Genomic DNA, 72,089 nt, shown 5'->3' on the forward strand with positions numbered 1-72,089 from the left:
AGGTACAGCATGGGTTAAATATAGGGTGAAGCTTGCTCTACACTGTCCCATCAAACACTCCCAGGGCAGGTAGAGCAAGGGTAAGATACTGAGTAACGCTCCCTCTACACTGTCACATCAAACAGTCCCAGGGCAGGTACTGCACGGGTTAGATACACAGTAAAGCTCCCTCTACACTGTCCCTTTAAACACTCCATGGCAGGTACAGCACGGGTTAGATACAGAGTAAAGCTCCCTCTACACTGCCCCATCAAACAGTCCCAGAGCAGGTACAGCATTGGATGCATACAGAGTAATGCTCCCTCTACACAGCCCCATCAAACACGCCCAGGGCAGGTACAGCACGGGTTAGATACAGAGTAAAGCTCCCTCTACACTTTCCCATCAAACACTCCCAGGGCAGGTACAGCATGGAATGGATACAGAATAAAGCTCCCTCTGCACTGACCCATCAAACACACCCAGGGCAGGGACAGCACGAGTTAGATACAAAGTAAAGCTCCCTCGACAATGTCCCTTTAAACACTCCCAAGGCAGGTACAGCACGGGTTAGATACAGAGTAATGCTCCCTCTACACTGTCCCATCAAACACTCCCAGAGCAGGTACAGCATGGGTTAAATATAGGGTGAAGCTTGCTCTCCACTGTCCCATCAAACACTCCCAGGGCAGGTAGAGCAAGGGTTAGATACTGAGTAACGCTCCCTCCACACTGTCCCTTTAAACACTCCCTGGCAGGTACAGCACCGGCTAGATACAGAGTAAAGCTCCCTCTACACTGTCCCATCAATCAGTCCCAGGGCAGGTAGAGCACGGGATAGATACAGAGTAAAGCTCTCTCTACATTGTCACATCAAACAGTCCCAGGGCAGGTACTGCACGGGTTAGATACAGAGTAAAGCTCTCTAAACACTGTCCCATATAACACTCCGAGGGTAGGTACAGCACAGGTTAGATACAGAGTAAATCTCCCTCTATACTGTCTTATCAAACAATCCTAGGGCAGGTCCTGCACGGGTTAGTCACGGAGTAAATCTCCCTCTGCACTGTCCCATCAAACACGCCAAGGGCAGGTATAGCACGGGTTGATACAGAGTAAACCTTCCTCTCCACTGTCCCATTCAAATACTGCCAGGGCTGTTACAGCACGGGTTAGATACAGAGTAATTTACTCTACAGTGTCCCATCAAACAATCCCAGGGCAGGTAAGCATGGGTTAGATACAGAGTAAAGCTGCCTCTAAATTGCCCTTTTAAACACTCCCAGGCAGGTACAGCATGGGTTAGATACAGAGTAAACCTCTCTCTACACTGTCCCATCAAACACTCCCAGGGCAGGTACAGCATGGGATGGATACAGAGTAAAGCTCCCTCTACACTGTCACTTTAGACACTCCCCGGACAGGTACAGCATGGGTTAGATACAGAGTAAAGCTCCCTCAACACTGTCCCATCAAACACTCCAAGGGCAGGTATTTTAACAGTTTCCAGTTTCCTGGCCCCAACCACTTCCTTTTCACTATGGACGTACAATCCCTCTACACCTCCATCCCCCACCCGGATGGCCTGAGGGCGCTCCGCTTCTTCCTTGAACAGAGGCCCAACCAGTCCCCATCCACCACCACCCTCCTCCGCCTGGCTGAACTTGTTCTCACATTGAACAACTTCTCCTTTAACTCCACTCATTTCCTCCAAATCAAAGGTGTTGCCATGGGTACCCGCATGGGTCCTAGCTATGCCTGCCTTTTCGTGGGCTATGTGGAACAATCTTTGTTCCAGTCCTACTCGGGTCCCCTCCCTCACCTCTTTTTCCGATACATTGATGACTGTATCGGTGCCGTTTCCTGCTCTCGCCCCGAACTTGACAATTTCATTCACTTTGCCTCCAATTTCCACCCTTCCCTCACCTTCACATGGTCCATCTCTGACTCTTCCATTCCCTTCCTCGACTTCTCCGTCTCCATCTCTGGGGATAGGTTATCGACCAATATTTACTACAAGCCCACTGACTCCCACAGCTACCTGGACTACACTTCCTCCCACCCCGCTTCCTGTAAGGACTCTATTCCATTCTCCCAGTTTCTCTGCCTCCGCCGTATCTGCTCCGACGATGCCACCTTCCACACCAGTGCTTCAGACATGTCTTCCTTTTTCCGCAACCGAGGATTCCCCTCTACCGTGGTTGACACTGCCCTCGACCGTGTCAGTTCTATCTCCCGCACCTCTGCCCTCACCCCTGCCCCTCCCTCCCGGAACCACGATAGGATTCCCCTTGTCCTCACCTTTCACCCCACCAGCCTCCACATTCAACGGATCATCCTCCGGCATTTCCGCTACCTCCAAAGTGCTCCCACCACCAAACGTATCTTCCCCTCCCCTCCCCTTTCAGCATTCCGCAGGGACCGCTCTCTCCGAGACACTCTAGTCCACTCCTCTATCACCCCAAACAGCCCTTCCCCTTCGCCTGGCACCTTCCCGTGCAAGCGGAGGAGATGTAACACCTGCCCCTATACCTCCCCCCTCCCCACTGTCCAGGGCCCCAAACACCCCTTCCAGGTGAAACAGCGTTTTACTTGTACTTCTCGCAATCTAGTATACTGTATTCGCTGCTCACGATGCGGTCTCCTCTACATTGGGGAGACCAAACGCAGATTGGGTGACCGCTTTGCGGAACACCTCCGTTCAGTCCGTAAGGGTGACCCCGAGCTTCCGGTCGCCTGTCATTTCAATTCACCGCTCCATTCCCACTCGGACCTCACCGTCCTTGGCCTCTTGTACTGTTCCACGGAAGCTCAACGTAAACTCGAGGAACAGCACCTCATCTTCCGATTAGGCACTCTGCAGCCTTCCGGTCTCAATATCGAGTTCAACAATTTCAGATCATAACCTCGGCCCCTATTTCATTTTTACTTATATTTTTCCACTCCTTTCCTCCCCCCCCCTTTCCTTTTGTTTCTCTCTCACACCTGGCAGCTATCTTTTGCCCTGCCAGTACACTTTACACCTAATCCCAGCCTATTACCATCTCGTCTAGCTTCTAATCTCTTTTACTTCTTTTGGTTCTTTTATTCTTTTGTCCGATCGCAGCCCTGCCTTCGATCTAGTTCCTTTTCTCTCCAGTTTTGAAGAAGGGTCAAACCCGAAACGTCAACTCAAATTTCTCTCCACGGATGTTGCCTGACCTGCTGAGTTTTTCCAGCATTTTCTGTTGTTATTTCGGATTTCCAACATCTGCAGTATTTTGCTATCGTACAGGTATAGCATGGGTTAGATACAGATTAAAGCTTCACCTACACGGTCATATCAAACACTCCCAGGGCAGGTACAGCATGGGATGGATTCAGAGTAAAGATCCCTCTGCCCTGTCCCATCAAACACTCCCAGGGCAGGTACAGCATGGGATGGATTCAGAGTAAAGCTCCCTCTGCCCTGTCAAATCAAACACTCCCAATGCAGGTACAGCACGGGTTAGATACAGAGTAAAGCTGCCTCCACAGTGACCCATCAAACACACCCATAGCAGGTACAGCACGGGTTAGATGCAGAGTAACGCTCCCTCTACACTGTCCCATCTAACACTCCCCGGGCAGGTACAGCATGGGTTAGATACAGATTAAAGCTTCCTCTACACTGTCAAATCAAACACTCCCAGGGCAGTTACAGCATGGGATAGATACAGAGTAAAGCTGCCTCTACACAGCCACATCAAACACTCCCAGTGCAGGTACAGCACGGGATAGATACAGAGTAAAGCTCCCTCCACAGTATCCCATCAAACACACTAAGGCAGGGACAGCACAAGTTAGATACAGAGTAAAGCTCCCTCGACACTGTCGCTTTAAACACTCCCAGGACAGGTACAGCACCGGTGAGATACAGAGTAAAGTTCCCTCTACACTGTCCCATCAAACACTCCAAGGGCAGGTACATCATGGGATAGCTACAGCGTAAAGCTCCCTCTACACTGTCACTTTAAACACTCCCCGGGCATGTACAGCATGGGTTAGATATAGAGTAAATCTCCTTCTACACTGTCCCATCAAACACTCCTAAGGCAGGTCTGTAATGATATCAGCAAATAGTGATGATATTTGCCTGTTTGATTATGATGCCTTACCAGCATGTTTGCCTGATTGATTACTTATGCCTGACCAGCAGAGGGTGGATACAAGGCAGGGGGCTGGATTAAGATAGGGATCAGCCTAATCTCATTGAATGGAGAACAGGCTCGAGGTTCTGAATGGCCTACTAGTAACGATGGGCTTTCTGCCAGGAACGGCAGCACCTAGCCGGCTGTGGCTGGATTAGGGAGCGGGGATGCTGATAGTTTTTTTAATTCATTTATTGAATGTGGGCGTCGCTGGTAAGGCCAGCTTTTATTGCCCATTCCTAATTGTCCTTGAGAAGGTGGTGGTGAGCCGCCTTCTTGAACCGCTGCAGTCCGTGTGGTGAAGGTACTCCCACAGTGCTGTTAGGGAGGGAGTTCCAGGATTTTGACCCAGCGACGTTGAAGGATCGGCTGATATACTTCCAAGTCAGGAGGGAGTGTGACTGGGAGGGGAACTTGGAGGTGGTGGTGTTCCCATGCACTTGCTGTCCTTGTCCTTCTAGGTGCAAGAGGTCACGGGTTTGGGAGGAGCTGCCAAAGAAGCCTTGGTGAGTTGCTGCAGTGCATCTTGTAGATGGTACACAGTGCAGCCATGGTACGCTGGTGGTGGAGGGAGTGAATGCTTAAAGCGATGAAAGGGGTGCCAATCAAGCGAGCTGCTTTGTCTTGGATGGTGTCGAGCTTCTTGAGTGTTGTTGGAGCCGCACTCATCCAGGCAAGTGGAGAGTATTCCATCACACTCCTTACTTGTGCCTTGTAGATGCTGGAAAGGCTTTGGGGAGTCAGGAGGTGAGACACTCGCCACAGAATGCCTAGCCTCTGACCGGCTCTTGTTATCCCATTATTTCTGTGGCTGGTCCAGATAAGTTTCTGGTTAATGGTAACCCCCAGGATATTGATGGTGGTGGATTGCGGGATGGTAATGCCATTGAATGTCAAGGGGTGGCTATTAGACTCTCGCTTGTTGGAGACATTCATTGCCTGGCACTTGTGTGGCGCGAATGTTACCTGCCACTTATCAGCTGCTCTAGCCTGAACGCCATCCAGGTCTTGTTGCATGTGGACATGGACTGCTTCATTATTTGAGGAGTTGTGAATGGCGCTGAACAATGTGCAGTCATCAGCAAAATTCCCCATTTCTGACCTTATGTTGGAGGGAAGGTCATTGATGAAGCAGCTGAAGATGTTTCGGCCTAGGACACTGCCCTGAGCAGCTTCTGCTGTGATGTCCTCGGGCTGTGATGATTGACCTCCAACCACCACAACCATCTTCCATTGTGCTAGGGATGGCTGAAGCCAGTGGAGAGTTTCCCCCCGGATTTCGTTTGACTTCACTTTTACTAGGGCCCCTAGATGCCACACTCAGTCAAATGCTGCCTTGATGTCTAGGCCAGTCACTCTGACCTCATCTCTGCTATTCAGCTGCTTTGTCCATGTTTGGACCAAGGCTACAAGGAGGACGGGAGCAGAGTGGTATTGGTGAGTAAGTGCTGCTTGATAGCACTGTCCATGACTCCTTCCATCACTTTGCTGATGATTGAGAGTAGACTGATGGGGCAGTACTTGGCCTGATGCGATGTGTCCTGTTTTCCTGGGCAGGACATACCTGGGCAGTTTTCCACATTGTCGGATAGATGCCAGTGTACTGGAACAGTATATTAAAGCTGTACTGGCACAGCTTGGCTAGAGGCGTGGCAAGTTCTGGAGCACAATTCCTCAGCACGATAGCCGGGATGTTGTCAGTGTCCATAGCCTTTGCTGTATCCAATGCGTTCAGCCATTTGTTTATATCACGTGGCGAGAATCGAATTGGCTGAAGATTGGCTTTTATGAAGCTGGGGACCTCAGGAGTAGGCCGATAAGAATCATCCACTCAGCAGTTCTGACTGAAGATGGTTGCAAATACTTCAGACTTGAACTTTTTTCTCACTTGATGGGCTCCTCCATCATTGAAGATGGGGAAATTCATGGATCCTCCTCCTCCCATTAGTAGTTTAATGGTCCACCACCATTCACGACTGGATGCGGTAGGACTGCAGAGCTTTGACCAGATCCATTGATTGTGGGATCGCTTAGCCCTGTCTATAGCATGCTGCTTCCGCTTTGTAGCATTATGTTGTCTTGTGTTGCAGCTGCCCCAGGTTGGCTCCTTACATTCAGCTACGCCTGGTGCTGCTCCTGGCATGCTCTTCTACATTCCTTATTAAACCAGGGTTGTTCCTCTGGCTTGATGGTAATGGTAGAGTAAAGATATGCCGGGCCATGTGGTTACAGATTTTGGTGGAATAAAATTCTGCTGGTGCTGATCGCCCACAATGATTCATGAATGCCCAGTTTTGAGCTGCTAGATCTGTTCTGAATCTATTCCATTTAGTACAGTGATAGTGCCACTTACCACGGTGGAGTGTGTCCTCAGTGTAAAGATTGGAACTCATCTCCACAATGAATTTGTGGTGGTCACTGCTACCAATACAGTCATGGGCAGATGCATCTGCGCCAGGTAGATTGGTGAGGAAGAGGACACGTAGGTATTTCTTTAATTACCATTGAACTAATTAAAGGATACATCACAGCTCGGACCCGGGGCATGCTCCTGCATGATGTGGGAAATCAGGGTCACTTTCTGTGTCCCTGATGACCATGTGTGCGGGAAGTGTATCCAGCTGCAACTAATGGTAGACGCATTGCGGCGCTGGAGCTGCGAATGGATAGACACTGGAGCATTCCCGATGCTGAGGATGTCGTGGATAGCACGTTTAGGGAGTTGGTCACACCACAGGTAAAGGCTGCACAGGCAGAGATGTAGGCACAGGCAGGTAGTGCAGGGGTCCCCTGTGGCCATCCCGCTCTCAAACAGATATACCACTTTAGATATTGTTGGGGGAGGTGGCTTCTTGGGGGAAGGCAGCAGCAGCCAACTTCCTGGCACCATGGGTGGTGCTGCAGCACAGGACAGGAGGAAAAAGACTGGCAGTACTATAGTGATATGGAATTCTATTGTAAGGTGAATAGATAGGCCTTTCTGCGTCTGCAAACAAGACTCCAGGATGGTATGTTGCTCCCCTGCTGCAAGGGTCAAGGATGTCTCAGAGCGGCTGCAGGGCATTCTGGAGGGGGAGGGGGAGCGGCCAGTTGTGTAAGGGGGGGCTTCTTTTAACTGGTTTATGGTAATTTACCTGGTCAGCAGGCTTTGCCTCTGAGCTCTGACCAATTCCAACCTTTTACCTGGTTTATGGTAATTCACCTGGTCAGCAGTCTTTTGCTGCTGCACTCTAAACCAATTTACAAACAGCAGTTTTGAATCGCTACCCCTCCTTCAGTTCTGAGTGGAGGAACTTATAATTAATGATTTTAAAACAGACAAGTGGTTTGGATGAGAGGAAAATCAAGTTTTATTACCTAAATAAACTTCAATCAAAAGAATAAACTATACCACACGAACACAGTAATTACAGTAAAACTACATAACAGGGGGTTGCAGACGGCAAAAACGAGGGATAAAATGGCTCCAATGTTACTTAAACAATCTTAGCAATTACCCTCAAATCACCACCCCCTAACTCCTGCTAGGTTGCCTTGCCGAGGAGTCAGAACACCCTGCTCACCTGTGGTCCAGCGAAGTAAAAAGAGAGAGTGATAGCTTCTCAGCAGCTATCTTTTATACCTGGTGAGGTCCTGCTGTTCTGCCTTGCAAGGACTGTGTGCAAAATTCCCCACCCAAAGGGCCCAATACACAAGAGAAAGCTGTGATTGGCTAACTCAAAGTGGTTAGACTGGGTTAATGTGTCTTCCGGAGCTCCCTGGGCTGAAACAAAAGGGAGATACAACTGCTCTATTGTCCAGAATGTTAAGTGATTTAGACCCATTCAATTCTTAAACGGATCCCATTCAAGATACAAAAGTCTCTTCTGCAGTTTAGATGTATCCACTCGATATACAAACAAACACTAATAGCATTCAATTGCTTTGTAAACAAAGCATTGTCCTGTGGTAACATTTTCTCTTCATTGAACCTTATTCCAGACACAGAAAGCTGCTTTCCAAGCCCCTTTGTCTTCGGCCATGTGGTGTGACAGCCATTTTTATCCCTGGAAATTTAAAAGCACAACGCCCAGGGATTCTTTAATCCAAAAAATTGATCTTCAGAACTGTAAATTATTGTGAATTCTTACAGCTGTCGTGTTGCATATAGGTACCAAAGATATAGATAAAAAATGTGATAAGGACCTAAAAGAGGAATATAGCGAGTTAGGTTGTAAGTTAAAAAATAGGACATCAAAGGTAGTAATCACAGGATTGCTACCAGTGTCACGTGCTAGGCAGAGTAGAAATAGAAGGATATTTCAGATGAACATGTCGCTAGAGGAATGGTGCAAGGGGGAGGGATTCAAATCCCTGGGACATTCGGACCGGTTCTGGGGGAGGTGGGTCCAGTACAAATTGGATGGTTTGCACCTGGTCAGGACCGGGACCAATGTCCTTGGGGGGAGTGTTTGCTAGTGCTGTTGGATGGTTTAAACTAAAATGGCAGGGGGTTGGGCACCTGTGCAGGGAGACAGAGGAAAGGGAAGCAAGGATAGAAGCAAAATACAGGAAGTAGAAAAGCAAAAGTGGAAGTCAGAGAAATCAAGGGTGTAAATCAAACAGGGCAACAGTAAATAATAATTCTAAAAGAGCTAGCAGTGTTAAAAAACAAGCCTGAAGGCTTTGTGTTTTAATGTGAGGAGCATTCATAATAAGGTGGATGAATTAGCTGCACAAATAGATGTATACGGATATGATATAATTGGGATTACGGCAACATGGCTCCATGGTGACCAAGGCTGGGAATTCAACATCCAGGGGTATTCAATATTCAGGAAGGACAGGCAAGAAGTAAATGGAGGTGTTGTAGCATTCCTGATTAAAGGGGAGATTAATACAATAGTAAGGAAGGATATTAGCTCTGATGATGTGGAATTTGTATGGATTCCTGCTGAGAAAACACAGGGGGCAGAAAACGTTAGTGGGACTTGTATAGAGACCCCCTAACTGTAATGCGTAGGTTGGGGATGGCATTAAATGGGAAAATTAATTAATTAATGTGCAAGAAGGGCACAGCAGTTATCATGGGTGACTAATCTTCAAATAGATTGGGCTAACCAAATCAGTAACAATACTGAGGAGGAGGAATTCCTAGGGTGTATACAGGATGGTTTCCTGTACCAATATGTCGAGGAACCAACGAGACATCAGGTCATTTTCGACTGGGTATTATGTTATGAGAAAGCATTAATTAGCAATCTTGTTGTGCGAGGCCCCTTGGGGCGGAGCGATCATAATATGATAGAATTCTTCATTAAGATGGAGAGTGAAGTAGTTGACTCAGAGACTAGGGTCCTGTAGCAGGCCCAGACTGGCCGTTATGCCCTTCAGGACACGGTCAGCTCTGTCAGTATTGGTGCTACTGAGCTACGCTTGGTGATGGACATTGAAGTTCCGCACCCAGAGTACATTCTGTGCCCTTGATACTCTCAGTGCTTCTTCCAAGTTGTGTTCAACATGGAGGAGTACTGATTAATCAGATGAGGGAGGGCAGTAGGTGTTTATCATCTGGAGGTTTCCTTGCCCATTCTTGACCTGAAGACATGAGATTTCATGGGGTCCAGAGTCAATCTTGAATACTCCCAGGGCCACTCCGCCCCAATCAATACCACAGTGTCACCACCCCTGGTGGATCTGTTCTGTCGGTGGGATGGAACATACCCTGGAATGTTGATTGAGGAGTTTGGGACATTGTCTGAAAGGTATGATTCTGTGAGTATGACTGTCAGGCTGTTGGTTGACTAATCTGTGGGACAGTTCTCCCAACTTTGGCACAAGCTCCCAGATGTGGGTGAGTAGGATTTTGCAGTGTCAACTGGGGTGGGAGTGCTGTTGCCCTGTCCATAGCCGGGGCCGAGTTCAATGCCGAGTGGTCCATCCTGTTTCATTCGTATTATTGTGTTTCATAATGTTTCATAGCAGTTTGTTACAACTGCTAGGCCATTTCAGAGGGCAGTTAAGAGTCAAGCACATTGTTGTCGGTCTGGAGTGACATATAGCCCAGACCACCTGTTCGGCCGCCTGAAATAAGCCTTTCAGCCCAACAGGTCCAGGCCGGTGTTTATGTCCCACACGAGCCTCCTCACAGCCTTCATCTTCTAACCACATCAACGTATCCTTCTATCCATTTCTCCACCATGTGTTTATCTAACTTCCCCTTAAATGTCTCTGTGCTATTTACTTCAACTATTCCTTGTGGAAGCGTGTTTCACATTCGAACCGCCCTCTGGCTCAATAAGTTTATCCTGAATTCCCCATTGGATTTTTTAGAGACACTCTCCTATTTATGGCTCATTTTTCTGGTCTCCCACGCAAGGGGAATCATCCTCTCTACCTCTACCCTATTAAACCCCATCCTAATCCTAAATGCCTCTATCAGGTCTACCTCTGTCTGCGCTTCTCTAGAGAAAAGGGCTGCAGTCTGTTCACTCTTTCCCGCTAGCTATAATCTCAGTTCTGTTATAATAATAGTAAATGTTTTCTTGCGCCTTCTTCAGTGACTCTATGGCCTAGAAATTCATTATAGCCACTTTTGGGGCGGTAAAGTCGGGCGGCCGCTAAAGTTTGCGCCCGGCGCAAAGTCAAGGCCACTTCGCCGATATTCAGTTGCATCACCCTAAGAGGTTGCTGCTGCACTAAAACAGGTGATGCACGACTATCATTAGGCGCTAAGCCGGCAGCCCGGGGCGCTAACACCGGAAGTTGGGCGCAGGGCAGGTGCGGCAAGCTGCTGATTGCCGGCAGACACTCTGGCTCCGGTGAGCTCTTAAAGGGGGAGGGTGGATTTGTTTTTTTGACAGGCCGAGACTAGTGTATTTGTGTTTTTGGGGAGGGCTTCTCTCCATCACTTTGTTTTTGTTGTTGTTCCTCCTCCTCCTCCTCCTCCTCCTAGTGTTGCAAAACGGCTGCCTTTTCTACTGCAGGAGTGCCCTTTAATTTGCGCTCCCCGCAGCCCACCTCGGCTGTGTACCATTCCACTTCACAGTCGTTCGGGCCGCCAGGCGCACAATGGGGCGGCGCGAGTGAAGTTCCGGTTCCGGGCGCACAAAGGGCGTTGCACGACGAAATGACGTCATGATCTGCGCGCGCAGATGAGCGCGCGCAATGACTTTGCGCCGGCGCTAAATGTCTACTGAAGTTGGGGCGAGGCGCAGATCGCGCTGCGCCCGGGCGCTAAGCGCCTAGCGCTCGAGATCTACTCCTCCTAAGGCGCTAACGGCTGGTGCAGCCAACTGAATTTCTAGGCCTATGTCTTTTATATAATATGGAGATCAGAACTGTTCCCATTCCTCCAGGTGAGCTCTCCATTGTGCTACTTGTGCCCTGACTCCACGTGTTCTGGCCTTAGTCATGAGACTCCTAACTTAACCAAGGCTTTAATGGAAATTCAGCTTTATTGCCTCTCACTGAATTAAGAGCAGAGGAGTTATCCCCGGGTCACTGGCCAATATTTATCCCTCAATAAACATCACAAAATCAGAATATATGCTCATTATCACATTGCTGCTTGTGGGAGCTTGATGTGCGCAATATGGCAGGAGCATTTCCTTCATTAAAACAGTGACTAAACTTTAAAAGTACTTAATTGGTTGCAAAGTGATTTGGGACGTCATGAATTCCTGAAAGACACTTTTTGAATCAAAGCCATTCACTTATTTTTAACCTTATCTGCCCTTTGTCTTACTTCATCAAATAATTCCATAAGATTGGTCGAACATGAGCTTCCACTGAGGAATCTGCGCGGAATACTCTTTATTTTATGTTTAGTTTCTAGGTGTTTTGATGTTGCATCATTGAGTAAGGATTCCATTTCCTTTCCTGTCATTAGCAGATTGTGTGCAGAGTGATCAGTGCAGGAAGTTCACTGACAGTTCAGGGAGAGGAGAGTGTGTGATTGACAGCTACAGACTGTGTGCCTGGATTTCTCTGACAGTTCCCGAGAGCTGTCAGGTCAGTTTGTAACAACGCTAGGATCGAGGAGTCGATCCCCGTACAGAGCAATGAATTTATTTGGCGCGTGAAATTTCTTACATTTGTTATTTAAAAATGAAAAGCTTGGAAAGAAACTCACAAAACACAGCCTGAAAAGGTTATTTTTATTAAAGAGCTTCCATAAACCATTTACGTTATATAAGTTACTTGGAAAACATGACCATCTGTAGGTTACACAAACATGGCCGTCTGTAGGAGACAAAAACATGGCCGTCTGTAGGAGACACAAACATGGCCATCTGTAGGTGTCACAAACATGGCCGCCTGTAGGAGACACAAACATGGCCGTCTGTAGGAGACAAAAACATGGCCGTCTGTAGGTGTAACAAACATGGCCGCCTGTAGGAGACACAAACATGGCCGTCTGTAGGAGACAAAAACATGGCCGTCTGTAGGAGTCACAAACATGGGCATCTGTAGGAGACACAAACATGGCCGTCTGTAGGTGTCACAAACATGGCCGTCTGTAGGAGTCACAAACATGGGCATCTGTAGGAGACACAAACATGGCCGTCTGTAGGTGTCACAAACATGGCCGTCTGTAGGAGACACAAACATGGCCGTCTGTAGGAGACACAAACATGGCCGTCTGTAGGAGACACAAACATGAGTGCCTGTAGGCGACACAAACATGGCCGTCTGTAGGAGACACAAACATGGCCGTCTGTAGGTGTCACAAACAGACCCTTTATAATATAAAGTTCAATTTTGCAAATCCTACAACAGGAGAACCAGAATAATTTTATGTTAAATTAACCCGGGTTCGAATCCGGTCTCGGGCGACTGTCTGTGTGGAGTTTGCACATTCTCCCCGTGTTTGCGTGGGTTTCCTCCGGGTACTCCGGTTTCCTCCCACAGTCCAAAGATGTGCAGGTTAGGTTGATTGGCTATGATAAATTGACCCTTAGTGTTAGGGGGTTAAATATGTGGGGTGGGTGGGATATGTGTTGGTGTAGGGGTTACGGGGATCGGGTGGGATATGTGTCGGTGCAGGCTCGATGGGCTGAAATGGCCTCTATCTGCACTGAGGTTTCTGTGATTATAGCTTTTCCTGCTTGTTTTTAAATTCGGTAACACAAATTGTGTTATGTATTTTTCTGAACTTGGGAGGAAGTGCTGCATTTCTGACATGTTACATGGGGGTGTGCTAGTTGAACAAGACCACGTTTATTAATGGAAGTGATTGAAGTTAAAAATATGTATACCCATTTTTGTTCAATTTTTTAATACTGTGAACTAAAGAAGTAGAGCACTTTATATTGGTTGGTCTTCCGGTTGCATTGTGATTAATATTCTGATTACATATCTGGATGTACAGCCCGTCAGCGCCATAGGAAAACTGCTGCTTATGCTGCCATTGGTGTAGTGACGTGAGGGATGGGCTAATATGTGGAAAACTTTAAAATTAATACAAATTGCACTAATAGATATGCCTCAGTCAGCTCACCTTGGGCTTTTGGATTGTTTGTCGATCACTCAGCTAGCTGAGTGACGTTTCTGAAGTGTTTATGCAGTTCTTTGATATCCCAGTCATTTCTGACAAGTAATTTTTTGAAAAGTTTGTACATGACAAACTAAAAGCTTTTAATTAATTCTACTGTAAACAAACTTGCAGAATGGGCATGGAAATGACAAATTAATTTCAATATAGCCAAGTGTGAGGTGGTGCATTTTGGTAGGTGGAAAAGGCTACCTACTCCTTGGAAAATAAGAATCTAAATGGTGTAAAGGGATCTAGATTCACAAATCATTAAAAGTAGCAATGCAGGTCATAAAAGTGCAACTAAAGCACAGGTTCATTTCTAGAAGAGTAGAATTCAAAAGCAGTGAAGTTACATTAAATTTGTATAGAACCTTGCCTGATTGTCTCATGATTTGAAATGGCAGGGTGGCAATATGGCATTACTGTATAGAAGTGGTTGATGTCATAAAAGTTGCCCACGGACGAAAAGGTCGCACTCAAAGGAGGTCGTGGCCCGATCAGTACAAAGAAAAAAAGAGGGAACATTGGCCAGAAGCAGACTCTCAAATGGTACTACGAATTGGGGAAATGGTGATCTAAAAATGACCCTGGGGACAATTTGACAGCAGTGGCTGTACATGACTAGAAAATCCAGGTAACTGCACTGATGGGAAAATACAAACTTTATTATAACATTTAAAAAAGTGTTACAACTTTTACAGAAGTTTTCAAATAGTTAAAGCAATGTTTCCAGATGCACCATCATTGTAAAGACTCTAAACGTTGTTTTCTCCAATGACATTTCACAGTTTAGATTAAGCGAGGGCCGTCCATAGTACAATGCACCGTACATGGCAGCATACAATGGCTGGGCTTCATCAGTGCCGAATGACAGTTGAACAAAGAACCAGCCTTTGCCAAAAGAGAAACATTTATTGATTAAAAATACAAAGAATCAAAAAGGCAAGACACGTTAAAAATAAATTAAATACACAGCAGGATTTTCAAAAGATGCAGCGAGGCTGAATACACTCAGCCGCACATTTCCACAGCAGATGCCTTTTTGATTCTTTGTATTTTTAATCAATAAATGTTTCTCTTTTGGCAAAGGCTGGTTCTTTGTTCAGCACAGCGTTGCACTTGGAGCATCAGCAATGGCCACCTTCAGCAGAGACTACAGGCAGCCCCCATCCATGCTCAAAATGACCGTCACCTTTCTTGTAAAAAAAAAAAAAAATTCTTCCCCTATAAAATGAAGTCCTAATCCCCATGTAGTGACCTTCAATATGTGGGCTTACTGGATTGGCCCAGTGGCACCTCAAGTCCGTCCAATGGGCAGCCAGAGGCTCTGGCTAGTAGCTGTATTCAGATGGGGAAGGTACAACATTGGCAGAGACGGCAGCTGACCAGGTTATAGGTGCTGAAGGAGCAGGAGACCCAAGTCTCTAGTTCCACATTACCTCCTCCAGGACACTGTCCCTGTAATCACACGAGTGGGGAATTGTACCCTCCTCATCCACCGGATATTCTACACTACATTTTCCCCCATATAGAAAAGCAGGTTTATACCACATTTGCAAAGTTTGAAAGCTACATTTAAAACAGATCTAATCTCATAGCTCAGCAACGTTCTGTGTTTTACAACACGGGCTCATTGAAGCAGGTCTTTTTTTTTTTTTAAAAAGCAGATTTGAGGAGTATTTGGAATGACACAATTTACAGTTTTTGGCCGATGGACCAGACAGCTGGGTCATATTGTAGTTACTGGTTCTATTTCCGGTTCACTTGTGCCATCCCAGTCACACTCATTCACCTGAAAAAGAACACCCGGTTTAGCAAGAGTTCAGGTCAAAAAGTGCCCACCACCCACAAACGACAGCACAACCTACTGAGGAGACAATTCCCAGTGTCATTAATGCACTAGAATGACAAGGTGCAACGCCAGACATCCCAAAGCAGAATAAACTGCCAGGGGAAGCACAGCTTAGCTGGATTCCAGCTCTCCCAACAGACAGACAGGTCATTGAATGCTGATCAGAGGAATTTTAAAAAATTTGTTCCTGGGATGTGGGCGTCGCTGGCAAGGCCAGCGTTTATTGCCCATCCCTAATTGCCCGAGAAAGGTGGTGGAGAGCTGCCTTCTTGAACCACTGCAGTCCATTGAAGGTGCTCCCACAGTGCTGTTAGAGAGTTCCAGGATTTTGACCCAGCGACGATGAAGGATCGGTGATATACTTCCAAGTCAGGATGGTGTGAGACTTGGAGGTGGTTTTCCCATGCGCCTGCTGTCCTTGTCCTTCTAGGTGGAAAGAAATTGTGGGTTTGGGAGGTGCTGCTGCTGAAGCCATGGCAAGTTGCTGCAGCGCGCATCTTGTAGATGGTACACACTGCAGCCACGGTACGCCGGTGGTGGAGGGAGTGAATGTTTAAGGTGATGGACGGGGAGCCAATCAAGTGGGCTGCTTTGTCCTGGATGGTGTCGAGCTTAGCGTTGTTGGAGCTGCACTCATCCAGGCAAGTGGAGAGTATTCCATCACACTCCTGACTTGTGCCTTGTAGATGGTGGAAAGACTGGGGAGTCAGGAGGAGAGAGACACTTGCTGCAGAATACGCAGCCTCTGACCTGCTCTTGTTGCCACAGTATTTATGTGGCTGGTCCAGTTAAGTTTCTGGCCAATGGTGACCCTCAGGATGTTGATGGTGGGGGAATTTGGCGATGGTAATGCCATTGAATGTTAAGGGGTGGTGGTTAGACTCTTGCTTGTTGGAGAGTCATTGCCTGGCACTTCTGTGGCATGAATGTTACTGGCTACATCTCAGCCCAAGCCTGAACGTCATCCAGGTCTTGTTGCATACAGGCATGGACTGCTTCATTATCTGAGGAGTTGTGAATGGCGCTGAACACTATGCAGTCATCACTGAACATCCCCAGTTCTGACCTTATGTTGGAGGGAAGGTCATTGATGAAGCAGCTGAAGATGGTTGGGCCTAAGACACTGCCCTGAGGAACTCCTGCAGTGATGTCCTGGGGCTGTAATGATTGACCTTCAACCACCACAACCATCTTCCTTTGTGCTAGGTATGACTCCAGCCGGTGGAGAGTTTCCCCTGATTCCCATTGACTTCAGTTTTACTAGGGCTCCTTGATGCCACACTCGGTCAAATGCTGCCTCGATGTCAAGGGCAGTCACTCACCTCTGGAATTCAGCTCCTCTATCCATGTTTGGACCTAGGCTGTAATGAGTTCTGGAGCAGAGTGGTCTGGTTCCACCCTTGAAACTACAGGCCAATTGAAAAAACCCTTGCTGTCACACAAGCTAGCTCACAGATGGAACTTGTATGGGTCAGCTGCTCAACGAGCAAGGAGGCTGGGTACAGGACTTGTACTGCAACACAATAGTTAGTCATTGAGTCACAGCTTGTACTGTTGTCAAACCTCAGTGGCAAGCACATAAATACCACAAACTCTCACTTGTGCCCCACTGTACACAATCACTGGCAGCCAGTTTCTGCAACACAGGGCATGAACCATTTGAATTCGACATACCTTACTGGCAAAGCGCAAGGAATTGAGTGACTCGCTGAAGTCCTCTTCCAAAGGGGAGATATTCACAAACATCAGCCGGCAAGGAAAAGGTTTCCAATTAAAAAAAAACTTCACAAATTAGATAAATGGAACATCATTGTACCGACTGGAGGAGAAAGCAGCTTACGTCTTTGAATTGCCTCCTAAACTATTCTGCAGCAGGTAGGTCAGCTTGCTGTCCCGGTAGGGGATGTGAGATTCCTGGAAAAAACAAGGGAACTCTTTAGTGACAAGAGACAAATAGTAAAATAGCTCCACCCACCAGCACTGCCCCACTCCAGAGACATGAGCCCATAAATCTAGGCCGACACTCCCAGTGCAGTACTGAGGAAGTGCTGCACTGTCAGAGGTGCCGTCTTTCGGATGAGATGTTAAACCAAGGCCCCCGTCTGTCCCCTCAGGTGGATGCAAGAGATCCCATGGTACTATTTCGACAAGCAAGGGAGTTCTCCCTGGTGTCCTGGCCAATATTTATCCCTCAACCAACATCACAAACAGATCTGATCATCACATGGCTGTGGGAGCTTGCTGTATGCTAATTGGCTGCTGTGTTTTATACATTAAAACAATGACTACATTTCAAAAAAGTACTTCATTGGCTGTAAGGCACTTTGGGACATCCCAAAGTCATGAAAGGCACTAGCAAATCTGTGTGTACTGAGTTTCCACACACAGCTATTACTGCAGTGGACCCTATAAAACAACATGTCCCTCACATCTTACCAATAGGAACAGCAAATGTTGCAGGGAAAGAAATAGAAACATAGAAGATAGGAGCAGGAGTAGGCCATTCAGCCACTCGAGCCTGCTCTGCCATTCAATGCGATCATGGCTGATCATTCAAATTCAGTACCCGGTCCCTGCTTTCTCCCCATATCCCTTTAGCCTTGAGAAATATATCCAACTCCTTCTTGAATATATTTAATGAATTGACCTCTACTGCCTTCTGTGGTAGAGAATTCCACAGGTTCACCACTCTGGGTGAAGAAATTCCTCCTCATCTCTGTCCTAAATGGCCTACCCCTTATCCTTAGACTGTGACCCCTGGTTCTGGACTCCCCCGCCATCGGGAACATCCTTCCTGCATCTAGTCCTGTTAGAATTTTATAAGTTTCAATGACATCCCCTCATTCTTCTAAACTCCAGTGAGTACAAGCCCAATTGATCCAATCTCTCCTCATATGTCATTCCTGCCATCCCAGGTATCAGCCTGGTGAATCTTCGCTGAACTCCCTCCATGGCAAGAACATAATTCCTCAGATAAGGCGACCAAAACTGCACACAATACGCAAGATGTGGTCTTACCAAGGTCCTGTACAACTGCAGCAAGACATCCTTGTTCCTGTACTCAAACCCTCTCGCTACGAAGAGGGCCAACATACCATTTGCCTTCTTAACCGCCTGCTGCACCTGCATGCTTACCTTCAGCGACTGGTGGACAAGGACACCCAGGTCTCGTTGCACTTCCCCCTTCTCCCAATCTATTGCCATTCAGATAATAATCTGCCTTCCTGTTTTTGCTACCAAAGTGGATAACCTCACATTTATCCACATTACATTGGGCAGAAGCATGGCAGATGCAATCACCCAACCTGTCCAAATCATCCTGGAGTTTCTCAGCAGCCTCCTCACAGCACACACGCCCACCCAGCTTTGTGTCGTCTGCAAATTTGGAGTTATTACATCTAGTTCCCTTGTCTAGATCATTAATATATATTGTGAATAGCTGGGGTCCAAGGACCGATCCCTGCGGTACCCCACTAGTCACTGCCTGCCACTCGGAAAAAGACCCGTTTATTCCAAATGTGTGGGGACTAACCTTTTACGCCTTATCGAATATACAATTTAATCTTGCCAATATCCATTTAGTTCCTGCTGTATAGTTAGTTCAAATAGGACTGGTTTCCCTCTCCCCACTCTCGAACAATACAGCAGAGCACTGCCACTAACCAGAACCAGAGCGGTCTTTTAAACAGCCCACACTGAGAATGATCCACATCTCTGCACACCTGCATCAGTTTGTGCCACAGGCAAAACAGAATCAGCAGTAGGCACCCCCCTGGCCCCCCACATCCCACCTACTGCCCCAAAGTGACAGTATTTAAAACCCCCGTTGAGACAGTACAAAGTAGCAGTGTTTAAATAAAACACACAAGGGCTAACATACTTTGCACAGCTGTGGCTGACCAGCACCGAATATTCACACAGGGAAAATGGATAAAGGCTGACACTGAACTATTTGAGCTATTACAGAAGCAAAATACTGCGGCTGCTGGAAATCTGAAATAAAAACAAAATGCTGGAAATACGCAGGTCAGGCAGCATCCGTGGAGAGAAACAGTTAACGTTTCAGGTCGATGACCCTTTGTCAGAACTGGAAAAAGTTGCAGATGTAACAGGTTTTTAAGCAAGTGTAGGGGCAGGGAAAGTGGGGGGGGGGGAAAGAAAGAACAAAAAAGGGAAGGTCTGTGATAGGATGGAAGGCAGGAGAGATTAAGAGACAAAAGGGATGATGGTGCAAGGCAAAAGGAGATGGTAATGGGACAAGGTAAGAAACAAAAGATGAGTCTAGATGAAGTGTAAATGGTGATGGCAGGATGATCAACAGCTGCCAGAGAAAAAAAAAGATGGGGCAGACGTTATGGTTTGAAATTGTTGAACTTTGTGGAGTCCGGAAGCTGTAAAGTGCCTCATCGAAAGAGGTGCTGTTCCTCGAGCTTCATTGGCACCACGATAGGGTTCCCCTGGTCCTCACCTTACCCACCAGCCTCCACATTCAACGGATCCTCAGTCATTTCCGCCACCTCCAGCATGATCTGCCCACCAAACACATCTTCCCCTCACCTCCCCTTTCAGCATTCCGAAGGGACCGCTCCCTCCGCGACACCCTGGTCCACTCCTATCACCCCCAACACCCGGCACCTTCCCGTGCAAGCCCAGGAGCTGCAACACCTGCCCTTTTACCTCCTCCCTGCCCACTGTCCGGGGCCCCAAACACTTTCCAGGAGGAACAGCGATTTACTTGCACTTCTTGCAATTTAGTATACTATAATCACTTCACGATGTGGTCTCCTCTACATTGGGGAGACCAAACGCAGATTGTTTGACCGCTTTGCCTTGCACCATCATCCCGTTTGTCTCTTAATCTCTCCTGCCTTCCATCCTATCAGACCATCCCTTTTGTCCTTTCCTCCCCTCACTTAAAAACCTGTTACATCTCCAACTTTTTCCCAGTTCTGGCGAAGGGTCATCGACCTGAAACATTAACTGTTTCTCTCTCTACAGATGCTGAGTATCTCCAGAATTTTCCGTTTTTACTCAAGCTATTGGTGGGTGGGGTACAAATGGAATGCTCAAGATCTGTGGTGGGACTGAGGGCGCATGGGGAGAAAGAGCAAGGAACAGAAACAGCTTCTATTTTAACCTGATGTAAATGGAGTGTAAAAATTAGATAGGGTGTAAATGGGGTATGGAGCCGAACCAGTCCCGTTTCCAAAGGCTTTAACCTCCTATACTGGATCTTACCTTTTTTGACAGTGACAGGATTACACGGCCAAGCTGGGAAAGGCTCCTGTTAATTGACACCCGCTGACGATCACCCCTCGAGTGAGATTTATCGATCCGCTCACTGCCTGCCAGGTCCACCAGATGCAGGGTCGCTGAACCCATTGGGGGAAAAACCAACATCAGCATTAGCAAAAAAGCAAGGTTACCGCACAGGGCTGAAAACATTAAAACCTGCTGGAGGAGGCAGGTCTCGAATCAAAGGTTGACAGGAACCACGTTCCATGTTTGACAGCAACACAAAATGCCACAATCTTGGTAGCAAACGCATCAATAACCAAATGCCTCATGGAGAGGGTGGTAGTCATTCTTTTGGACAGCAAACAGCATTGTAGCATTTTTGAAAATAGTGCTGTTTTTCAAACCAAGACAAGAGGCGTGGGAGAGAATGGTTTCCAGAGTGGAGGGAGAAAGGGAAGGAGCAGGATCTTTAGGAGGTGCTAGAAAGTAGGGGGGGGGGAAATCAGGTGGAACTGTGGAGGGAGGGCGTGTCTGGCCATTGTGTAGCAGTGGGAGTGGGCAGCTACAAACAGGCCAACAGCAACAAGCCGCAGCTACCTGTCCCTTTACGCACACAATCGGAGTAGGGAGGGACGAGCTACAAGCTCCAGTTCAAAGCTAGCAGACTGAAGGGATGAAAGCCTCTTTCCTACGCAGGGCGACTCTGGCAGTTAGTCTCACGCTAATCTCAGATCCAGCAGGATTGTCGACGTGGGAATCGGGAAAGTGTCACATTGGTGCACAGTTGGGATTGTTAAGGTTGGGGTGGTGCCGTATTGTTGGGATGAACTAGAGGGAGCTGCTGCATCTGGTTACACGACACTGAATCTGGGGGAGAGAAGTGCTGTCTGATATGCAAAGTGTACTACTCCCCCATTATTTGCCTCAGGCGCTTGTTGCAACGTACGGCAGGGATTCTGCCAGTTCATTCAGGTTACACACCTAGTGTCAGCTTCGAGTCTCACAGCGATGGGAAGTCAGAGGGGTCTGATTTGTCTTTTCAAAGTAGCACGACTACCCCCAGGGGCTGTGCACAAGTAAATGGGGCCTTTTGTTGGGCACCATGGGTCAGTGCTGCCCTTACAGCAACACATAGGAGCTGGGTTAGCAGCTTGGACAAGACACAAGTGGCTGTGCGCTCATTGGGTGCTGCAAATAGAACCCCTTGTAGATTGTCTAATTCCAGTGTAGAGGGGCAGCAGTGTTAACCCACTGCTTCAGTTCGACAGACAAGCACCACAACCAGCATCTAAGGAGGATTGTTGAAGCCCAAACTCTGCCCATCGCTAGAGAAGGTCAACGTTGGGACAGATACTCACATGTGTACTGGAGATCACCAGTGGACTTACTCCAGTCAATCTCCAGCTGGAAGACACTGTGGCTCCGTGAGGAATGATCATTCGCTACCATTCCCGCCACCGACCGATTGTCTTTTGCGATAGCAATCAAATTGCAAACCTGCGTGGGGAGGACAGAAACAGAGAAACTACACTCAACTGCCGATCCGTGAAGCCAGGCAACTCAACTGATTTGAGCATTTACTCATCGAAATCCCTCTCCCAAAACTGAAGATGCTAAACACAGCAATTCCAATTGGAGTTCTGTAAATCGAACCAATGGCGATTTAATAGAGGCACCAAAGGACCAGTGGAACACAGGAGCAGGAGGAGCCCATTCAGCCCCTCGAGCCTGCTCTGCCATTCAATGAGATCAGGGCTGATCTCTGACCTAATGCCATCTACTTTCAATTGATGGCGAGTGGTTATTGAACCAGGAGCAATCTAAATGTAAAAGTTGAAGAATGAAAGTGGTGCTAACCTACTAGACGTGGGCACAGAGCACAACATGCCCTGCTCAGTTTCATAGTAAAGAAATTATATTTCCATTTACAACAAAGAAATGTCAAACTGATTACCCGGCCCTGTTCAAGGAAACAGTGAGCAGTCCCAGCTCTCCTCGCTGGTACGGAACTGTATTAACAAACCAGCAAACAAGCATTCTTTTCACTCATGAACAGTTTGAGTTGTAAACACAAGTACACAAACGTTACCCACCTCCGCTGTGGCGACGGGGATGTATTTGAGGTTTGTTACGTACAGCTTTTCACATTTAGCGCAGAGCAGTTTGATCTCGTACTCGACATTGTTCTCTGGTTTTGTCACAAGCAGGTCACGAAGGGTCTCATTGTAGATCTCCAAAAAGCTGGCAGTGAATTTATACTGAAACAGATGCAAAAAAAGTGCTCAACACGGATTATTGCAAAACAGCCAATGGCATTAACTGGCTCAAAGCAATTATTCAAGTACAGTACTTGGCTGGACAGAGCACAAATAAAAAGCCACACTATCAACTTTTGCACTGTTGAATCAAAGTCTGGTGGCACCAGGTCATGCTTTGTGAAGTAGAATCATGAAACCCCCCCAAGCCATGTTTTCTGTACTTTTAAAGCACTTCCATTATTGAAATACAAGTAATTGGTAGAAGAATTAAAGGGGCGTTGTGGAGAACTTTTTTCACCCAGAGGGTGGTGGGGGTCTGGAGCTCACTGCCTGAAAGGGTGGTAGAGGCAGAAACCCTCACAGCATTTAAACAGTACTTGGATATGCACTTGAAGTGCTGTAGCCGACAGGGCTACGGACCAAGAGCTGGAAAGTGGGATTAGGTTGGATAGCTCTTTCAGCCAGCGCAGGCACAATGGGCTGAATGACCTCCTCCTCCTCGTATCCCTCCCCATGTCTTAGGCACATTGCCATACAAATTCAAAGAACTTTTCTACATTAGTGACTACACTTCAAAAGTACGTCATTGGCTGTGAAGTGCTTTTGAGACATCCAGAGGTCGTGAAAGGGACTACAGAAATGCAAGTTCTTCTACAGCTTCACTATTGCAAAGAAATCAGCCACATAGGCTAGATCTGAAATTCAAAGCCTGAACACTGGCGAGTTGGCCAATAGTACAGATGCTACGACTGGGCTCTGGACAGGAGCAAAGAAGAAAAATGTGATATTCAGCTGCTGTCCAAATCCTGTGTCTAAAGGCACAGTACAAATAACCGCTTGGTGAAGTACCAGGAGGACAGCGGGTATCTAAAATCGAGGTTGAGTCAGTGCCTACAGGAGAGCGGGTGGTGTGTGACGTATGCCACTTCCTGCAGTAACTCACTGCCCATCCCGTGGCCTTCAATTCCTGTGCAGTTAAGAAGATCTGATCAACGGCCCGCGGAATCATCCCCTTGGTCTTTGATGTCACGTCATCGGGTCCTTCCATAGTAATGGTCTTCCCACTGCCCGTTTGTCCATAAGCAAAAATGCACACGTTGTATCCATCCAAGGCAGACTGGAAAGCAGGGAAGACAGACAGGCAGAGTTACTCCACATCGCATAACTCCCTCGATTCAGACTGCCCGCATCGTCACTTTGGGCACATGACTCTGGGCCGAGCCTTGGGATCCTTCAAGATCCCAAAACAGTTGCACTACTTACCACCTGCCCCCACCCCTTGTGTTCCACAAGGATCAGTGCTGGGACCGCTGCTGTTCACAATTTATATTAACGATTTAGAAATCAAAAACACAATTTCTAAATTTGTGGATGACACCAAATTTGGGGGTGGGGAGGGGATAGTCAATACTGAGGAGGACTACAACAAGTTACAGGAGGACATTAATAAACTTGCAGAATGGGCATATAATTGGCAAATAAAGTTCAACACAGATAAATGTGAGGTATTACATTTTGGTAGGAAGAATAGGGAGGTCACTTATCACTTGGAGGGTGCGAGACTAGGTGGGGTAGAGGAACAAAGGGATCTCGGAGTACAAATACACAAATCACTAAAAGTTGTGTGACGTAGGTTAGCATGGCCATAAAAAAGCAAACCAAGCACTAGGGTTTATTTCTAGAGGGATAGAATTGAAAAGTAGGGAAGTTATGCTAAACCTGTTCTGGTCGTCATATTATAAAAAGGATAGAGGCCCTGGAGAGGGTGCAGAGAAGATTTACAAGGATGATACCAGAAATGCAAGGGTATACATATCAGGAAAGGATGAGCAGGCTGGGTCTCTCTTCTCTTGGGGGGAAAAACCAGAGGGGAGACCTTTAAAATTATGAAAATTTTTGATACAGTAGATAGAGAATGTTTACATGTGTGGGGAAGAGCAAAACTAGAGGCCATCAATATAAGATAGTCACCAAGAAATCCAATAGGGAATTCAAAAGAAACTTCTTTACCCAAAGAGTGGTGAGAATGTGGAACTTGTTACCACAGGGAGTGGCTGAAGCGAATGGTATTGATGCATTTAAGGGGAGGCTAGACAAGCATGAGGGAGAAGGGAATCGAGGGTTTCGTCGATAGATTTAGATGAGGAAAGACGAGGAGGCTCAAGTGGAGCATAAATGCCGGCATGGACTGGTTGGGCCGAATGGCCTGTTTCTGTGCTGTATATCCTATGCATGTAATCTTACATAACCCCATTACCTCCATTTTCTGCCCAGTCCTTCTCTAAAAGCACCAACTCATTGGATCCAGATCCAGAGGTGCAATGGGCACCATCCATTACTTACTGAGTGCCTTCACATTCTGAACCGTTTAGTACACAAATTGATGCTCTTACCAGCCGGAGCAGGTTTAATATGATAAAAAGATGCCAGAGTCTTAAAATTAGAGCTCGGCTATTTAAGAGTGAAATCTGGAAGCACTTCACACAAAGGGTAGTGGAAACCTGGAAGTCTTTCCACAGAAAGGCTATGGATGCTGGGGACCATTGAACCTGTCAAGACCCAGATTGACAGATTTTTATTCATAAGGGAATCCAGGGATACAGGGCAAAGGCAGGTAAACAGGGTTGAAGTACATCAGCCATGATCTAATTGAATGGCAGAATGGGCTCAAGGGGCTGAATGGCCTCCTCCTGCTCTTATGGTAATACTAATAGTGTGGATGGAAAGGTTCCCATGTCCACTAATAATGCTTGCATAAATAACTGAATACAAGAGTTAAAGTTTCATACCAATTAGGCAACAAACCCTGTTCCAGTATAAACACTGACATCTAAAGGATCATTCCACCCAGAAAGATGGAGGCAGTGAGTAGTTTATCAGCAATCTTTAGTGAAACCACCTGCATACTTAGACTGAGGAAGCCTCCGATACAATGCTATCTAAACCATCCAATCATCTCATTACCTGAACCATCCTCCCACTGCCCACATCATTTCCCAGACCACCTACCCCCATTACCTGGACTAGTTGGGAGATATCTTCAAATACATCTTTCTGACTTGCCATTGGCTGGAAAACACGGTCAAAACTGAAGTCGTATTTCACCTCTCCTTTCCGATCGCGGCCTATGTGAGACTGTAGCCAGGGACAGAGAGGGGGGGAAAAAGTTAAGTTTGTAAACAAGCAAAGGAACTAGATATGCAAGACTTTGTACTGAGCTGGTATAGTGCCCAGGGAGAAGTAGTGTTAGAACTTCAATGGCTCAACATCCCTACTCTGCAGAATTTCACTTCTGAAGTAATTCCCACTGCCACACAATGACTCCATCCAGTAAACATTGGAAGCAGAAAGCAAGCGGAGTGGGCAGCCTGCCTCCAACTCATTGGCCGACAGTGGCGTCATCCAGACACTCGAGTAAGTGGGTAGTGCAGCAACACCATTTCATAGTCTCTGTAAAGTCAATTGGGCAACCCTTTCGTTTCCTGCTTTGCGGGAAGAACAGAACGCCCCTGTCCTGTGCCCGAATCTAACAGTCAGTAGCATTGCTGCAGTTGATGTTTATTGCTGGTTACCAGTTTGAAGGATCAGATACACAGCACAGGTCAATCTTACCTCTTCCATTTTAGTCAAGGTGATCCCCTCCTCATTGGGCAAGAACTGAACGTGAAGTTCATTGCCATCTTCCTTCTCAGAGTCCAGAACTGGCCGCATATGGCAGATCACGCGGATGTTACCCTGCAAAGTAACACAGCAGAGGGAAAATTATTGGTTACATATGGGGCAAAGAGAAAGAATTCCTCCGATCATCTACTGCTTGAAGACGAAGCTACGAGCAAAGGAGAAAGCTCTTCATGGCCAAGCAAATGACCAGCTGAGCCAGTCAGACCAGCAAGGCCCCAGCTTCACCCACATTCTGGGCTCTGTTAGTCTGTTACTTTAGCTGCAGTAAGTCTGGCCTGTGGCGAAAGACAGACCATGTTTTACTCATTGTTATGTACTCACCCCTGGTGGAAGCACTTGCCTATGGTGCATTGTGACCCGACTGATGCCCCAGAGTTAATTAGCTGGCCTTCAACAGCCATTTAGGCAAGTACCCTAGGTTGACTGTTCAAGGTAACCATTGGAGTCTGCTCCAATCCCTGTACCCCCCCCTACTTTCTTCCTGTAACTCGTGTTGTTCAGTCCTTTGAATTCCTTTAGTACTAACCCTAATGTTTGTGCCTTGTTACCAATTCATTGACCTACTAAATCAAGCCCCGTTAGGAACTTGCCTTTCACATTCTTGGGATGTCCCAAAGCAAGTCAGCCAAAGAATGACAGTGTAGCCACTGTTATAACAATGAGATCAAGGAGTAGTTAACCTGTTTCAGCAATGTTGGTCAGGAGAACTGAATCCCAGCTCCTCTTCAAAAGAGTTGCAAGATTTGTTTTGTCCTGTTCTCTCTCCCTCCCCCAACCCCCACCAGGAGGGCAGGACTTCAGTTTAACATCTCATCCTACAATGCAGTACTGCTTAGATTATGGGCTGAAGTCCTGAAGTGGGCTTAAACTCTCAACCTTCTAATTAAAAGGCACACACACAATTCCAGTGGATACCTTAACCTCAGCTCCAGGTCCTGACTAGTCTCTTCCCTGGTATCTGGTGAATCTAACTCTACCTTACCATTATTCAACATCACTATAGTGGTGTGCCTCAACTGTACAGTATTGTGACTGCAATCCAACCAATGTCTTGTACAGGCACATTATCGCATGCTTTTTGTATTCAATCTCCTCCCCTAAACCAGATGTATTTCCATTTTGCTCTCCTCCCTGCCCTTTACACTGAACTGACATTTGCAACACTCCCACTTTAGCAGTCAGCAAGACTCTAATTTACCCATGTCCAACACGCCCAGTATTTGGAGAACAGAAAGGTGCCAGCACAGGTTCCTGGCAATGGCACTGGCTGCCTTGGGCCTTATGTACCTTGAGCTCTTGCACAGTGTTGTGCAGTTTGCGCCTCTCTTGTTCCGTACAGTGCAGCCTATCCTCCAGATCCACGACCACATCTCGCAGCGACGCGATTGTTGTCTGCTGCTCCTCTATGCACGCAACGTTGTGCGCGAGCTCCTGCTCCTTCAATGTCAGCTTGTTCTGGACAAAGAATGGCAACGTGGCCAGTCAGCACTATTATTTTAGATACCATCTGAAAAGGGGCACGTTTGTAAACATGGCACACAACTAACTAAAACATTTGCCCTAGTAACAGTGTAGAATCAACCTAGTTGGTCAGTCTGGATCATCCCCTCCTAGGTTGTCATCCAAGATTAGGATTAAAGATAACACTAACCAAATCCGTGGCACATAAAGCTGCCAAATCTAATTCAGTCTCCAAAGCCTACTCAGTGACCCCTGAAAATAAATTCCAGAAATACTTCACCTCATCTCCGATCCCTCTGCAGTGCTGAACCACCACGAGAGTTCTTAACACAGACTTCAAGAGTTAGTCAACATTGTACCACTGGACACTTGATCTTATCCAATGCTACATCATCATTTCCAGGTATCCTCATGTGAAAAGGCAAGTTCTTCTGGGGCAGTTTCAGGTGTGGCAGTGCAGTGCCTCCCTGGTACCTTTCACAGGTGACCAGTGCCCAAGTGGGAGGCTGTGATAGTGAAACAGTGGACCATCACAGCTGAGTCATAGTCATAGAGTCATAGAGTTTTACAGCACAGAAAGAGGCCCTTCGGCCCATCGTGTCTGTGCCGCCCATCCATCCCTGTCCAGTCTAATCCCATTTTCCAGCATTTGGTCCATAGCCTTGTATGCAATGGCATTTCAAGTGCTCATCCAAATGCTTCTTGAATGTTGTGAGGGTTCCTGCCTCCACCACCCTTTCAGGCATTGAGTTCCACATTCCAACCACCCTCTGGGTGAAAAAGTTCCTCCTCAAATCCCCTCTAAATCTCCTGCCCCTTACCCTGAATCTATGCCCCCTTGTTATTGACCCCCCTACTAAGGGGAAAATTTCCTCTTTGTCTACCCTATCTGTGCCCCTCATCATTTTGTACACCTCAATCAGGTCCCCCCTCAGCCTTCTTTGCTCCAAGGAAAACAACCCCAGCCTGTTTAGTCTTTCTTCATAGCTGAGGCGCTCCATCCCAGGTAACATCCTGGTGAATCTTCTCTGCACCCTCTCCAAAGCAATCACATCCTTCCTATAGTGAGGCGACCAGAACTGCACACAGTACTCCAGCTGTGGCCTCACCAGCGTTTTGTACAGCTCCATCATAACCTCCCTGCTCTTATATTCTATGCCTCGGCTAATGAAGGCAAGTATCCCATCTCCTCTTTAGCCTGATCTACACCTGTGGGCCTGTGAATCTAACCCCTTTAAGTTAAGGCATGCTTTAAAGCCTTTGTGGGGAGGGGGTGGCAATCAAAACATCCAGAAATGTGACGCTACCGCTAAGCTGCGCGGTAGTCTGGAGGTCCCGCGCAGGCAGTTTACCGGCTTTTAAATGGGAGAAACCGCGTGAAAATTTGAATGGGATGCGCAGCCACTTAATGGGACCACGCACGGAAAAAAAATGAGATGGAACACTACTTTTGTTTCCTCAACCTCAGCAGAGAGTCAGATTACTGGTCCTCACTTCAACGTGAGCAGTTAAGCGTTCTATTGCAGTTTCACTCACCTGCAGGATAGCAACTTCTCCTCGGCACTTGTTCAGCTCCACCTCCGCTGCTCTAAACAGAAGTGGTGAACAGAGTCAGGGTTCCTGAGCTGGGACGGGAGTGGACACACAACTTATTTATATAGCACCTTTAACGTAGCAAACCTCCAAAAAGCACTTTGCAAGAGCGTTATCAGGCAGAATTTGACAGTTCCAGGAGATATTAGGGACAGGTGACCAAAAGTTTGGTCAGAGATAGGTTTTTAAGGAGCATCTTAAGAGGAGAGAGGTGTTTAGGAGGGAATTCCAGAGCTTAGGACCTAGGCAGCTGAAGGCACAGCCACCAATGGTGGAGCGATTGAAATCAGGGATGCGCAAGAGGCCAGAATTGGAGGAGCACCGATATCTCAGAGGGTTGTAGGGCTGGAGGTTAGAGAGATAGGGAGGGTTGTGGGGCTGGAGGAGGTTAGAGATAGGGAGGGAGGGTTGTAGGGGGCTGGAGGAGGTTACAGAGACAGGGAGGGTTGTAGGGCTGGAGGTTAGATAGGGAAGGTCGTGCGGCTGGAGGAGGTTACAGAGACAGGGAGGGTTGTGGGGCTGGAGGTTAGAGATAGGGAAGGTTGTGCGGCTGGAGGAGGTTAGAGACAGGGAGGGTTGTAGGGCTGGAGGTGGTTAGAGACAGGGAGGGTTGTAGGGGGCTGGAGGAGGTTACAGAGATAGGGAAGGTTGTGGGGCTGGAGGTGGTTAGAGACAGGGAGGGTTGTAGGGCTGGAGGTTAGATAGAGAAGGTCGTGCGGCTGGAGGAGGTTACAGAGACGGGGAGGGTTGTAGGGCTGGTGGTTAGAGACAGGGAGGGTTGTAGGGGGCTGGAGGAGGTTACAGAGATAGGGAAGGTTGTGGGGCTGGAGGTGGTTAGAGACAGGGAGGGTTGTAGGGCTGGAGGTTAGATAGGGAAGGTCGTGCGGCTGGAGGAGGTTACAGAGACAGGGAGGGTTGTGGGGCTGGAGGTTAGAGATAGGGAAGGTTGTGCGGCTGGAGGAGGTTAGAGACAGGGAGGGTTGTAGGGCTGGAGGTGGTTAGAGACAGGGAGGGTTGTAGGGGGCTGGAGGAGGTTACAGAGATAGGGAAGGTTGTGGGGCTGGAGGTGGTTAGAGACAGGGAGGGTTGTAGGGCTGGAGGTTAGATAGAGAAGGTCGTGCGGCTGGAGGAGGTTACAGAGACGGGGAGGGTTGTAGGGCTGGTGGTTAGAGACAGGGAGGGTTGTAGGGGGCTGGAGGAGGTTACAGAGATAGGGAAGGTTGTGGGGCTGGAGGTGGTTAGAGACAGGGAGGGTTGTAGGGCTGGAGGTTAGATAGGGAAGGTCGTGCGGCTGGAGGAGGTTACAGAGACAGGGAGGGTTGTGGGGCTGGAGGTTAGAGATAGGGAAGGTTGTGCGGCTGGAGGAGGTTAGAGACAGGGAGGGTTGTAGGGCTGGAGGTGGTTAGAGACAGGGAGGGTTGTAGGGGGCTGGAGGAGGTTACAGAGATAGGGAAGGTTGTGGGGCTGGAGGTGGTTAGAGACAGGGAGGGTTGTAGGGCTGGAGGTTAGATAGAGAAGGTCGTGCGGCTGGAGGAGGTTACAGAGACGGGGAGGGTTGTAGGGCTGGTGGTTAGAGACAGGGAGGGTTGTAGGGGGCTGGAGGAGGTTACAGAGATAGGGAAGGTTGTGGGGCTGGAGGTGGTTAGAGACAGGGAGGGTTGTAGGGCTGGAGGTTAGATAGAGAAGGTCGTGGGGCTGGAGGTGGTTACAGAGACGGGGAGGGATGAGGCCATCACATTACAGATGCTGACTGAAAGTAAACTGAACCTGATCTCAACACCAATTACAGGAGGAAGTACTGAATTTAACCATTTTAACTGAGCTAATTAGAAAGATGCAGGATTCTCGATTAGAAGCACACAAGCCAGCCAGCATATGAAGTGAAAAGGCAGCTTCCGACATGACGGGCACACATCTGAACCATTACCTGCCTGTCACTACACATTCTGACTGACCTGTTTATTCCCAGAATCTGCCATTTTTATATATTTGTACTGTGATTACTCTGACTGGGTTTCATTTGCCCACTCACTGACCAGTCTGCCAGTCCTAATGTAATGATAGTTGACAGCAGCATTCTCCCCCCCGCCTCCACCTCCCTTCCTCAAATCAGAGTGGGCAGGCACAAAACTGGCCAGTTACATTAGGAAGTGTGTCAAAGGTGGGAGTGTGTAGAGGGTAAGGAAGAGTATCAATTGTGCGAGCGAGTCATGGGTAACTAACATGGACAACTATTTTTGCTACGCAGGGAATGTTGTTTTTTTGCAAGTGTTGCTGCTGCAGGCCCAACACAGCAAGCCCTGGTTTAATTCCTGCTATTTATTACTGATGCAAGCAGTCCAACGATGCAATACAATACAATACTAACTGTAGCTTGTTTTGAAGTTCTTGGATCTGCAAGGCAGCAACAGCCAACTGTTCACCCCTCAGTAACATACTCTCAAGCTGCCTGCTCGCCTCCTCAGAGACCTGTAGCTTGTTGGTGCATTCCGACAACTCTGACTTCACGTACCTCAGCTGCACCTTCACATCACTAAGTTGCCCTTTCAAATCCCGGGCTGGCCGCTTCTTGGAGGCAGCTGTGAAGAGGAGCACAAAACATCAGTTCACCGCTTTTTAAAATGCAACTCATCAGCAGTAAAAGTGTGTTTGTGAACTATGCCTGCAGCTACAAAAAACAAAGCAAGTTTACAAAAATATTACTTTAAAACAGAAAACGCTGGAAAAACTCAGCAGGCCAGGCAACATCTGTGGAGAGAGAGAAACCGAGTCAACGTTTCGGGTCAAACCCTTCTACAGAACTGAGAGAAAAAGGGCAAGAAATGAAAGATTAAAAGGCAGTTTGGGGGCTGGGAAACGGGGGAGGGGATGAAAGAAGAGACTAAGATATTCAAGGTGAGACAAGATGGTAATAGGACAGGTCAAGAAACAGACAATGGCTCTAGATGAAGTGTGAAATGCACTGGCAGTGTGAGAGAGACAGCTGCCATGTGGGAGAGAGAACAAAAAGGAAAAGGCACAAACTTAAAGTGTGGATAAAATAATAGGGCCCGAGGCTATGATCTGAAATTGTTGAACTCGATATCGAGTCCGGAAGGCTGTAAAGTGCTTAATCGGAAGATGAGGTGCTGTTCCTCGAGTTTACGCTGAGCTTCCGTGGAACAATGCAAGAGGCCGCAGACGGTGAGGTCTGAGTGGGAGTGGAATGGTGAATTGAAATGACAGGTGACCGGAAGCTCAGGGTCACCCTTACGGACTGAACGGAGGTGTTCCACAAAGCGGTCACCCAATCTGCGTTTGGTCTCCCCAATGTAGAGGAGACCACATTGAGCATTGTTACTTTAAAACAATTTGCTGGTATAAAAAAAAGTCAAGTGCCTTTAGACACAAACGACTTGCAGTAATGCAGTGGAGGTTCATGGGCCATGAAACAGGCAACAGTGCCCTTCATCATGTTAAAACATGCTCTACTGAACCGAATAGATGGACACAAACCGACTAGATCTGCAGGGACTTAGAATACATGTCCGTTATAAGCAGGCTGTAGTGAAGATTGTCCCCCCATCCCAACACTTCCTTAGGACAGCACCAATGATGATTAGAGTTAAAATATTAGTTCAACATTAATTGTCTCTAAATATGCTTTTGAATAACATTAGGAGCCATGCGCCTCCCGAGAGGTCAGTCTATTTTCAGGTTACAGCCCTGTATTGAGAGCATTAGACACAGTACTTTACCTGCTGTCTGGATAGAGGAAGGTGCAGCCACTGCTGTTACTGGCTTCTTCACTGCTGACTTCTTCACTACAGCTAAGAAAATGAAGAGCATTGAAGAGGAATGAACAATTCCCTGGTAGGAAAAGCATGCATCAGGTGTGTAGAGTGACCCAGTGAACAAGTTCCCCCACACAAGTCAGGAAGGCTCATTACCAGCCTGCTGTTTGAATAGATGAAAGATTGTTTTAAAACCCTTTTAGTTGCATTGGAGATTTGATGCCATGTCCTCTGGTTTAAACAGATTATTCCCATCTTCCCCAGTGGGAACGCCGGAGGAAATTAACGCACGCACTTACCTTCAGCTAGAGTGGCAGCAGAGTTCACAGCTGGACTGCGAGTCCATACCCCGTTAACGTTTCTCGTCAGTCTCACTGTGGAAGAGGACATGGTGCAGTTTAGAAAGCAGAGCCCGACAGAGATTCATCCATTTATTGTGAAACTAGACAGCCCAGCACAGATAGTTCACAGGGACACACCTTTAAATAGGAGCGCTCGGCTACCCATTGGCTGCTGGGGCCGTCACGTGCGCCGGATGCGGTGATCCGATTGGAGAGGGAGAGGGAGGGGGGGAGGAGGGAGGAGAGAGAGAGAGAGAGAGGGAGAGGAGGAGAGAGGGAGAGGGAGAGAGAGAGGGAGAGGGAGGGGGGGAGGAGAGAGGGAGAGGGAGGGAGGAGAGAGAGAGAGAGAGAGGGAGAGGAGGAGAGAGGGAGAGGGAGAGAGAGAGGGAGAGGGAGAGGGAGGGAGGAGAGAGGGAGAGGGAGGGAGGGAGGAGAGAGGGGAGAGGGAGGGAGGGGGAGAGGGAGGGAGGGGGAGAGGGAGTGTAGTGTATGTACCTGTCTACCTTTAAGGGAACTATTGAATGTAACCGTTCACCTTTAAGAGAACTACTTTAGGTGTGGCACTATTTGTTTGGCTTCTGTATACTGTAATACCGACAGTGACCACACCAGTATATAAGTGTTGTGGCAGGATAACTGGGGCAGATTCGCCCTGACCTCTGAATAGTAAAGACCTGTTTGTTTGTTACTCCTGAAGTCTGTGTCGTTATTAACTGTACAACCCACAGACTTTACAGTGGCGACGAGTCCGATCGTACCCTGCGGCAAGACTACCAAAGCAAGAAGAGCATCGAAGAGAGGCAACCGCCCTCGTCGTTCTGCTGGGAGAAAACACGAGGCTGCAGCAGGAGAAAGGTGGAAGACTTTAGCAACAAAAGCTTCCGTCTGCAACAGGCACTGACTACCCTTCTACCACGGTGCGGAGTGAGCCGATCAGCAGGGAACAAGGCGGCCGAAGAGACTGTGAGTAGGGGAAGGTGTAGAAGTATCCGGAGGATAAGGGCAGAGCGCTCGACCTCGGTCGAGGGGGAGCTGAGCCGGTCAGATGTCGGGTCCAACGGCGTCGGGTGACAGCCGGACCGCGATCGGCGGGAAAGATCCGGGCGGCGACGAAGCCGTGGAGCGCTGAAACCGAGCGTGTGGGAGAGGGAGAGCCGAGCAAAGGAGGCTGCGCGAGAGCCAGCCCAGCGGCTGAACTGTTCTCCACCAACGGGGTACCCAGAGCCGGTAGAACCGAACGTGCGGGAGTGGGAGAGAGACACAGCCGAACAAGGGGAGAGAGACTGCGCGAGAGCCAGTCCAGCGGCTGAACTGTTCTCCACCAACGGGGTACCCAGAGCCGGTAGAACCGAACGTGCGGGGGAGAGAGCGACAGAGCCGGGTACGGAGAGAGAGACTGCGCGAGAGCCAGTCCAGCGGCTGAACTGTCCTCCGTTAACCCAGCGCCGGTGTAAAAGGACACCGAGGTCCTTCTGAACACCAACATTTCCCAATCTCTCACCAATTGAGAAATACACCGCTTTTCCATTTTTCCCACGAAAGTGGATAACTTCACATTTGATTCGCCATGTTCTTGCCCACTCACTTAGCCTGTCTATACTCCCTTGAAGCCTCCTTGCATCCTCCTCACAACTTACATTCCCACCCAGCTTTGTATCATCAGCAAACTTGGATATATTACATGTCGTTCACTCATCCAAATCATTGATGTACCTTCAGAATAGCTGAGGTCCAAGCTCTGATCCATGCAGTACCCCACGAGTTACAGCCTGTCAACCAGAAAATGACCCATTTATTCCTACTCTCTGATTTCTGTCCGTTAACCAATTCTCAATCCATGCTAGTATATTGCCCCCAATCCCATGAGCTCTAATTTTATTTAATAAGCTCCTGTGTGGCACCTTATCGAATACCTTCTGAAAATCCAAATACATCACATCCACTAGTTTTCCCTTACCTCTTCTGCTCGTTACAACCTCAAAAAACTTTAACAGATTTGTCAAACACGATTTCCCTTTCATAAATCCGTTTTGACTCTGCTGAATCCTATTATTATTTTCTAAGTGCCCTGTTACCATTACCTGTATAATATATTCTAGCATATTCCCTATTTCTAATGTCAGGCTAACTGGTCTGGATTTCCCTGTTTCTCCCAACCTCTTTTCTTAAATAGTGGGGTTACTTTTGCTACCTTCCAATTCGCAGGAATCATTCTAGAATCTATGGAATTTTGGAAAATATCAACCAATGCATCCACTATCTCTATAGCCAACTCTTTCAAACCTCGAGGATGTAGACCATCATCTCCAGGGGATTTATCGGCTTTCCGTGCCATTAATTTCTCCAGTACAATTTTTTTACTAATATTAATTTCTTTCAGTTCCTTATTCTCGCTAGAACCTTCGTTCACCACTTTTTATGGCAAATTTTTGCGCCTTCTTCAGTGAAGACAGATAAAAATTATTTGTTTAATTTCTCTGCCATTTCCTTATTCTCCATTATAATTTCTGCTGTCTCAACCTGAAGGGACAACTATTTTATTCGCTAATCTTATCCATTTTACAAACCTATAGAAGTCTTTACGGTCTCTTTTATGTTGCTTGCATGTTTACTCTCAGATTTTATTTTCCCTTTCTTTATCATTTTCTTGGTCCTCCATTGCTGAATATTCTAAAATCCTCCCAATCCTTAGGATTAGATTGCACCTCAAAATAATCCAGCACCTCAAACTAATACAGGGCTTCAACCTAATACAGCACATCAAACTAATACAGTCCCTCAAACTAATGCAGACCCTCAAGCTAATGAATCACCTTAAATGACACAAACCTTCAAACTAATATAGGCCCTCAAACCAAAACATCACCTAAAAATAATGCACCACCTCAAAATAATATGCCCCATCAAAGGAATTCAGAACCTAAAACTATTACAGCCCTTCAAACTAATATAAGCACTCAAACAAATGCACCCCTCAAACTAGTGCTGTCCATTAAACTAATGCGCCATCTCCAAGTAATGTAGCCCACCCAACCACAATCAAACCAACACAAAACGTCAATCCAATACAGCTCGACACCATCCAGGAAAATCTATCCCGCATGATCGCCTCCCAATCCATCACCTTAAACTTTCATTCCCTCCACCGGTGCACCATTGCTGCAACATCGCCAAGATCCACTTCAGCTACTCCACAGAGCATCTAGGACAGCACCTGCCAAACCTGCCACCTCTACCACCTAGAAGGACAAGGGCAGCGAGCGCATGGAAGTACCACCACCTCCCATCTCCAATCCATGTCACACACCTTTCTGAATTGGAAATATATCATCATTTCTTCATCGCCACTGGGTCAAGATCCTGGAACTCAATGGCTTTCATCATGGTGGGAGCAACTTCACCACACGGACTGCACAGTTCAAGAAAGCGGCTCACCACCTCCTTCTCAAGGGCACTTAAGGATGACAATAAATGAAGAATTTTCCAGCGAAGTCCAGAACCCGTCAATAATTTATTAAATAAAACTGATGAGTTGACAGCAACCAAATTGAACACCCAAAAACTGTCCTACTGACCAGAATCTAAACAAGCACCAAGTAACTAGCCAACTGACCACGACCTGAGAGATCACCAAAAAACTGGCCAAGTGAACAAAATCTGATCAAAAACCCAGAAACTGACCCACTGACCACAACCTGTCCGAACACACAGAAACTGACCCACTGAACACAGCCTGACCAAACACACAGACACTGACCCACTGACCACAACCTGTCCGAACACACAGAAAGTGACCCACTGTCCACAACCTCTCCGAAAACACAGAAAGTGACCCACTGTCCACAACCTGTCCGAACACACAGAAAGTGACCCACTGTCCACAACCTGTCCGAACACACAGAAAGTGACCCACTGTCCACAACCTGTCCGAACACACAGAAAGTGACCCACTGTCCACAACCTGTCCGAACACCCAGAAACTGACCCATTGTCCACAACCTGTCCGAACACACAGAAAGTGACCCACTGTCCACAACCTGTCCGAACACACAGAAAGTGACCCACTGTCCACAATCTGTCTAAACACACTGAAAGTGACCCACTGTCCACAACCTGTCCGAACACCCAGAAACTGACCCATTGACCACAACCTGTCCGAACACACAGAAAGTGACCCACTGTCCACAATCTGTCTAAACACACTGAAAGTGACCCACTGTCCACAACCTGTCCGAACACACAGAAACTGACCCACTGAACACAGCCTGACCAAACACACAGACACTGACCCACTGACCACAATCTGTCCGAACACACAGAAACTGACCCACTGACCACAATCTGTCTAAACACACTGAAAGTGACCCACTGTCCACAACCTGTCCGAACACACAGAAACTGACCCACTGACCACAATCTGTCTAAACACACAGAAAGTGACCCACTGTCCACAACCTGTCCGAACACCCAGAAACTGACCCATTGGCCACAACCTGTCTGAACACACAAAAAGTGACTCACTGTCCACAACCTAACAAAATAGACAGAAACTGACCCACTGACCACAACCTGACTGAACACACAGAAACTGACTCACTGACCACAAACTGACCGAAAACACAGAAACTGACCCACTGAACACAATCTGATCGAAAACACAGAAACTGACCCACTGACCACAACATGACCAAACACACAGAAAATGACCCACTGACCACAACCTGACCAAACACTCAAAAACTGGCCCACTGACTAGAAACTTACCAGCCACACAGAAACTGACCCACTGACCACAACCTGACCAAACACAAAGAAACTGGCACACGGACCACAGCCTGACCAAAAACATAGAAACTGACCAACTAACCACAACTTGACCGAACACACAGAAACTGACCCACTGACCACAACCTGACCGAACACACAGAAACTGACCCACTGACCAGAAAATGACCGAGCAGATGGAAACTGACCCACTAACCACAACCTGACTGAACACACAGAAACTGACCCACTGACCCCAACCTGACCGAACACACAGAAACTGACCCAATGGCCAGAACCTGACCAAACACAGATAAACTGACCCACTGACCACAACATGAACGAACACACAGAAACTGACCCACCGACCACAACCTGACCGAGCACACAGAAACTGACCCACTGAACACAACCTGACCGAGCACACAGAAAATGACCCACTGACCACATCCTGACCGAACACACAGAAAGTGACCCACTGACCACAACCTGAGCGAACAAACAGAAAATGACATACTGACCACAGCCTGACCGAACACACAGAAACTGATCCACTGACCACAACCTGACCGAGCACACAGAAACTGACCCACTGACCACAACATGAATGAACACACAGAAACTGACCCACTGACCACAGCCTGAACGAGCACACAGAAACTGATCCACTGACCACAACCTGAGCAAGTGCACAGAGGAACTGACCCACTCACCACAGCCTGTATCCCTCCATCTACCTCCCATGTCTTTATGTCTCTCTCTTTCTCCCGCCCCGTCTCTTCCCATCATCTGTCCCCGACCTGGCCTGTCGGTCTCTCTCTCTCCAACCATATGTCAATCTCTGTCCCCCGATGTGTTTCATCCCTCGTTTCTCTCCCCAGTCTGTCTCCCTCTCTGCCTATCCACATCTCTCTCCCCCGTCTGTCTCGCGCTCTGTCTCACCATCTGCCTCCCCTTCTGTCCACAATGTCTGTCTCCCCCGTTTCCCTCTCTCTCTCCATCTCTCTGTCACTCTCTCTCTCTCACTCTTTCTCCCAAAATTCACCCCGCCGTCTGTCTCCATGTCTGTCATTCCCTCTGTAGCCTGCATCTGTCTTTCTATCTGTCTCTCTCTCTGTTCCCAACTCTATCTCCATCAGTCTCTCCTCCAACCTTCTTCACCTCCTCTGTCTCTCGCTCTGTCACCACAGTCCTTCTCCCCCTTCTGTCTTGTGCCGTCTGACTGCCTCTGTCCCCCACATCTGTATCTCTCGCTGTCTCTACATCTCGCAAACAATGTCTTCCCCTCTGTCTCTCTCTGTCTCATACTGCATCTGTCTCTCTATCTGTATGTTCCAACTCCATCTGTTCTCTTTCTGTCTCCCCCATGTAGCTCCCCTGTCTCTCTCTGTCTCCCTTCCGTCTGTCTCCACTTCCTGCCTCCTCCCGTCTGTATCACTCATCTGTCTCTCTCTGTGTCATCCACAATCAATCTGCCCGCAGGCTGTCTCCATCTGTTTCACTTCCCGTCGGTCACTCTAACCCCACCCATCCACAGGACTGGTGCTCTCTCCCTATCTCCCACAATTTGTCTCATCTCACTGTCTCTCCCGGGTTGTCTCCTCCACATCTCTCCCCCCCCGTCTCTCTTTCTCTCTCTCTCTCTCTCTCTCTGTCCATATCTGTCTCGCCCGTCTGCCTGTCACTCTTTGTCTCCTGTCTGCCTTCCCTCTCTCTGCCCTGTCTGTCTCCCCATGTCTGTCTACTTGCATTTCTCTCCACCTTCTGTCTCTCTCTCTCTCTCTCTCTGTTTCCACAGTCTGTCTTTACCCCCGTCTGTCTCTGTTGCTCCATCTGCTCCCCGTCTGTCTCTCTCTCTCTGTCTCCACGCATCTGTCTAACCCCGTCTGTCTCCCCACATCTCTCTCCCTTGTCTCTCTCTGCCTTCCTTCTGTCAGTGTCCCCGTCTGTCTTAACTATCTGTCTCCTGCGTCTTTCACCCTGTCTGTCCCCCTGTCTATCTTCCCCGCCTGTCTCCTCATCTATCTCTGATGCTGTCTACCCTTGTAACCACCTCTTCTGTCTCCCCTGAATCTATTTCTCTCTCTGTCTCTCCCAGGTCTGTCTCGCCCCGTCTTTCTCTCTCCCAGTCTCACCACCAAAACTGCTGTCTATCGCTCTAAGTCTAAAACCCATCTTATCTATTTCTGTCTGCCCGTCTGTCTCCCCTGTCTGTCTCTCTCAGTCTCCATTCCATTTGTATCTCCCTTCTGCATCCTCCCAGCTATTTGCCCCATCTATATCTCTTTGTCTCACCCACCATCTCTCTCCCCCAATGTGTCTCTCTCCGTCTCTCTCCCCATTGGCATGGTTCCACACACCAGCCAGTCGCTCCCTCTCTATCTCCCACATTATCTCACTCTTTGTCTCCCACTGTCGGTCTCACTCTCTCTCCCCCAGGGTGTCTCCATCCATGTCTCTCCCCATCGGCCTGTTTCCACCCTCTGATTAAAACCCATCAAGGTCATTTGCACGGACAATCAATAGGTAATAGCTGCTTTCAGACCGTCATTAGAGGACGTCAACACTGTTTGCAAACGATCAACGGGGCATTCAAACTGGAATGGCCCCATCACCAAACCAATTGGACAAAGGGGAACACTGGTGAGACATTGAAAACCGATTAACCGGCCATCCAGGTCGATGGGCCCAGATCGGTTTCCTTTGTATAAGCTTCAACACGTCCAGGTCAGACAAAGAAGTAAGCTGATCTGGCGAGAGATAACAGCTACCAGGAGGGTATAATTAGTCCCTCGGGAAGCCATCTCTCTCTCTCTCTCTCTCTCCCACCTCGACTCCGGTGCCCTGCCTTACCATCAAGAGGATCATCGACGAAGAGCCCGTCCAGGGAAGCAGGATACCCGCAGTTACATTTAAATCACTGGGGTATCTCTGTTTTGGATGGTGAAAACCCTAAAGACATCGGCAGGCAATGGGGCACGGAGCAGGCATTTCAATATCTTAGACTGGTGAGCATCAATTTTCTGGCCCATCACAAGATAACCTAGATAGGTGTAAAGGGTGGGAGTTAAGGGGATTGCTAAAATTGTCATTTTAGTCATTTTCACTCAATGTGTCCATTTCTCCTCCCCCGCTAAGTGTAATTGTGTTGCATCCATAGTGATTTTCACTGTATAATAATTATTTCCGTACTTTAATAAACATTGGTTTCTTTGCACCAAACCACTGGTCTCATTTGTTTATATCGCTGCTCGTAAATAAGTCCGGTGCTCAGAACTAAAAAGGGGGAAGCGATTCGAACCACACGGGGCTGGGCCAGCTCAGGCACATGACTGACTGACCAGACAAAAACCCCAAATCAAAACCCCCGACAGAGGCAAATCCCTCACTAGAATTCCTCCCCCTGCCAACTGAGGAAAATATTGAACTCTGTGGCAGTGAAATCCGGAGGTCTAGCGCCGGCCGTTACGGCTGCTTTGTGCTGAAAAAGTGGTGGCCGCCACACTTCCGCTGCGTCCTGCGGCCGCCACCATGTTGGGAAGGTCAGTAGTGCTGCCCTTGCCTGCACTCACTCCAGAGATATCGATGAGGCAGATCATGACGTCAATGATTGTGCAATGCTGATTTGATGCAATATGTGCCATTTTCGACGTGGCCGCTCCATTTTGCCCCTTCTCTTAATCATGGCAAACTGACCGTGCGTTCAGCAATGGTAGTATGGTAGTTATGTAACTGGGTCAGTAATCCCGAGGCCTGGACTAATGATCCAGGGGCGTGAGTTCAAATCCCACCACGGCAGCTGGGGAATTTAAATTCAGTTAATTTAATAAATCTGGAATAAAAAGCTAGTTTCAGTAATGGTGACTGTGAAACTATCAAATTGTCGTAAAAACCCATCTGGTTCACTAATGACCTAGCATGAAGAAAATCTGCCATCCTTACCTGGTCTGGCCTATATGGGACTCCAGGTCCATAGCAATGTGGTTGACTCTTAACTGAACTCTGAAATGGCCAAGTAAGCCATACAGTTGTAACAAACCGCTATGAAAAACAATAAGAATGAAATGGGACGGACCACACGGCATCGACCTCGGCACTGGCTACAGACACGACAATGGCACACCCAGCCCAGTTGACCCTGCAAAGTCCTCACAAACAACTGGTGACTGGTGCCAAAATTGGGAGAGCTGTCCCACAGACTAACCAAACAACAGCCTGACATAGCCATACTCACAGAATCATACCTTTCAGACAATGCCCCAAACTCCTCCTTCACCACCCCTCGGTATGTCATGTCCCAGTGGCAGGACATACCCACCCGGGGTGGTGGCACAGCGGTATACAGTCGGGAAGGGGTGGCTCTGGGAGTCCTCAACATTGACTCTGTATGGGCAAGGAAACCCCTGCTGATTACCACCTAACATACTCCCTCAGCTGATGAATCAGTACTCCTACATGTTGAACACCACTTGGTAGAAGCACTGAGAGTAGCAAGGGCACAGAATGTACTCTGGATGGGGGACTTCGGTAACATTACTACTGGCCGAATCCTGAAGGACGTAGAAGCCAGTTTGGGCCTGCGACAGGTGGTGAGAGAACCAACACAAGGGAGAAACCTACTTGACCTCGTCCTCACCAATCTACCTGTCGCAGAAGCATCGGTCCATGACAGCATTGGTAGCAGTGACCAACCCACAGTCATTGTGGAGGCGAAGTCCTGTCTTCACACTGAGGACACCATCCATTGTGTTGTGTGACACTACCACTGTGCTAAATGGGATAGATACAAAACAGATCTAGTAGCTCAAAACTGGGCATCCATGGGCTGCTGTGGGCCATCAGCAGCAACATAACTGTATTCCACCACAATCTGTAACTGCATGGTCCGGAATATCTCTCACTCTACCATTACCATCAAGCCAGGAGACCAACCATGGTTCAATAGGGAGTGTAGAAGAGCATGCCAGGGTCAGCAACATGGGTACCTAAAAATGCGGTGCCAACCTGGGGAAGCTGCACCACAGGACTGCATGCATGCTAAAAGCGGAAGCAGCAGGCTATGGACAGATCTAAGCGATCCCACAATCAATGAATCAGATCAAACATCTGCAGTCCTACCACATCCAGTCGTGAATGGTGGTGGACCATTAAAACAACTAAGAGGAGGAGGAGGCTCCATGAATATCCCCATCCTCAATGGTGGTAGTGCCCAGCATGTGATTGCAAAAGACAAAGCTGAAGCATTTGCAACCATATTCTGCCAGAAGTGCCAAGTGGATGATCCATATCTGCCTACTCCTGAGGTCCCCACCATCAAAGATGCCAGTCTTCAACCAATTCGATTCACTCCACGTGATATCAAGAAACGGCTGAGCGCACTGGATAGAGCAAAGGGTATGGGCCCTGACAACATCCCGGCTATCGTGCAGAAGACTTGTGTTCCAGAACTAGCTGCACCTCTAGCCAAGCTGTTCCAGTACAGCTACAACACTGGCATCTATCCGACAATGTGGAAAACTGCCCAAGTATGTCCTGTCCACAAGAAGCAGGGCAAATCCAACCCAGCCAATTACCGCCTCATCAGTCTACTCTCAATGATCAGCAAAGTGATGGAAGGTGTCATCGACAGTGCTATCACGTGACATTTACTCAGCAATAACCTACTCACTGATGTCCAGTTTGGGTTCCGCCAGGTCCACTCGGCTCCAGACAGTATTACAGCCTTGGTGCAAAACTGGACACAAGAGGCTGAATTCCAGAGTGAGCTGAGAGTGACTGCCCTTGACATCAAGGCAGCATTTGACTGAGTGTGGCATCAAGGAGCCCTAGTAAAACTGAAGTCAATGGGAATCGGGGAAAACTCTCCACTGGCTGGAGTCATACCTAGCACAAAAGAAGATGGTTGTGGTGGTTGGAGATCAATCATCACAGCCCCAGGACATCACTGCAGGAGTTCCTCAGGGCAGTGTCCTAGTCCCACCATCTTCAACTGCTTCATCAATGACCTTCACTCCATCATAAGGTCAGCAGTGGGGATGTTCCCTGATGACTGCAAATTGTTCAGTGCCATTTGCAACTGCTCAGATAATGAAGCAGTCCATGCCCGCATGCAGCAAGACTTGGACAACTTTCAGACTTGGACTGATAAGTGGCAGGTAACATTCGCGCCACACAAGTGCCAGGCAATAACTACCTCCAAAAAGTGAGCATCTGATCATCACCCCTTGACATTCAATGGCATTATTATTGCTGAATCCCACACAATCTATATCCTGGGGGTCACCATTAACCAGAAACTTAACTGGACCAGCCACATAAAAACTGTGGCAACACAAAAATGTCTCAGGCTGTGTATTCTGCAGCGAGTGTCTCACCTCCTGACTGGAGTGGGCCTTTGGCGTACTGGTAAGCATCCCTGCCGCTGGGCCAGAAGGTGTAGGGTTTCGAGCCCTGCTCCAGACAGTCCCGGCAAGTGGAGTCGGAGCTCCGGCTCTAAATTCTGGGTTGACATCCAGCGGGATACTTGCGTCCATGGGTGTGGGTGGCCACCCCCCCTCGTATGGGTTGTGAGAGCCTGTTAAACCCTCCCGCCATAGGACTAACCACCCTAATGGCTGGTATGAAGATGGTTACAGTCACGGAAGGAGCGTTAAACGCGGCCAGAAATCCTTCCACCACTTCATACAGTTCCCCAAAGGGAACAGTGTGAAGACACGTATGATGACGACCTCCTGACTCCCCAAAGCATTTCCACCATCCACAAGGCACAAGTAAGGAGTGTGATGGAATACTCTCCACTTGCATGGATGAGTGCAGCTCCAACAACACTCAAGAAGCTCGGCACCATCCAGGACAAAGCAGCCTGCTTGATTGGCACCCCATCCACCACCTTGAACAGTCACTCCTGTAGTGTATGTGCCTTTAAGAGCCCCATGTGTACTGTAATGCCGGTAATGGCCACTCGGCTATATAAGCCTGAGTATTGTGTTGTATCCGTTAGTTCCCCTCCAGACTTTGTTTAGTAAACACTATCAAAACAACTCCTGTCTTCAGTGTCTCTATCAACACACAGACACAACAGTGGTGACGAAGTGGAAACGGACTTACCTACAATTCGGCAGCACCTCAAGGACATCGATTCCTCTGGCGTCCAGAAGAATCAAGTAGTGAAAGAAGCTGTTGTTTCACCAGCTGGCCAAGCTGGTGGCAGGTACTGTGGTAATCCTTCCTGGGCGTCAGGCTGGGGCTCCAGCAGCTGGCTCTACAGCTGGGCCGAGCGGTGAAAGCGGAGGCAAGCAGTGACAGACGGGGAGGGAGCACTCGGGAGACGGCCGGCGCTGCAAGCAGGTCGGCGTTCAGACCTCGAGAGAGAGTCCGGCGGGAACGAGTCTCCAACTGTAAATAAATAAATAAATAAAAAAGAATGGAAACCGCGGGAAACAGCGTTGTCATCGGCAGCAGTGGCAGGAAAGCGCGGGAAGCGCCATATCTTTTCTGCAGAAAAGAAAGAAAAGCGCGGGAAGCGCCATATCTTTTCTAAGATGCCAAATTCTGGCAATATTGATGCTTTTGATAACGAGATAGAGGATTGGACCACATATGTGGAAAGAGTGGAGGTATATTGCACCGCAAATGGAATAGAAGATGAAAAAAAAGCTTCAGTACTTCTAAATCTAATGGGCGCAAAGACATACAAGCTGTTACGAAACTTAATCACTCCAGCCGAACCGATGGACAAGAATTTTAGGAGATTGTTGATACCCTACACTGCCAATTCGAGGCAGGACTGGCAGATTCTCTACGAGACAAATTCGTCTGCGGTCTCCTAAGTGTAGGAACACAAAAAAGGCTACTTTCTGAGAAAGATTTAACACTGGACAAGGCTTTCAGTGCAAGAGGAGCTGCAGAGATACAGCAAAAGCCACAGGACTTCGGCACCCATGAAATGACACGGGGTTTCGAGAGATGTTATCACTGCGGCAGATCCACCCATGACCAGAGGGACTGCTGGTTCAAGGACAAAGCATGCAGGCACTGCAGAAAGATGGGACACATTACACGTGTATGCCGATCTGGAAACAAAAAATCCACTAACAGGAAAAAAATCAATAAGGAAAAGCACAGAAAGGTACAAATGATGACGGACAGTAGCTCCGAAGACCAGAAGAGCGATAGCGACTCCGGGAACAAGAAACTAAGCTCTCTCAAATTACATAATGTAATTGCCAAAGAAGATTACCAGACCATTTGGGTTACCCTCACAATAGCAGGGTCCCCAGTTAAAATGGAGCTAGATACAGGATCAGCTCTGACTGTCATAAATCGACGGGATTACGAGCGGCTATTTCCGCATATACCTTTAAAAGACACATCCGTTATCTTGAAAACATATACGGGGCAGAAAGTATACCCAGAAGGCAAAATAAGGGTGCCTGTTGTATACAACGGCAAGGAAATACAGAAGTTGTATTTATACGTTCTACAAGATGGTGGTCCACCACTGTTGGGACGTGAATGGATCAGGAAAATACGTTTAGACTGGTACTCCATTCAGGCACTGATGGTGACCAGTAAGGAAAAAAATGATGATGACGTCATACCTGAACGATTGAAAGACATCTTGGCCAACGCCAAGGAAGTGTTTCAAGAGAAACTAGGAACCTTTAAAGGCATCACCGCCTCAATAAAAGTGGAAGATGCAGCAATTCCCAAGTTTTTTAAGGCAAGACTGGTGCCATACGCAATTCGTCCAGCAGTCGAGGCAGAGCTGGAGAATTTGGAAAAGGCAGGCGTATTATCTAAAATAGATTGGAGCGAGTGGGCAACACCCATCGTCCCAGTCATGAAGAAAGCATTGAAGAATGATAAATCTGAAGAACAGAGAAAAATTCGCATCTGTGGAGACTTCAAGGTGACTGTAAACCCGGGCCTTCACACGGTACAGTATCCTCTTCCGAGGATAGAAGATATTTTCGCCTCACTATCCGGAGGGAAACGTTTCACCAAAATTGACTTGGCACAGGCATATCTACAGATGGAGGTTGAAGAGGCCTCTAAAAAATATCTCACGATAAATACACACAAAGGTCTGTACCAGTACAATCGACTGGTTTTCGGAGTAGCATCCGCTCCAGCTATCTGGCAAAGAGCTATGGAGCAAGTCCTCCAAGGGATTCTGGGGACTCAATGCTACCTAGACGACATCCTTGTAGCAGGAGAAAACGACAACGAGCACCTTGCCAATTTGGAGCAGGTGCTCACTAGGCTCAGAGAACGGGGCCGACGAGCAAATTGCCCCAAGTGCGAATTTTTCCAAAATCAAATATATTGTGGCCACATAATTAATAAGGAAGGGTTGCATAAGTCACCTGAAAAAATTGAAGCGGCCATAAAAGCCCCAGCACCTGAAAATGTTTCACAATTAAGGTCGTTCCTGGGATTAATAAATTACGATCATAAATTTTTACCGAACTTATCAACTCTTCTACACCCTATAATGAACTGCTACAAACAGGAGTAATTTGGAAATGGAGTGAAGACTGTAAACGTGCCTTCCATAAATGCAAAGACTTAATCACGTCCAAAGAAGTTTTGGCTCATTACAACCCATCACTGCCAATCAGACTGGCGTGTGATGCATCCCCTTACGGCATAGGAGCAGTATTATCGCATAAATTCCCTGATGGCTCGGAACGGCCGATAGATTTTGCGTCACGCTCATTGAACTCAGCTGAGCGTAACTATGCCCAAATCGACAGGGAAGCACTCAGCCTGGTATGGGGAGTGAAGAAATTCAACCATTACCTACACGGACAAAAATTTACCTTGTTGACTGACCATCAACCCCTCATCTCCATATTCAAACCTAAAAAGGGTGTTCCCATTATGACAGCGCAAAGGCTACAGAGGTGGTCCCTTTTTCTAGGGGCACAGCAATACAACATAGAATACAAACGATCAAAACAGCATGGGAATGCTGACGGTTTATCGCGCCTACCATTGCCAACGGTAGAAGAGGCACCTACAGTAGACCCAGTGGAGATGTTCCACTCAACCATAGTGGAATGTCTACCAGTAACAAATTCTGCCATTGAAAAGGAAACGAGAAATGACCCGACTCTCTCACGAGTCTACGATTTAACGGTGAAGGGATGGCCAGCACACGGTGAACCACTGTTGCCAGCATTCTCGCAAAGAAGAGAACAGCTGTCAGTGTGCCGAGGAACCTTGATGTGTGGATCCAGAGTGGTGATTCCACCCAAACTCCAGGATAAAATGCTAAAGGAGCTTCACAAGGGGCATCTGGGTGGAGTGAAAATGAAGAACCTAGCGAGAGCGTTTGTATGGTGGCCAGGTATCGATGGAGACATCGAAGAAATGACCAAGAGCTGCCTAGGATGCCAGAAGGTCCAAAACGCTCCACCCCAAGCCCCCCTACATCCATGGGAGTGGCCCTCATCTCCCTGGCAAAGGGTACACATCGACTTTGCTGGTCCATTTATGGACTCAATGTTCTTAATCGCGGTTGATGCACACTCCAAGTGGCAGGAGGTAATAAAGATGTCCTCCACCACCACGGAAAAAACTATCACAGTATTAAGGACCATATTTGCCAGGAATGGGCTGCCGGAACAGATCTGTTCTGATAATGGACTGCAATTTGTGTCCGAAGAATTCAGGAAGTTCTTAAAAAACAATGGGGTTAAGCACTACACGTCCGCCCCATACCATCCCGCCACCAATGGATTGGCTGAAAGGTTTGTCCAGACCTTCAAGAAGGCCATAAAGGCCATGGGTAATGAAGACATAAAACTTCAGCACAAGGTGGATAACTTCTTGTTCGCATACAGGAATGCAACACATATGGTTACAAACCAAACTCCCGCCATGATGTTCTTCAATAGAAGCCTAAGATGCCGGCTGGATTTGATCAAGCCCAACATCAGAAGGGACGTGGAGAACCGGCAATTTCAAGGCATGAATGAAAGGCCAACTAGAACCTTCCAGATAGGTCAACAAGTTTTGGCCCGGGACTACCATACTGAGAAATGGCAGCCTGGAACTATCTGCACACGACTAGGACCGCTGATGTATACCGTGGACATGGGAGAAAGCATAATAGGGCGCCATGCTGACCAAATCATAGAGTCATCCGAAAAGGGACAACCTACACCACAACTCTATACGCCTAACGATGAAGTAGAGATACCCATATCTACCTCCGATCCAGTGATACTGGAACCCGATGAACCCGACACTGGCATTCAAGCCGAATCAGCCTTGTCAAAAGAACCTACTACACCACCAGAAACTATTACACCACCGAGGCGTTATCCGGACCGAGTCAGGAAGCCTCCAGAGAGACTGACTTATAATTAATTAACTGCAGCAATGTATAGATTATTTTTCTTGTAACATGTAATTAATAATTACTTAAAATATTATGTACTGGTTAGCTAAAAGGGGAGGAATTGTAGTGTATGTGCCTTTAAGAGCCCCATGTGTACTGTAATGCCGGTAATGGCCACTCGGCTATATAAGCCTGAGTATTGTGTTGTATCCGTTAGTTCCCCTCCAGACTTTGTTCAGTAAACACCTATCAAACCAGCTCCTGTCTTCAGTGTCTCTATCAACACACAGACACAACAACTCCCTCCACCACCGGCAACAGTGTGTACCAGCAACAAGATGCACTGCAGCAACTCGCCAAGGCCACTTCGGCAGCACCTCCCAATCCCTCGACCTCTACCACCTAGAAGGACAAGGGCAGTAGACGCATGGGAACACCACCGCCTCCAAATTCCCCTCCAAGTCACAAAAAACCCTGACTTGGATATATTGCCGTTCCTTCATCGACGCTGGGTCAAAATGCTGCAATTCCCTCCCTAACAGCACTGTGGGAGCACCTTCACCACACGGAATGCAGCAGATCAAGAAGGCGGCTCACCACCACCTCCTCAAGGGAAAATAGGGATGGGCAAAAAATGCTGGCCTTGCCAGCAACGCCCACATCCCATGAACGAATAAAAACAATGGAAGGACCTCCCAGCTGTGCTATTTAAAGGAATCATCACCAAAATTCAGGGAGATGGAGCAGAGGCAGCGAAGAAGAAGACAAGATGCTCGCAGAGGGAGGAGTAGGAGAGGCAGGAGGGTGCTCAGCAGGAGGACACACGAACCTAGGGTCTTCCAAGAGCACTTCTCCTATCTGCACTTAAGCCAGGAGCAGTGTATTCGGAGGCTCTGCTTCACCTAGGAGGCGGTCACAGAACTCTGCCGCCTCCTGCAGCTAAACCGGCAGCCTCAGGAAATCTGCTTGCCGTTTCCCTTGGCTGTTGGGCCATGGCTTTCTCCACAATGACAATGAGGTTTTTCTGCAACAAAGCACTGCCCCTGTATTAGTGCAGAGAGCCTTGGACAAACGTTATTGGCCACCAGACTGCACCCGATATTGGCCCCCCCCGAATCAGTGTTAAGCCAATCAGCAGCGCGGTTAGTGCTGAGTTCAGCGCTACAATCACTATAATGAACAAGCTGCACGGAGTTTGTGTGCTGCCTGCACTACTTTCAACGGGCATGGGCACATCGTGCCTCGCGCTGCCCACACCCATTTTCAGGCCTTAGCCAATATCTAGGCCTCTGTCTATTGCATTCTTAGCTTGATTCCCCACTCCTGTTTTTGAGGAAGTGAGCCTGTTGGTAATGAATGGCCTTGTAGCTGTTATCATTTTTATCCAATGGCTTTGGACTGGAGCCAAGGTCAACTGAGAATGGGCCTACATTCCAGTCCCTTGTACTTTGTTCATATTCTGATTAATCTAGTCCTGCTGTTCTGATTCAGGTATTATCCTATTCTGGGATCGTGGGAGTATCAGAGCTAATTTGATCCTGTGAGAGACGACATCATCCATGACCGAGGTTGGGATCCAGAAGCGAGGACAAGCCCAGCAGCGAGGTCAAGGTCCAGGAGTGGCGCAGCGTGGACCAGCAGTGGGGTCAGGGCCCAGGGAAGGTGCAGCACGGGCCAACAGCGAGGTCGGGAAGACCACAATTCATCCTAGAAAACCCAGGCAGAGAGGACCTGCGGGAAGGAGGGAGGAGGACAGTAGGAGTATGTGTGTTAGGCCGTTGTAGCAGAGCCTGGTCTCCAATCGTCTTGGATCCCCTTGCCATTGGACCAAGACCTTGCTCTGTCAAGCCCGTGTGGTAGCTGGTGTGCAACGGCCACTCCACGTTAAAAGAATTCACGCACAGGCATCTTCCACCCTTTAAAATGAAGTTCGGGACCTGGAACGTCAGGACCCTCATGGACAACCCTGACAACGACAGACCAGAACTCTGTACTGCTATTGTTGACCCGGAGCTCACGTTTAAAATTAACATCGCCGCCCTAAGTGTGACCCGGCGGGCAGGGGAAGGCCAGCTCAAGGAGCAAGGTGGTGGCTACACCTTCTTCTGGAAAGGCAAACCTGAAGAAGAACATCGCCTCCATGGGGTAGGCTTCCTAGCGGTATAAATGAGCGCCTCATGACTCTTCGGCTCACCCTAGCCTGGAACCAGTGCGCTATGGTCATCAGTGCATACACCCCAACACTGGAAGCCACAGATGAGACCAAATAGGAAGTCTAATCCACCCTCGAACTATCCCTGTCCCGAATCCCAATGGGCGACAAGCTGATCCTCCTTGGCGACTTTAGACAAGAGTTGGAAAGGACATAGACCTCTGGGGAGGTGTGATCGGCAGAGAAGGGGTAGGAAAACTCAACTCCAACGGTACCCTCCACCTGTCACCATGCTTAGAACATGGCCTTGTCATAACGAACACCTTGTTCTGTCAGAGAGACAGTACAAGGCTTCATGGCAGCCCCCTCGCTCCAAGCACTGGCATCTGCTGGACTACTTCATCGTCCAAGCGAGGGACCACAAGGACGTCCGCATCACCTGTGCCATGGCAGGAGCTGATGAATGCTGGACAGACCACCGCCTAATCTGCTCTGTCTTCTCCATCAATGTAGCCCCAAAACAGTGGCGGCAACAGAAAAAATGCCGCAGGAAAATCAATGCTGGAGCACTCAAACACCCCACTAAGAAAGCCCTATGCAGCCTGCGCCTCACAAACAACTTGACAACTCCCAGTGCTGCAGAGACAAAGAGTGTCCACAGCGCCTGGTCTGCACACAAGCCCTCCATATTCAGCACCTGTGAAGAGATGCTCGGTCACTCGAACAGGAAACACGAAGACTGGTTCGACGAGAATGACCAGGAGATCCAGGAGCTAATAAGCAGCAAGTGTAAGGCATTCCTAATCTGGAAACAGCAACGGAATTCGAGAGCAAAAAAGCAGCTCTACAGACGCCTGAAGGCCGAGATCCAAGAAAAAAACTCGCGACCTAAAGAACAGATGTTGGGTGGAGAAAGCACAGGAGATGCAGCAGCTAGCCGACAACCACGACGTGCGTGGATTCATTAGCGCAGTCAAGACCATCTATGGCCCAAGCACCCAAGGTTATACCTCACTGCGGGCCAAGAACGGAGAGGTACTCATCAAGAACAGAGAGGCAGACAATGCCCACTGGAAGGAGCACTTTGAAGATCTCCTTACCCGAGATTCTGTCTTCAATGAGAGTGTCCTCAACACCATCCCGCAGCATGCTACTCGGCACCACCTCAGCACAACCCCAGCCCGGCATGAGATTGAAAATGCCATCCGACAACTGGAAAACAACAAGGCCTCAAGGGCAGATGGAACCCTGTCGAGGAACTAAAACATGGCGGAGAAGCACTACAGGCGTGAATTCATGAACTCATTTCTCTTATCTGGAAGGAGGAGAGCATGCCAGGGGATCTCAGAGATGGCATAATCGTTCCATCTTCAAGAAAGGTGAAAAGTCCGATTGCGGTAATTACAGAGGAGTGTTCCTGCTGTCTGCCACAGGGAAAGTCATCATGAGAATCCTCCTCAATCGCCTTCTCCCAGTGGCTGAAGAGCTCCTCCCAGAGTCGCCATGCGGATTCCGCCCACTGAGGGGCACAATGGACATGATATTCACCGCACGTCAACTACAAGAGAAATGCAGGGAACAGCACCAACTGCTGTATATGGCCTTCTTTGACCTCACAAAGGCCTTCGACACTGTCAACCGTGAGGGATTATGGAGTGTCCTCCTCAAATTCAGCTGCTCTCAAAAGATTGTCATCATCCTGCGCCTGCTTCACGACAACATGCAAGCCGTGATCCTTACCAATAGATCCACCACAGACCCAATTCAAATACGGACCAGTGACAAGCAAGGCTGTGTCAGCGCACCAACGCTCTTCTCGGTCTTCCTGGCCTGCAATGCTCCATCTCACACTCAGTAAGCTCCCTGCTGGAGTGGAGCTAATCTACAGAACAAACGGGAAACTGTTGAACCTCCATCGCCTCCAGTCCAGATCCAAGTTCGTCCCATCCTTCATCATCGAATTACAGAATGCAGATGAAGCTTGCATCAGCGCACACTCGGAGTTCGAACTCCAAACAACCCTCAACACCTTCACCGAAAGATACAACAGCATGGCCCTTAAACTAAACATTCATAAGACAACGGTTCTCTACCAACCAGCCCCCGCCACACAGTACTGCCCCCCATTTATCAAAATCCACGACAATGCCTTGGACAACGTGGACCACTTTCCATTCCTCGGGAAACTACTGTCAACAAGGGCAGACGTCGATGAGGAAGTCCAACACCGCCTTCAGTGTGCCAGTGCAGCCTTTGGTCACCTGAGGAAGAGAGGGTTTGGGGACCAGGACATCAATCCCGGCACCAAGCTCATGGTCTTGTAGGTCAATAAACAGTCTTATTTTATCCAGTTTTCTTGCTTGATTTTTGCTGAAAATTTTCGAACCTTACAGTCTACAGAGTAGTGGTGATTCCCGCCTTCCTGTATGCTTCAGAGACATGGACCACGTACAGCAGGCAACTCAAAGCGCCGGAGAGGCACCACCAACGCTGCCTCCGCAAGATCATGCAAACCGATTGGCAGGTTAGGCGCACCAATGTCAGTGCTCTCGGTCAGGCCAACATCCCCAGCATCGAAACTTTGACCAGGCTCGATCAGCTCCTATGGACAGGCCACAACATCCACACGCCCGATACGAGACTCCCAAATCAAGATCACTACTCGGAGCTCCGACACGGTAGGAGAACCCCAGGTGGGCAGAGGATACACTTCAAGGACACCCTCAAAGCCTCCTTCGACACCCGGGAATCCCTGGCCCAAGACCGCTCAAAGTGGAGATGTATCCGGGAACGCGCCGACACCTCAAGTCTCTTCGCCGGGAGCAAGCAGATGCCAAGCGCAAACAGCAGAAGGAGCGCACATCAACCCAAGCACCCCACCCACCCACCCCTTCACCCACCATCTGTCTCACCTGTGAAAGAGACTAGAGGTCCCGCATTGGACTCATCAGTCACCTGAGAACTCATCTTGTGTGTGGAAGTAAGTCAGCTTCGGTTCCGAGGGACTGCCTAAGAAGAGAAGAGTCTACCTCTTTCTTGCTTTGTCATTCTGAGTCTATTTATTTTTCTGCCTCTCTATCTCTGTCTGTCGCTTCTTTCTATGTATCTGTCTCGCTGTCCATGTCTGTCTGACTATCTCAATCTGTCTGTCATTGCCTGCCTGTTTCTGCCTCTTTTTTGTCTCTATCACTTAGTTTTTCTCTGTCTGCCTCTAGCTCTCTGCCTTTCTGTCTAGCTGTGTCTCACTGTCTCTGTCTGTCTTTGTCTCTTTCTCTGTCTGTCTGTCTGTTTGTCTGTGTCTCTGTCTTGGCCTCTAGCTCTGCCTCTCTATATCTATGTATCTGTCTGCCTCTGTCTGTCTGTATCGCTGCCTGTGTCTCCTGCTTTTTATGTCTCTCTGTCTCCGTCTGTTTATCTGCCACTTTCTGATTGTCTGTCTCATTCTGCCTCAATCTCCGTCAGTCTCAGTCAGTCACCTCAACAGTCTTCCACTGTCTGTCTCTTCTGTCAGTCTCAGTCTGGCTCTGTCTGGCACAGTCTGTCTGTATCTCTTTGTCATTCTCTTTCTGGGTGTGTTTCTCTGTCTGTCTGTCTGGTGTAGTCTGTCTTTTTAAATGTCTTCCTCTGTCTGCCTGCCTCTGTCTGTCTGGCTCTGTCTGTCTGGCTCTCCATCTGTTTCTGTGTTTCTGCATGTGTGCGTGCGTGTGTGTTTGTGTATGTGTGTGAGACAGATATAGGCAGGCAGACGGAGAATGACGTAGAAACAGACAGACTGTGCTGTTGTGTATGTACCTTTAAGAGAAGAACTGATTCTATACTGCAGTATCGGCAGTGACCACCCCTGTATATAAAGCCATAGCAGGCTTCTGTACGTCAGTCTTAAGTTACCCTCTGTTCAGCTGCAAGCACGAGCAGAGGGAGCAGCCAGACTTTGGAGAGTGGATTAAAGTGGTGGTCCGCTGACCAGGAAGAGGAGGAGAACGTTGGACCACCACCACCAACTCCACCATCATTACATCAACTGAGGTGCCTGGAGAGAGAGGACAGAGGAGGAGAAGGAGAAAGGAGGCCTACATCAACATCAACCAGGGGAGAGGCCTTTCTATCACTGCCTCCCCAATTTGGCCTCCACTTCAGGAGAGGGAGAGAGGGGAGAGAAACCAACTGCTTGAAAGGAGGGAAGAAAACTTCATCCGGAACATCTACAGGTGGGTGTTATTTGGGGCACTCTCCCAAGACTTTGTATTTTAGGTGGGGGGAGAAAAGAAGAAGCAAGGCCGGATCATCAAGGGGTGTAGTGTGTGTGCTCTTGTTAAAAGCTAGGCCACACACACCACTAATTAGCATCCCTTCTATTGCCTGCCCTGGGAGAGCTTGGAGCTTCCCAAGGTGAAGTCCTTAATTTAATTTAATTACATCGTTAAGACCTGTTGCAGGACTAAGCCTGGGCTTCTCCAGCTTTTCCAGGTGAAGACGTCTTCTCCCCCTGCCAGAAGACCACCATCACCAAATACTTTTTCCATCGGAAAGTGCAACCCTGCCTACACCCACCCACCATCCTGAGTGGCAACACTGCCCTTTGCGGCCTCCCTCCTTCCCACCCCCCCCACCTCTCTCTCTCTCTTTGTCTCTCTCTGCCTGTCTTTCTAAGGCACCTTAGTTTCATCTATTTTATTAATTGCCAATTGAGCAGAGGGGCGAGGGCTCCTCTCCCAATTTAAATCAATAAGGAGAGAGGTGTGTCCTCATTTTAATCAGCTCCCTCTGCTGAATAGAGGACAAAAAAATATATATATACACCGAGGCCATTAACACCTTCAGGCCTGTGACTTGGGGTGAGTGTAGCCCTTAAAAAAAGCACCCCAGAATGGCGACTGCATCTTCGCCGGTGGCGGGGCCAGCCGGGACCTATGCGAGAGTGGTAGCCACAGCCACAGCTGCTCCCGCTGTTCCTGCTGCCCCGTCACCTTTTCGATTAATAACAAAAAAGCTTGGGGTGAAGAGCTACACTCACCCCACTATGACCATCGAGGCCTGCGTCAAGGCCATGGCTGGGGTTGTCGGCCCCTCAGCCATCGTCGCGGCCTCGAAAATGTATGGGAAGGCTGTGTTCTTCCTGGGGTCGGAGCGGGCGGTGTCCCTGGCTGTCGCCAAGGGGCTCACCGTGGGCGGGACCTTCCTGCCGGTGGATCCTCTCGAGTCCACCACGCAGAGGATCATTATTGCCAACGTCCCGCCCTATGTTCCTGGTGAGCTCCTCCTTCCCCATTTGCGACAACTTGGGGAGGTGAGGTCGGGGATCACGCCCATCCCGCTCGGCTTCCGGGAGGCCAGCCTTCGCCACGTCTTCTCCTTCCGGCGCCAGCTGTTTATCCAGCTGGCGCGGGAGGAGGACACTGAAGGGGCGTTCGTCGTCCTCCACGAGGGGACCGCCTACCGCGCCTTTTGGACGTCGGACGGTGTGAGGTGCCATGCCTGCAGGGAGGTGGGGCACATTAGGAGGAACTGCCCTGCCTCCAAGGCCGCCGGATCATCTCGTGCGGCCGAGGCTGGCGCCGCCGCCGCCGCCCTTCCCCCCGGATCTGCCCGCGCGTCGAGTACGTCTGATGCGCGGTTGACGTCGGGGTCCGATGCCACCAAGGCCTCCGGCGGGGGGGAGGGAGCGTGTCCGGCCGGAAAGAAGGCGCGGGGAAAAAAGAAGCACCTTAGGGCAGGTCCCCCCGTGGATGGTGAGCCCTTGCCCCTTGAGCCCCTTACACCCGCGCTCCTCGCGGAGTTGATCAGGGCAGATGTGAGCGGGAGGGGCCCCGTGCCCGAGCCTGTGGCCGCAACCGCCGCAGCGGTAATGCCAATACCTGCGGCCGGGCTCGGGCCCGAGGAACCCGACAAACCTGCTCCACCGGAGGGAGTCGAGGAGGAGGCCTTTGCAGACATGGAGGTCTCCCTCGCTCCCTCCGTGCTAAAAAGAAGGCGCGACCCCCTGGATGAGGAGGAGGACCGGGAGGAGGAAGGTCCCTCCGAGCAGGGGGAGTCGTCGCCCGCCGCGGGTACTGCGCCCCCCCGCCCCCCCAGCGCTGTCGTCATCACCAGCGATCGGCAGGGGTCGCCTGTCCCTCGGGAGGCTGAGGCAGATGTGTCTGTCCAGCACGTGCCTCCCGGGGATGGGGATGAGACCCTGCCCGTGGGGGGGGTTGCGGAACAACCCGCGGCAGTAATTGAAGTTGACCTTTTATCGGTGTCGTTACCCCTCGCCGGGTCGGGCAGCCTGGGGGCTGGGTCGGGCGAGCTCGAGGATAATGAGCTCGCCCAATGCGACCCGGACGTCTCCCAGGGGATGTTCGTCCTGGTAGAGCTTTTAATTCAAAACCCCCCGTCCGCTGGGTCGGAGGTTGGTGGCGGGGAGGAGGATGGCCCCCTGGCTGCGTCTCTGGTGCCGGACGTACTGGAGGAGCTGGAAATTGTTCTCTCCCCGGTTTCTCCGGTCGTTCCGGCGTCTGAGGCGGAGGGGAGCTCTGAACCGCCGCCGTCTTCTGGCCCGGCACCCCTAGAGGAGCCCAGGGAGAAATCCTCTGCCGCCGATCCTGGGGGTGGGATCCGGGCGGTGGCGGGGCTGGCTGGCGCGGCCGGCTGGCGCGGCCGAGTCGTTCGCTTCGCACTGCGCGGCGGACGGGTCGGCCGCTGGTGACGACCCCCTGGAGGAGGATGGGGACTCGGTGATGGGCACGGAGGACGATTCGGACTCCAGCGCTGACGTGGCGATGGATGACCTCGTGCCCCTTGCCGAGTCTCCCCTCATTTCCGTAAGGGAACTCCGGGATTTTATGGCCACGTGCCTGGGTCAGCGCAATAAGGTCCGGCTGGCCCTCAACAGGTGGTCGGAGCTGGCGCTGCTCATCGATTCTGTCCGCGCCGCCGTTAAGATCTTGGGCGCGGACGAGGGTGTGAACCCGCTCGAGCTGCGTCGGCTCACAACGTTTCTCACTGGGCTGCTGAGGAAGTGGCGGCGGACCAGCGGCTGCGCTTCCTCGCCCCGTTAGGTGTAGGTAGAGGTTGCACTATGCTTCTGACATGAAGATAACCATAGCCAGCCTCAACATCAACGGCAGCAGGGAGGCGCGCCGCAGATTCAATAACTTCTCGGTCCTTCGGGACGGGAAGTATGCGGTGTGCTTCCTGCAAGAAACCCACACTGTTCCGGGAGACGAAGCCACGTGGCTCCTGGAGTGGCAAGGAGGGGTCAGCATGAGTCACCTCTCCAACAATTCCAGCGGGGTGGCTATCTTGCTGGCCCCGCATTTTCAGCCGGAGATCTTGGGGGTCAAGGAGCACGTGCCGGGCCGCTTGCTCCATGTCACTGTTCGCCTGGGGGGCGTGCCGCTCCATCTAGTGAACGTGTACGCCCCTCAGACCAGTGTGCAGCAAGTGCGCTTCTTCGAAGAAGTGTCCGCTCTCTTGGGCTCCATCGACGTGGGCGAGTGCGTCATCCTCGGGGGGGATTTTAACTGCACCCTCGAGGCGAGGGACCGTTCGGGTCCCCCGCGAAGCCCGGCGGCGATGGAGAAGTTGAGGGACCTGGTTGGGTCCTTCGACTTGGTGGACGTCTGGCGAAATCTCCACCCCGACTCCAGTGCCTTCACTAGCGTGAGGTCTGGGGGAGGAAGGTCCAGAATCGACCGCCTCTACATTTCCCGGGCGTTCGTCTCCTGCGTTCCGGCAGCTTCCATGCGGCCGGTGCCGTGCACGGACCACCACCTGGTGTGGGCGGAGCTCGCTCCGCTGCGCGCACGGGGGGGGTCCGTGTACTGGCATTTTAACAACCTGCTGCTGGAGGACGCACGGTTCCGGGATTCGTTTCGACGATTCTGGGCCGACTGGAGAAGGAAGCAGGGGGGCTTCCCCTCCTTGAGGCTATGGTGGGATGTGGGCAAGGCTCACATCCGTCTCTTCTGTCAGGAGTACGCGAAGGGGTCGACCAAGAGGCGGGAGGCCCGGGTCGGGCGGTTGGAGAAGGAGGTGCTCGACCTGGAGTCCCGTCTCGGTCAGGTCGTCGAGGACCCGGCCCTGCGGAAGGTGTACGAAGAGAAGAAGGGCGCGCTGAAGGACCTGCAGCTCGTCGGGTCCCGAGGCGCGTACGTGAGGTCGCAGATCCAGCTCCTGCGGGACCTGGACCGCGGCTCCCCCTTCTTCTACTCGCTGGAAAAAAGACGGGGGGTCTGTAAGCAGCTCTTGGGGCTGCTGGCCGACGACGGATCTCTGGTCTCGGATCCAGAGGGAATCAGCGCGGAGACCCGCGCCTATTACGGGGCTCTGTTCTCTCCGGATCCGTCCAGCGAAGATGCGCGCAGAGTTTTGTGGGAGGACCTGACGAAGGTTGGCCCGGAGGGCGCCGAAAAATTGGACGCTCCGCTAAGTCTGGTGGAGCTGACCGGCGCCCTCCGCCAGCTCTCTAGGGGAAAGTCCCCGGGGCTGGACGGGCTGACCGTGGAGTTCCACAGGGCGTTCTGGGACATCTTGGGGGGCGACTACGCGCGGGTCCTGGGGGAAAGTTTGGCGACCGGGGAGATGCCCCTCTCTTGGCGCAGGGCGGTCATTGTCCTGCTGCCTAAGAAGGGCGATCTCCGCCTCCTTAAGAACTGGCGCCCGGTCTCCCTCCTCAGCACGGACTATAAAATCTTTGCCAGGGCCATGTCTGCTCGCCTTGGCACCGTGCTGGCCCACATGATCCACCCCGACCAGTCCTACACGGTCCCGGGCCGGACCATCCACGATAACATCCATCTGGTCCGGGACCTGGTCCACCACTCCCAGAGGGCTGGTCTGTCGGTCGCCTTCCTTTCCCTGGATCAGGAGAAGGCATTCGACAGGGTGGATCACGAGTATCTCTTCGGGACTCTGCGCGCATTCGGGTTCGGGACGCATTTCGTCACCCGGATCCGACTTCTGTACGCCGCCGCGGAGTGTCTGATTAAAGTTAACGGGTCCTTGACGGCGCCCCTTCGCTTCGGGAGGGGGGTGCGTCAGGGATGCCCCATGTCCGGTCAGTTATATGCCATTTGCGTGGAGCCTTTCCTGCGCCTCTTGCGGAATAGGTTGACGGGACTGGCTCTGCAAGGGCCGGGCGTGGAGGTGGTCCTCTCGGCTTACGCCGATGATGTGCTCCTCACGGTCACGGATCCCGCTGACTTGCGGAGGATGCGGGAATGCCAGCAGATTTACTCGGACGCATCCTCCGCCAAGATCAACTGGGAGAAATGTTCCGGACTCCTGGTGGGTCAGTGGCGGGTGGACTCCCTGCCGGAGGAGTTCAGGCCTTTCGCCTGGAGCACCACGCACCTCCTCTATTTGGGAGTCTACCTTAGCCCTGCCGAGGACGCTTGGCCGGCGAACTGGCAAGAGCTGGAGGCCAAAGTCACCGCTCGCCGAGGACGCTGGACAGGACTGCTCCGAGTGTTGTCCTACAGGGGTCGAGCGCTGGTCATAAACCAGCTGGTGGCCGCCATGTTGTGGTACCGGTTGGTCACTTTGATCCCTCCCCCTGCGTTTGTCGCCAAGATTCAGAAGAAGCTCATCGACTTCTTCTGGGACAAAAGGAAGCACTGGGTCTCTGCCGCGGTTCTGTGTCTCCCGCTTAGGGAGGGCGGTCAGGCGCTGGTGTGCCTTCGCACCCAGGCTGCGACTTTCCGTCTTCAGACGCTGCAGAGATACCTGTACGTCGAGAATCCTCCGAGATGGTGTGCGCTGGCGACGTTTTTCTTCCGCCAGCTGCATGGCCTCAATTACGACACGCAGCTCCTGTTTGCGAAAGTGGGCAGCAGGCGTGCCGGCCTGCGGGAGCTGCCTGTCTTCTACCAGGAACTACTATGGGTTTGGAACTACGTCGCTTCCAGGCGGAGCTCTCCCCCGTCAGGAGCGGCGGCTCTCCTTCGGGAGCCGCTGCTCAGGAATCCGCACCTCCACGAACACGGGTTCGGGCGGCTGGCGGAGGGTAGGGCTGTGGCTGGCAAGGTGACCAGAGTCGGGGACCTGCTCGATGGCGGAGGAGCGGGCTGGATGGCGCTGGAGGAGCTGGCACGGCGCCTGTCCTGGGCCAACGTCCAGCTCGCGGTCGAAACCATCGAATCGGTAAAAGCGGCACTGGGCCCCGACTCCACTAGGTGTATCGAGGCGGCTCAAGCACGTGGGGCGATCCCGTCCGAGCTTACCCCCGTTCGGACGGAATTCCTCATCGGCGCCCGGCCCCGAAACTCCCCTCGGGAACCGGCGCCTCACAACTTGAGCCGTCTCGAGGAAATACCCTCCGTGCCTTTTCATTCCGCGCGGAGGGGTTTCCTGTACGGGCTGCTCCTGCACACTCTCCACTTTGCCATCTTCGTCTACCGTCCGGACACGCCTTGGCGTGGCGTTTTGCCGACCGGCGGTAGCGGAGGTCCCCAATGGAGGGCTCTCTATGCGGGAGTCCTCCCTTGTTCCATCGGGGACTTGGCCTGGAGGGTGTTGCATGGAGCGGTCCCGTGCAATAAGGTTTTAAGTAGGTTCACGGACTCCCAGGCCGCCTGCATTTTTTGCGGCCTGGAGGAGTCCGTGTTTCACGTTTATATGGATTGTGAGAGGTTGCAGCCCCTCTTTCACTACTTGAAGGGGCTGCTCCTCGATTTTTGGTTGCACTTCAGTCCCACGCTCTTGATCTACGGTCACCCGGTGCGGAGGGGAGCGGACAGGTTGGAGGACCTCCTTGTGGGCCTGCTCCTGGGCCTGGCTAAAAGAGCCATCAATTGGTCCAGGCAGCGGGCGGTCGAGGGGGTCGTCCAGCCGGATTGCCTGCATCTCTTCCGCGGCCATGTTCGCGCCCGGGTGGCCCTGGAGATGGAGCACGCGGTGTCCGCCGGTGCGCTTGAGTATTTCCGCGACCGGTGGGCGCCGCGGGGACTGGAGTGCATCATCAACACGGAAAACCAAATTTTAATTTGATTTGTTAAGCTTTAGTTGAACTTTTGTTTATTTACAGTCGAATTGTTTTTTTTTGGGTCCAAATAAAAGAGTACCCTCTGTTCAGTAAATACCTGTTATTATTGTTCTCCTGCAGTCCGTGTATTATTAAGGTGCGGACACTACATGTGCCAGACAAACAGACAGAGACAGACATGCAGAAAGAGACTGACAGAGAGAAACAGATAGACTGTGCCTGACAGACGTAGACTGAGAGAGGAAGTATTAAGGGGCTTAGCAGCTTTGAAAGTGGATTAATCCCGAGGCCCGGATGAAATGTATCCCAGGCAATAAGAGCAGCAAAAGAGGAAATAGCAGAGGCCCTTATTGTGTCCGTGTGTAATTGAGACACGGACTGCAGGAGCTGGTTATAACAGGTCTTTACTGAGTGGAGACAAACTGGAACTACTATGCAAAAGTTACTACACAGGCTTATATACAGGGGTGGTCACTACTGGTACTGCAGTATACAGGGGCTGCAGAATATAGTTCCTTCTGCAAAGTACATACACTACAATTCCTCCCCTTTTAGCGAAACAGTACATAACATTCGATTAATAATTAAATAACATATTTACAATTACAGTTGTCATATACATTAGCTGAAGTTAAGCAATTATAAGTTCAGTCTTTGAGGAGGCTTCCTGATTCTGTCTGGATAACGCCTCTTTGGGGTATCAGGTTCTTCTGGCAAAGTTGATTCGGGATCAACGTCGTTGTTTGGTTCGTCTGCTTCCAACATCACCGATTCTGAGGTAGATGCAATTGGTACTTCGGTTTCATCACCAGGTGTATCGGATCGTGGTGTGGAATTGACGTTTTCCAGTGACTCTAGAATCTGGTCAGCATGGCATCTTACAGTGCTCTCTCCAACGTCCACGGTATACATTAGAGGTCCTTGCCGTGTACAGATCGTTCCTGGCTGCCATTTCTCTGTGCGGTAGTCCCGGGCCAAAACTGGTTGACCTATCTTAAAACTCCTGGTCGGCCTTTCATTCATATTCTGAAACTGCCTGTTCTCCACATCTCTTCTGATGTTTGGCTTAACCAAATCCAAGTGGCATCGTAGTCTTCGATTGAAGAACATCATGGCTGGAGTTTGGTTGGTAACCGCATGTGTTGCATGTGTAGGCAAACAAGAAGTTATCCACCTTGTGTTGTAGGGGTATGTCTTCATTACACATTGCCTTGATAGCCTTCTTGAATGTTTGAACGAACCTCTCAGCCAATCCATTGGTGGCTGGATGATATGGGGCGGATGTGTAATGCTTAACACCATTGTTCTTTAAGAACCTCCGGAACTCTTCAGACACAAACTGCGGTCCATTGTCGGAGCAAATCTGTTCAGGCAGCCCATTTCTGGCGAATATGGTTCGTAAGACTGTGATAGTTTTTTCTGTGGTGGTTGAGGACATTTTTATTACCTCTGGCCACTTTGAATGTGCATCCACCGCAATTAAAAACATCGAGTCCATAAATGGACCAGCAAAATCAATGTGGAACCTTTGCCATGGAGATGAGGGCCACTCCCATGGATGTAGAGGGGCTTGTGGTGGGGCGTTTTGGACCTTCTGGCATCCTGTACAGCTCTTGGTCATCTCTTCGATTTCTCTATTGATTCCCGGCCACCACACAAACGGTCTGGCTATGTTCTTCACTTTTACCCCTCCCAGATGACCCTCATGAAGCTCATTGAGCACTCTATCCTTCAATTTGGGTGGAATTACTACTCTGGATCCACACATCAAGGTTCCTCTGCACACTGACAGCTGCTTCTTCTCGGCGAGAATGCTGGCAGCAGTGGTTCGCCATATGCTGGCCATCCCTTCACCGTTAAATCATAGACCCCGGAGAGTGTCGGGTCATTTCGTGTTTCCTTTTCTATGTTTGCATTCGTCACAGGGAGACATTCGACTATGGTCGAGTGGAATATCTCCACTGGATCCACTGCAGGTGCTTCTTCCACCGTCGGCAACGGTAGGCACGACAATCCATCAGCATTCCCATGCTGTTTAGTTCCTTTGTACTCGATGTCATATTGGTGTGCCCCTAGGAAAAGGGACCACCTCTGTAGCCGTTGTGCTGTCATTATCGGGACGCCCTTCTGAGGGTTGAAAATGGAGACAAGAGGTTGATGATCAGTTAGTAGAGTAAATTTCTGACCGTGCAGGTAGTGATTGAACTTCTTCACCCCCCACACCAGGCTGAGGGCCTCTCTGGCAATCTGGGCATAGTTACGCTCGGCTGAAGTTAACGAGCGTGACGCAAAAGCTATCGGCCTCTCTGAACCATCAAGGAATTTACATGACAGTACCGCTCCAATGCCGTAGGGAGATGCATCACGCGCCAGTCTTATCGGTAGTGATGGGTTGTAGTGAGCCAATACTTCTCTTGAAGTGATTAGGTCTTTACTCTTCTGAAAGGCCCGCTTACATTCATCGCTCCATTTCCATGCTACTCCAGTTTGTAGTAGGGCGTTCAGTGGGTGCAGAATTGTGGACAAATTCGGCAAAAACTTATGGTAGTAATTCACCAATCCGAGGAATGACCTCAGTTGCGACACATTTTCAGGCACTGGAGCCTTAACTACCGCTTCAATTTTGTCAGGGGACTTATGTAACCCCTCTTCATCAATCACGTGGCCACAATACGATATCTGTTTCTTAAAAAACTCAGACTTGGGGCGATTGGCTCGTAGCCCATGTTCTCTTAGTCTAGTGAGCACCTGCTCTAGGTTGGCAAGGTGTTCACTGTCATCTTCACCTGTCACTAGGATGTCGTCCAAGTAACACTGAGTCCCCGGAATCCCTTGCAGGACTTGTTCCATCGCTCTTTGCCATATCGCCGGAGCTGATGCTACTCCGAATACCAGTCGATTATACTGGTAAAGACCTTTGTGAGTGTTTATCGTGAGGTACTTCCTAGAGGATTCTTCAACCTCCATCTGCAAATGTGCTTGTGCTAGGTCAATTTTTGTAAAACGCTTCCCTCCAGATATTGAGGTGACAATATCTTCTATCCTCGGGAGAGGATATTGTACTGTGTGAAGGACTGGTTCACCGTCACCTTGAAGTCCCCACAGATGCGAACCTTCCTTGGCTCCTCAGACTTATTGTTTAACGTTTTTTTCATGACCGGAACGATGGGTGTCGCCCACTCACTCCAGTCTACCTTAGATAACACGCCTGCATTCTCCAGATTCTCCAGCTCTGCCTCGACGGCTGGGCGAATTGCATATGGTACCAGTCTTGCTTTGAAAAACTTGGGAATTGCATTCTCTTCTATTTTTATCGAGGCGGTTACGCCTTTAAGAGGTCCCAGTTCTTGTTGAAATACCTCTTCGGCGTTAGCTAAGATTTTTGACAATCGTCCAGGTGTGACGTCGTCATCCTTTTTACCAGCCACCGTCAGTGCCTGAATGGAGTGCCAGTCTAAACTTATCTTTCTGATCCATTCACGTCCCAATAACGGTGGTCCGCCATTTTGCAGTATGTACAGATACAATTTCTGTATTTCCTTGCCGCTGTATTCGACAGGCACCCTTATTTTCCCTCTTGGGTATACTTTTTGCCCCGTATACGTCTTCAAGACAATGGATGTCTCTTTCAAGGGTATGTGTGAGAATAGCCGGCCGTAGTCACGTCGATTCATGACGGTCAGGGCTGATCCTGTATCCAATTCCATTTTGACTTGGGACCCTGCTATCGTGAGGGTGACCCAAATGGTTCGGTGATCCTCTTTTGTGATTACGTTGTGAAGTTTGAGACAGCTTAGTCTCTTGTTCCCGGATTCACTATCGCTCATCTGGTCTTCGGAACTACTGTCCGTCATCTTTTGTACTTTCCTGTAGTGTTCCTTAGTAGCCTTTTTGTTGTCGTTAGTCTTCTTCCCAGACCTGCAAACTCGTGCAATGTGTCCCATTTTCCGCATTGCCTGCATATTTTGTCCTTGGACCAGCAGTCCTTCTGGTCATGGGTTGTTCTGCCGCAGCGATAACATTTTTCAAATCCCCGTGTCATTTCGTGGGTGCCATATTCCTGTGGCTTTTGCAGTATTTCCGCAGCTCCCCTTGCTGCTGCTTCATACGATACTGCCACGCTGAAAGCCTTATCTAGCGTCAGCTCTTTCTCTGAGAGTAACCTCTTCTGGGTTCCTTCACTCAGGAGTCCACAGACAAATTTGTCCCATAAGGTATCTGCCAGTCCTGCTCCGAACTGGCAGTGCTTTGATAGCTTGCGTAGTTCCGTAAGGTAATCAGCATTGCTCTCATCTTTATGCTGATTTCTCCTGTGGAATTTAAATCTTTCTGCTATCTGCAGCGGTGTAGGATTTAGGTGTTCCTGTAGGATATCAACAATTTCGTTAAAACTCTTCGCTATCGGTTTGGCTGGAGTAATCAGGTTCCGCAATAGGCCGTACGTTCTTGCGCCCATTACGTTTAGTAGTACCGATGCCTTTTTCTCATCGGCTACTTCGTTTGCCTCGCAATACACTTCGACTCTTTCCACATATGTGGTCCAGTCTTCTATTGCATTATCGAAGGCAGTGATATTGCCAGTCTTCGGCAGCTTGGAAATCTAAGATGGCGCCTCCCGCGCTTTGCCTTCTTCCCTGATTTAACAAAATGGCGCCTCCCGCGCTTTCCGTCTTCCCCGCTGCTGCTAGCGCTGTTGCTGGTGTTTTATGCCTTGATGGCGACGCCCTATGGTCTTCGCACACTTCCCCCCACGCTGCTGCTAACGCCGCTCTCCGCGGTTCCCGTGGCAAACTGCAGCTCCTCGCGGCTTTCTGCACTTCTACTAATTTCTTTTATTTCCCCATCGTCGGAGCAACCTGTGGGACACATTCCTCCCTCTTCACGGGTCTGTACGCTGCCCGGCTTCGTAGCACCGGCCGCGCCCTGTGTGCTCCACCCTCTCTCTCTCTCTCCTCTTCCCAACAACGCTGCTCGGCCCCGTTGAAAAGCCACCCGATCGAGCTCTAGCCCGCCGCAGCCCAGGAAGGATCAGTGTACTACCTGCCACCAGCCCGATTAGCTGGAACACCACCGACAGGATAACCAAGCCCCGCTCTCGACAGCCTCTCCTGCAAATCTTCAACTCCAATGAATCAGAGGCGGTTGCCCACGGTCGACGCCCGTTTCTTCTGTTTGTTTTATTTTTTAAATTTTTTTCTTCCTTCTGGCCTCGACCTCTGACAACTTCGCTTCAGGGATGGATCCCCATGAGGTGGTGCAGACTGTAGGTAAGTTCGGATCTGCTCGTCGCCAGTATTATGTCCGTGTGTAATTGAGACACGGACTGCAGGAGCTGGTTATATCAGGTCTTTACTGAGTGGAGACAAACTGGAACTACTATGCAAAAGTTACTACACAGGCTTATATACAGGGGTGGTCACTACTGGTACTGCAGTATACAGGGGCTGCAGAATATAGTTCCTTCTGCAAAGTACATACACTACAGCCCTGACCATCATTTTCTAATCCAATCTGGCTACATGTGTGGTGCCAGAGAACTGGAGGACAGCTAACATTGTACCCTTGTTTAAAAAGGGAGAAAGGGATAGACCGAGTAATTACAGAACAGTCAGCCTAACCTCGGTGGTGGGAAAATTATTGGAAAAAGTTCTGAGGGACATGATAAATCTTCATTTAGAAAGACACGGATTGATCAAGGATAGTCAGCACGGATTTGTTAAGGGAAGATCGTGTCTGTCTAACATTATTGAATTTTTTGAGGCGGTGACAAGGAGGGTCGATGTGGGTAGTGCGTTTGATGTAGTGAATATGGATTTTAGCAAGGCTTTTGCTAAGGTCCCACATGGCAGACTGGTCACGAATGTAAAAGCCCATGGGGTCCAGGGCAAAGTGGCAAGTTGAATCCAAAGCTGGCTCAGAGACAGGAAGCAGAGGGTAATGGTTGACGGGTGTTTTTGTGACTGGAAGGCTGTTTCCACTGGGGTTCCGCAGGGCACAATACTCGGTCCCTTGCTTTTCGTGGTATATATCAATGATCTAGACTTTAATATAGGGGGTATGATTAAGAAGTGTGCAGATGATACTAAAATCGGCTGTGTGGCTGATACTGGAGAAGTAAGCTATAGAATGCAGGAAGATATCAATAAATTGGTCAGGTGGGCAGAACAGTGGCAAATGGTATTCAATCCAGAGAAGTGTGAGGTAAAGCATTTGGGGTGGGCTAACAAGGCAAGGAAATACACATTAAATGGTAGGACACTGAAAAGTATAGAGGAATAAAGGGACCTTGGAGTGCATGTCCACAGATCCCTGAAGGTAGCAGGCCAGGTACATAAGGTGGTTAAGAAGGTATACAGAATGTTTCCCTTTAATAGTCGTGACATAGAATACAAGAGCAGGGGGGATATGCTTCAACTGTATAAAACACTAGTTAGGCCTCAGCTAGAGTACTGCGTGTAGTTCTGGTCACCACATTACAGGAAAGATGTGATTGCACTAGAGAGGGTACAGAGGAGATTTACAAGGATGTTGCCGGGAATAGAGAATCTTAGCTATGAGGAAAGACTGGATAGGCTGGGTTTGTTTTCCTTGGAACAGAGGAGGCTGAGAGGAGACCTTATTGAGGTGTATAAAATTATGAGGGGCCTAGATAGAGTAGACAGGAAGGATCTATGGCCTAGAAATTCAGTTGTTTGCGCCAGCCGCTAGCGCCTTAGGAGGAGGAGATGTGGGGTGCTAAGCGGCTAGCGCCTGGGCGCAGCGCGATCTGCGCCTCTCGCCAACTTCAGTTAAGATTTAGTGGCGGCGCCAAGCCTTTCCGTGCGCACAGATCCTGACGTCATTTCATGGTGCAACGCCCTTTGTGCGCCTCAAACTGGAAATTCAGTGGCGCCAGCCTACTGTGCGCCTGGCGCCCCTAGTGACTGGTAGAAGGGAACGGTTCCCAGTCGCTGTGGGGCGCGGGGGACGCTAATTAAAGGGCACTCCTCCTGCAGTAGAAATGGCAGCCATTTTGCAACACTCCTTCTTTGTGAGAGACGGATCTTTGGAGAGAGACAAAGGTAGAGAGCTTTCTGGTTTGGCTCAACACTCACACAGGTACTTGTGGCTTCAGGCCACAGCTTTGCACTTGTCTTTAACTTCAGAGCCATAGCATTGATTGGAAACATATAATGGGGGCTGTAATGGGTGGAAACATTGGGCTTCTCCATTGCATTCAAAGGGCTCAGAGATGCCGTGAGAGAGTGCCAGTCATGGCCAGACGGAGAAGGGGCAACAGGCATCGGCAAAGGAGGCCTTACCCACCCAGGGTATACCGCCAGCAGTTCTCATATCTGAACATGTCTGATGAGCAGTGTGTTCGGAGGCTGCGATTCAGAAGGGCGGTGGTCACTGAGATCTGCCACCTGCTTCGCGGAGATCTGCAGCCACAGCTGAGGAGCAGGACATCTCTTTCGGTGGCAGTGAAGGTGACGGTGTCTCTCAACTTCTATGCCACCGGCTCCTTCCAATCCGCTACTGGGGACATTTCCAACATCTCCCAGTTTGCGGTACATTGCTGCATCCGCCAGGTGACCAATGCCCTTTTCAGAAGGAGACGTCAGTTCATCTCCTTCTCCATGACCGTTGATAAGCAGCAACAGTGTGCAATGGGCTTTGCAGCATTAGCGGGCTTCCCCATGGCACAGGGTGCCATTGACTGCACGCATGTGGCTTTGCAGGCACCTCTAGAGAATGCCGAGGATTACCGCAACTGGAAGGGCTACCATTCGCTCAACGTGCAGTTGGTGTGTGACCACAGGCAGCTCATCCTAGCTGTCAATGCCCGCTTTCCAGGCAGCAGCCACGATGCCTTCATCCTGCGCCAGACTTCTGTGGCAGACATGTTCCAGGCCCAGCCTTACCCACGAGGATGGCTTCTTGGGGACAAAGGCTATCCTTTGTGCACCTGGCTGATGACCCCGCTCCGTGCGCCCCGCACCCCTGCTGAAGAGGGATAAAATGACAGCCATCAAGCAACCAGGAACATAATTGAGCAAACAATCGGCGTCCTGAAGCAACGGTTCCGCTGTCTGGATTGTTCCGGAGGAGCCCTACAGTACTCGCCTGAGCGAGTCTCCCATTTCGTGGTCGTGTGCTGCATGCTGCACAACCTGGCTATCCGCAGAACTCAGCCACTGCCACGAGGAGGAGGAGGAGGAGGAGGAGGAGGAGGAGGAGGAGGAGGAGGAGGAGGAGGAGGAGGAGGAGGAGGAGGAGGAGGAGGAGGAGGAGGAGGAGGAGGACCGTCGGCGGCTTATTGCACGTCGGTTGTAGGCCCCCTCTCAGGGAATGGCTTGTGCCAATGGCACAAGCTGAATGTCGCCGCTCCACAAGCCCTCAGCCGAGCAGGGCAACCAGGACTTCCAAAAGAAAGCATGGACAGTGCGATTTCAGAAAATGTATTACTTTGATACCTCTGTGCCCTTCCCACATAACAAACTAATGGAGAGAAGCCCCCCACAAAAACACAAATAGACCAGTCTCGGCCTTTACAGAAACACAAATAGACCAGTCTCGGCCTTTCCAAAAATCAAATAGACCAGTCTCTGCCTTTACAAGGAAAACAAAGCCACCAGTATCGGCCTTTACAAGTGAAACAAAACATTTGGCCACACCTTCTACTTTTTCCCATGCGAGGGTGATGCGTTTCGCATCCGTGACTGGCCCCTGCCCGCCCTGCAGCTCCTCCTCAATGGGACCCCAGTGGCTGCAGCAAGGCTGGGGGAAGGCTGCTGAGGGTCAGATGGTGAGACGGCAGATGCCCTTGGGGGTCGGCCTGGACCAGCTCTGGGCCTGGAGGGGCCGGCTGCTGACTGCTCCAACTCTGCTTGGGCGGCAGCAGTCTGTCCAGTAGCTGGTGGCAGCTGCAATAGAGGAGTGACAGTTTCGGCTGCAGGAATGCTGCCAACCTGACAGATCACAGGTACTCCCTGGTCGCCTGATACATTGGCACTCG

General features: G+C 49.6%; 1 pseudogene across 1 annotated transcript; it reads right to left on the reverse strand.

Annotated features, from left to right (window-relative positions):
* Positions 1 to 15,394: 15,394 nt before the first annotated feature.
* Positions 15,395 to 33,911, reverse strand: LOC147083898 (carboxy-terminal kinesin 2-like; annotated as a pseudogene). Its single transcript, XR_015075954.1, has 16 exons — positions 33,821 to 33,911; positions 33,486 to 33,539; positions 32,103 to 32,327; positions 29,656 to 29,741; positions 29,601 to 29,618; positions 29,265 to 29,300; positions 27,982 to 28,182; positions 26,626 to 26,748; positions 26,032 to 26,148; positions 23,957 to 24,130; positions 22,849 to 23,013; positions 22,114 to 22,252; positions 20,756 to 20,889; positions 17,358 to 17,431; positions 17,192 to 17,267; positions 15,395 to 15,457 (listed from the first exon to the last, which is right to left on the reverse strand). The product of XR_015075954.1 is annotated as a carboxy-terminal kinesin 2-like (transcript).
* Positions 33,912 to 72,089: the final 38,178 nt, after the last annotated feature.

Source organism: Somniosus microcephalus, unplaced genomic scaffold (assembly GCF_052327205.1).
Source record: "Somniosus microcephalus isolate GS21.2 unplaced genomic scaffold, FLI_Smic_1.0 scaffold25, whole genome shotgun sequence".
NCBI classification, from domain to species: domain Eukaryota; kingdom Metazoa; phylum Chordata; class Chondrichthyes; order Squaliformes; family Somniosidae; genus Somniosus; species Somniosus microcephalus.